Raw genomic sequence first — 72,089 nt, 5'->3', positions numbered from 1 at the left:
GCACCAATACTGTGATTAGTTACAGTTATTACAGTATAGATTAGACCTGTGTACGCACCAATACTCTGATTAGTTACAGTTATTACAGTATAGATTAGACCTGTGTACGCACCAATACTCTGATTAGTTACATTTATTACAGTATATATTAGACCTGTGTATGCACCAATACTCTGATGGGCTACAGTTATTACAGTATAGATTAGACCTGTGTATGCACCAATACTGTGATTAGTTACAGTTATTACAGTATAGATTAGACCTGCGTATGCACCAATACTCTGATTAGTTACAGTTATTACAGAATAGATTAGACCTGTGTATGCACCAATACTGTGATTAGTTACAGTTATTACAGTATAGATTAGACCTGTGTACGCACCAATACTCTGATTAGTTACAGTTATTACAGTATAGATTAGACCTGTGTACGCACCAATCCTCTGATTAGTTACAGTTATTACAGTATAGATTAGCCCTGTGTATGCACCAATACTGTGATTAGTTACAGTTATTACAGTATAGATTAGACCTGTGTACACACCAATACTCTGATTAGTTACAGTTATTACAGTATAGATTAGACCTGTGTACGCACCAATACTCTGATTAGTTACAGTTATTACAGTATAGATTAGACCTGTGTACGCACCAATCCTCTGATTAGTTACAGTTATTACAGTATAGATTAGCCCTGTGTATGCACCAATACTGTGATTAGTTACAGTTATTACAGTATAGATTAGACCTGTGTATGCACCAATACTCTGATTAGTTACAGTTATTACAGTATAGATTAGACCTGTGTACGCACCAATACTCTGATTAGTTACATTAATTACAGTATATATTAGACCTGTGTATGCACCAATACTGTGATTAGTTACAGTTATTACAGTATAGATTAGACCTGTGTACGCACCAATACTCTGATTAGTTACAGTTATTACAGTATAGATTAGACCTGTGTATGCACCAATACTCTGATGGGCTACAGTTATTACAGTATAGATTAGACCTGTGTATGCACCAATACTGTGATTAGTTACAGTTATTACAGTATAGATTAGACCTGTGTATGCACCAATACTGTGATTAGTTACAGTTATTACAGTATAGATTAGACCTGTGTACGCACCAATACTCTGATGAGTTACATTTATTACAGTATATATTAGACCTGTGTATGCACCAATACTCTGATGGGCTACAGTTATTACAGTATAGATTAGACCTGTGTATGCACCAATACTGTGATTAGTTACAGTTATTACAGTATAGATTAGACCTGTGTACGCACCAATACTCTGATTAGTTACAGTTATTACAGTATAGATTAGACCTGTGTACGCACCAATACTGTGATTAGTTACAGTTATTACAGTAAAGATTAGACCTGTGTACACACCAATACTGTGATTAGTTACAGTTATTACAGTATAGATTAGACCTGTGTATGCACCAATACTCTGATTAGTTACAGTTATTACAGTATAGATTAGACCTGTGTACGCACCAATACTCTGATTAGTTACAGTTATTACAGTATAGATTAGACCTGTGTACGCACCAATACTGTGATTAGTTACAGTTATTACAGTATAGATTAGACCTGTGTACGCACCAATACTCTGATTAGTTACAGTTATTACAGTATAGATTAGACCTGTGTATGCACCAATACTCTGATTAGTTACAGTTATTACAGTATAGATTAGACCTGTGTGCGCACCAATACTGTGATTAGTTACAGTTATTACAGCATAGATTTGACCTGTGTACGCACCAATACTCTGATTAGTTACAGTTATTACAGCATAGATTAGACCTGTGTACGCACCAATACTCTGATTAGTTACAGTTATTACAGTATAGATTAGACCTGTGTACGCACCAATACTCTGATTAGTTACAGTTATTACAGTATAGATTAGACCTGTGTACGCACCAATCGTCTGATTAGTTACAGTTATTACAGTATAGATTAGCCCTGTGTATGCACCAATACTGTGATTAGTTACAGTTATTACAGTATAGATTAGACCTGTGTACGCACCAATACTCTGATTAGTTACAGTTATTACAGTATAGATTAGACCTGTGTACGCACCAATCCTCTGATTAGTTACAGTTATTACAGAATAGATTAGCCCTGTATATGCACCAATACTGTGATTAGTTACAGTTATTACAGTATAGATTAGACCTGTGTACGCACCAATACTCTGATTAGTTACAGTTATTACAGTATAGATTAGACCTGTGTACGCACCAATACTCTGATTAGTTACATTTATTACAGTATATATTAGACCTGTGTATGCACCAATACTCTGATGGGCTACAGTTATTACAGTATAGATTAGACCTGTGTATGCACCAATACTGTGATTAGTTACAGTTATTACAGTATAGATTAGACCTGCGTATGCACCAATACTCTGATTAGTTACAGTTATTACAGAATAGATTAGACCTGTGTATGCACCAATACTGTGATTAGTTACAGTTATTACAGTATAGATTAGACCTGTGTACGCACCAATACTCTGATTAGTTACAGTTATTACAGTATAGATTAGACCTGTGTACGCACCAATCCTCTGATTAGTTACAGTTATTACAGTATAGATTAGCCCTGTGTATGCACCAATACTGTGATTAGTTACAGTTATTACAGTATAGATTAGACCTGTGTACACACCAATACTCTGATTAGTTACAGTTATTACAGTATAGATTAGACCTGTGTACGCACCAATACTCTGATTAGTTACAGTTATTACAGTATAGATTAGACCTGTGTACGCACCAATCCTCTGATTAGTTACAGTTATTACAGTATAGATTAGCCCTGTGTATGCACCAATACTGTGATTAGTTACAGTTATTACAGTATAGATTAGACCTGTGTATGCACCAATACTCTGATTAGTTACAGTTATTACAGTATAGATTAGACCTGTGTACGCACCAATACTCTGATTAGTTACATTAATTACAGTATATATTAGACCTGTGTATGCACCAATACTGTGATTAGTTACAGTTATTACAGTATAGATTAGACCTGTGTACGCACCAATACTCTGATTAGTTACAGTTATTACAGTATAGATTAGACCTGTGTATGCACCAATACTCTGATGGGCTACAGTTATTACAGTATAGATTAGACCTGTGTATGCACCAATACTGTGATTAGTTACAGTTATTACAGTATAGATTAGACCTGTGTATGCACCAATACTGTGATTAGTTACAGTTATTACAGTATAGATTAGACCTGTGTACGCACCAATACTCTGATGAGTTACATTTATTACAGTATATATTAGACCTGTGTATGCACCAATACTCTGATGGGCTACAGTTATTACAGTATAGATTAGACCTGTGTATGCACCAATACTGTGATTAGTTACAGTTATTACAGTATAGATTAGACCTGTGTACGCACCAATACTCTGATTAGTTACATTTATTACAGTATATATTAGACCTGTGTATGCACCAATACTCTGATGGGCTACAGTTATTACAGTATAGATTAGACCTGTGTACGCACCAATACTCTGATTAGTTACAGTTATTACAGTATAGATTAGAATTGTGTATGCACCAATACTGTGATTAGTTACAGTTATTACAGTATAGATTAGACCTGTATATGCACCAATACTGTGATTAGTTACAGTTATTACAGTATAGATTAGACCTGTGTATGCACCAATACTGTGATTAGTTACAGTTATTACAGAATAGATTAGACCTGTGTATGCACCAATACTCTGATTAGTTACAGTTATTACAGTATAGATTAGACCTGTGTACGCACCAATACTCTGATTAGTTACAGTTATTACAGTATAGATTAGACCTGTGTATGCACCAATACTCTGATTAGTTACAGTTATTACAGAATAGATTAGACCTGTGTATGCACCAATACTGTGATTAGTTACAGTTATTACAGTATAGATTAGACCTGTGTATGCACCAATACTGTGATTAGTTACAGTTATTACAGTATAGATTAGACCTGTGTACGCACCAATCCTCTGATTTGTTACAGTTATTACAATATAGATTAGACCTGTGTATGCATCAATACTCTGATTAGTTACAGTTATTACAGTAAAGATTAGACCTGTGTACACACCAATACTGTGATTAGTTACAGTTATTACAGTATAGATTAGACCTGTGTATGCACCAATACTCTGATTAGTTACAGTTATTACAGTATAGATTAGACCTGTGTACGCACCAATACTCTGATTAGTTACAGTTATTACAGTATAGATTAGACCTGTGTACGCACCAATACTGTGATTAGTTACAGTTATTACAGTATAGATTAGACCTGTGTACGCACCAATACTCTGATTAGTTACAGTTATTACAGTATAGATTAGACCTGTGTATGCACCAATACTCTGATTAGTTACAGTTATTACAGTATAGATTAGACCTGTGTGCGCACCAATACTGTGATTAGTTACAGTTATTACAGCATAGATTTGACCTGTGTACGCACCAATACTCTGATTAGTTACAGTTATTACAGCATAGATTAGACCTGTGTATGCACCAATACTCTGATTAGTTACAGTTATTACAGTATAGATTAGACCTGTGTACGCACCAATACTCTGATTAGTTACAGTTATTACAGTATAGATTAGACCTGTGTACGCACCAATCGTCTGATTAGTTACAGTTATTACAGTATAGATTAGCCCTGTGTATGCACCAATACTGTGATTAGTTACAGTTATTACAGTATAGATTAGACCTGTGTACGCACCAATACTCTGATTAGTTACAGTTATTACAGTATAGATTAGACCTGTGTACGCACCAATCCTCTGATTAGTTACAGTTATTACAGAATAGATTAGCCCTGTATATGCACCAATACTGTGATTAGTTACAGTTATTACAGTATAGATTAGACCTGTGTACGCACCAATACTCTGATTAGTTACAGTTATTACAGTATAGATTAGACCTGTGTACGCACCAATACTCTGATTAGTTACATTTATTACAGTATATATTAGACCTGTGTATGCACCAATACTCTGATGGGCTACAGTTATTACAGTATAGATTAGACCTGTGTATGCACCAATACTGTGATTAGTTACAGTTATTACAGTATAGATTAGACCTGTGTATGCACCAATACTCTGATTAGTTACAGTTATTACAGAATAGATTAGACCTGTGTATGCACCAATACTGTGATTAGTTACAGTTATTACAGTATAGATTAGACCTGTGTACGCACCAATACTCTGATTAGTTACAGTTATTACAGTATAGATTAGACCTGTGTACGCACCAATCCTCTGATTAGTTACAGTTATTACAGTATAGATTAGCCCTGTGTATGCACCAATACTGTGATTAGTTACAGTTATTACAGTATAGATTAGACCTGTGTACACACCAATACTCTGATTAGTTACAGTTATTACAGTATAGATTAGACCTGTGTACGCACCAATACTCTGATTAGTTACAGTTATTACAGTATAGATTAGACCTGTGTACGCACCAATCCTCTGATTAGTTACAGTTATTACAGTATAGATTAGCCCTGTGTATGCACCAATACTGTGATTAGTTACAGTTATTACAGTATAGATTAGACCTGTGTATGCACCAATACTCTGATTAGTTACAGTTATTACAGTATAGATTAGACCTGTGTACGCACCAATACTCTGATTAGTTACATTAATTACAGTATATATTAGACCTGTGTATGCACCAATACTGTGATTAGTTACAGTTATTACAGTATAGATTAGACCTGTGTACGCACCAATACTCTGATTAGTTACAGTTATTACAGTATAGATTAGACCTGTGTATGCACCAATACTCTGATGGGCTACAGTTATTACAGTATAGATTAGACCTGTGTATGCACCAATACTGTGATTAGTTACAGTTATTACAGTATAGATTAGACCTGTGTATGCACCAATACTGTGATTAGTTACAGTTATTACAGTATAGATTAGACCTGTGTACGCACCAATACTCTGATGAGTTACATTTATTACAGTATATATTAGACCTGTGTATGCACCAATACTCTGATGGGCTACAGTTATTACAGTATAGATTAGACCTGTGTATGCACCAATACTGTGATTAGTTACAGTTATTACAGTATAGATTAGACCTGTGTACGCACCAATACTCTGATTAGTTACATTTATTACAGTATATATTAGACCTGTGTATGCACCAATACTCTGATGGGCTACAGTTATTACAGTATAGATTAGACCTGTGTACGCACCAATACTCTGATTAGTTACAGTTATTACAGTATAGATTAGAATTGTGTATGCACCAATACTGTGATTAGTTACAGTTATTACAGTATAGATTAGACCTGTATATGCACCAATACTGTGATTAGTTACAGTTATTACAGTATAGATTAGACCTGTGTATGCACCAATACTGTGATTAGTTACAGTTATTACAGAATAGATTAGACCTGTGTATGCACCAATACTCTGATTAGTTACAGTTATTACAGTATAGATTAGACCTGTGTACGCACCAATACTCTGATTAGTTACAGTTATTACAGTATAGATTAGACCTGTGTATGCACCAATACTCTGATTAGTTACAGTTATTACAGAATAGATTAGACCTGTGTATGCACCAATACTGTGATTAGTTACAGTTATTACAGTATAGATTAGACCTGTGTATGCACCAATACTGTGATTAGTTACAGTTATTACAGTATAGATTCGACCTGTGTACGCACCAATCCTCTGATTTGTTACAGTTATTACAATATAGATTAGACCTGTGTATGCATCAATACTCTGATTAGTTACAGTTATTACAGTATAGATTAGACCTGTGTACGCACCAATACTCTGATTAGTTACAGTTATTACAGTATAGATTCGACCTGTGTATGCTCCAATACTGGGATTAGTTACAGTTATTACAGTATAGATTAGCCCTGTGTACACACCAATACTCTGATTTGTTACAGTTATTACAATATAGATTAGACCTGTGTATGCACCAATACTCTGATTAGTTACAGTTATTACAGTATAGATTAGACCTGTGTACGCACCAATCCTCTGATTTGTTACAGTTATTACAATATAGATTAGACCTGTGTATGCACCAATACTCTGATTAGTTACAGTTATTACAGTATAGATTAGACCTGTGTATGCACCAATACTGTGATTAGTTACAGTTATTACAGTATAGATTAGACCTGTGTACGCACCAATACTCTGATTAGTTACAGTTATTACAGTATAGATTAGACCTGTGTACGCACCAATACTGTGATTAGTTACAGTTATAACAGTATAGATTAGACCTGTGTATGCACCAATACTCTGATTAGTTACATTTATTACAGTATAGATTAGACCTGTGTATGCACCAATATTCTGATTAGTTACAGTTATTACAGTATAGATTAGACCTGTGTATGCACCAATACTGTGATTAGTTACAGTTATTACAGTATAGATTAGCCCTGTGTACGCACCAATACTCTGATTAGTTACAGTTATTACAGTATAGATTAGACCTGTGTATGCACCAATACTCTGATTAGTTACAGTTATTACAGTATAGATTAGACCTGTGTATGCACCAATACTCTGATTAGTTACAGTGATTACAGTATAGATTAGACCTGTGTACACACCAATACTCTGATTAGTTACAGTTATTACAGTATAGATTAGACCTGTGTATGCACCAATACTCTGATTAGTTACAGTTATTACAGTATAGATTAGACCTGTGTACGCACCAATACTCTGATTAGTTACAGTTATTACAGTATAGATTAGACCTGTGTATGCACCAATACTCTGATTAGTTACAGTTATTACAGTATAGATTAGACATGTGTACACACCAATACTGTGATTAGTTACATTTATTACAGTATAGATTAGACCTGTGTATGCACCAATACTGTGATTAGTTACAGTTATTACAGTATAGATTAGACCTGTGTATGCACCAATACTCTGATTAGTTACAGTTATTACAGTATAGATTAGACCTGTGTATGCACCAATACTCTGATTAGTTACAGTTATTACAGTATAGATTAGACCTGTGTACGCACCAATACTGTGATTAGTTACAGTTATTACAGTATAGATTAGACCTGTGTATGCACCAATACTCTGATTAGTTACAGTTATTACAGTATAGATTAGACCTGTGTATGCACCAATACTCTGATTAGTTACAGTTATTACAGTATAGATTAGACCTGTGTATGCACCAATACTCTGATTAGTTACAGTTATTACAGTATAGATTAGACCTGTGTACACACCAATACTCTGATTAGTTACAGTTATTACAGCATAGATTAGACCTGTGTATGCACCAATACTCTGATTAGTTACAGTTATTACAGTATAGATTAGACCTGTGTATGCACCAATACTCTGATTAGTTACAGTTATTACAGTATAGATTAGACCTGTGTACACACCAATACTCTGATTAGTTACAGTTATTACAGCATAGATTAGACCTGTGTATGCACCAATACTGTGATTAGTTACAGTTATTACAGTATAGATTAGACCTGTGTACGCACCAATACTCTGATTAGTTACAGTTATTACAGTATAGATTAGACCTGTGTATGCACCAATACTCTGATTAGTTACAGTTATTACAGTATAGATTAGACCTGTGTACGCACCAATACTCTGATTAGTTACATTTATTACAGTATAGATTAGACCTGTGTACGCACCAATACTGTGATTAGTTACAGTTATTACAGTATAGATTAGCCCTGTGTATGCACCAATACTGTGATTAGTTACAGTTATTACAGTATAGATTAGACCTGTGTACGCACCAATACTGTGATTAGTTACAGTTATTACAGTATAGATTAGCCCTGTGTATGCACCAATACTCTGATTAGTTACAGTTATTACAGTATAGATTAGACCTGTGTACGCACCAATACTCTGATTAGTTACAGTTATTACAGTATAGATTAGTCCTGTGTACGCACCAATACTGTGATTAGTTACAGTTATTACAGTATAGATTAGACCTGTGTATGCACCAATACTCTGATTAGTTACAGTTATTACAGTATAGATTAGACCTGTGTATGCACCAATACTCTGATTAGTTACAGTTATTACAGTATAGATTAGACCTGTGTATGCACCAATACTCTGATTAGTTACAGTTATTACAGTATAGATTAGACATGTGTATGCACCAATACTCTGATTAGTTACAGTTATTACAGTATAGATTAGCCCTGTGTATGCACCAATACTGTGATTAGTTACAGTTATTACAGTATAGATTAGCCCTGTGTACGCACCAATACTCTGATTAGTTACAGTTATTACAGTATAGATTAGACCTGTGTATGCACCAATACTCTGATTAGTTACAGTTATTACAGTATAGATTAGACCTGTGTACGCACCAATACTGTGATTAGTTACAGTTATTACAGTATAGATTAGACCTGTGTATGCACCAATACTGTGATTAGTTACAGTTATTACAGTATAGATTAGACCTGTGTATGCACCAATACTCGGATTAGTTACATTTATTACAGTATAGATTAGACCTGTGTATGCACCAATACTCGGATTAGTTACAGTTATTACAGTATAGATTAGACCTTTGTACGCACCAATACTCTGATTAGTTACAGTTATTACAGTATAGATTAGACCTGTGTACGCACCAATACTGTGATTAGTTACAGTTATTACAGTATAGATTAGACCTGTGTACGCACCAATACTCTGATTAGTTACAGTTATTACAGTGTAGATTAGACCTGTGTACGCACCAATACTCTGATTAGTTACATATATTACAGTATAGATTAGCCCTGTGTATGCACCAATACTGTGATTAGTTACAGTTATTACAGTATAGATTAGACCTGTATATGCACCAATACTGTGATTAGTTACAGTTATTACAGTATAGATTAGACCTGTGTATGCACCAATACTCTGATTAGTTACAGTTATTACAGTATAGATTAGACCTGTGTACGCACCAATACTCTGATAAGTTACAGTTATTACAGTATAGATTAGACCTGTGTACGCACCAATACTGTGATTAGTTACAGTTATTACAGTATAGATTAGACCTGTGTATGCACCAACACTCTGATTAGTTACATTTATTACAGTATAGATTAGACCTGTGTATGCACCAATACTCTGATTAGTTACAGTTATTACAGTATAGATTAGACCTGTGTACGCACCAATACTCTGATTAGTTACAGTTATTACAGTATAGATTAGACCTGTGTACACACCAATACTCTGATTAGTTACAGTTATTACAGTGTAGATTAGACCTGTGTACGCACCAATACTCTGATTAGTTACATATATTACAGTATAGATTAGACCTGTGTACACACCAATACTGTGATTAGTTACAGTTATTACAGTATAGATTAGACCTGTGTACGCACCAATACTCTGATTAGTTACAGTTATTACAGTATAGATTAGACCTGTGTATGCACCAATACTCTGATTAGTTACAGTTATTACAGTATAGTTTAGACCTGTGTACGCACCAATACTCTGATTAGTTACAGTTATTACAGTATAGATTAGACCTGTGTATGCACCAATACTGTGATTAGTTACAGTTATTACAGTATAGATTAGTCCTGTGTACGCACCAATACTCTGATTAGTTACAGTTATTACAGTATAGATTAGACCTGTGTACGCACCAATACTCTGATTAGTTACAGTTATTACAGTATAGATTAGACCTGTGTACGGACCAATACTCTGATTAGTTACAGTTATTACAGTATAGATTAGACCTGTGTACGCACCAATACTGTGATTAGTTACAGTTATTACAGTATAGATTAGACCTGTGTACGCACCAATACTCTGATTAGTTACAGTTATTACAGTATAGATTAGACCTGTGTATGCACCAATACTCTGATTAGTTACAGTTATTACAGCATAGATTAGACCTGTGTACGCACCAATACTCTGATTAGTTACATATATTACAGTATAGATTAGACCTGTGTACGCACCAATACTGTGATTAGTTACAGTTATTACAGTATAGATTAGACCTGTGTACGCACCAATACTCTGATTAGTTACAGTTATTACAGTATAGATTAGACCTGTGTACGCACCAATACTCTGATTAGTTACAGTTATTACAGTATAGATTAGACCTGTGTACGCACCAATACTCTGATTAGTTACAGTTATTACAGTATAGATTAGACCTGTGTATGCACCAATACTCTGATTAGTTACAGTTATTACAGTATAGATTAGCCCTGTGTACGCACCAATACTCTGATAAGTTACAGTTATTACAGTATAGATTAGACCTGTGTATGCACCAACACTCTGATTAGTTACAGTTATTACAGTATAGATTAGACCTGTGTATGCACCAACACTCTGATTAGTTACATTTATTACAGTATAAATTAGACCTGTGTACGCACCAATACTCTGATTAGTTACAGTTATTACAGTATAGATTAGACCTGTGTACACACCAATACTCTGATTAGTTACAGTTATTACAGTGTAGATTAGACCTGTGTACGCACCAATACTCTGATTAGTTACATATATTACAGTATAGATTAGACCTGTGTACACACCAATACTGTGATTAGTTACAGTTATTACAGTAAAGATTAGACCTGTGTACGCACCAATACTCTGATTAGTTACAGTTATTACAGTATAGATTAGACCTGTGTATGCACCAATACTCTGATTAGTTACAGTTATTACAGTATAGATTAGACCTGTGTACGCACCAATACTCTGATTAGTTACAGTTATTACAGTATAGATTAGACCTGTGTATGCACCAATACTGTGATTAGTTACAGTTATTACAGTATAGATTAGACCTGTGTATGCACCAATACTGTGATTAGTTACAGTTATTACAGTATAGATTAGACCTGTGTACGCACCAATACTCTGATTAGTTATAGTTATTACAGTATAGATTAGACCTGTGTACGCACCAATACTCTGATTAGTTACAGTTATTACAGTATAGATTAGACCTGTGTACGCACCAATACTCTGATTAGTTACAGTTATTACAGTATAGATTAGACCTGTGTACGCACCAATACTCTGATTAGTTACAGTTATTACAGTATAGATTAGACCTGTGTATGCACCAATACTCTGATTAGTTACAGTTATTACAGTATAGATTAGCCCTGTGTACGCACCAATACTCTGATAAGTTACAGTTATTACAGTATAGATTAGACCTGTGTACGCACCAATACTGTGATTAGTTACAGTTATTACAGTATAGATTAGACCTGTGTATGCACCAACACTCTGATTAGTTACATTTATTACAGTATAGATTAGACCTGTGTATGCACCAATACTCTGATTAGTTACAGTTATTACAGTATAGATTAGACCTGTGTACGCACCAATACTCTGATTAGTTACAGTTATTACAGTATAGATTAGACCTGTGTACACACCAATACTCTGATTAGTTACAGTTATTACAGTGTAGATTAGACCTGTGTACGCACCAATTCTCTGATTAGTTACATATATTACAGTATAGATTAGACCTGTGTACACACCAATAGTGTGATTAGTTACAGTTATTACAGTATAGATTAGACCTGTGTATGCACCAATACTCTGATTAGTTACAGTTATTACAGTATAGATTAGACCTGTGTATGCACCAATACTCTGATTAGTTACAGTTATTACAGTATAGATTAGACCTGTGTACGCACCAATACTCTGATTAGTTACAGTTATTACAGTATAGATTAGACCTGTGTATGCACCAATACTGTGATTAGTTACAGTTATTACAGTATAGATTAGACCTGTGTACGCACCAATACTCTGATTAGTTACAGTTATTACAGTATAGATTAGACCTGTGTACGCACCAATACTCTGATTAGTTACAGTTATTACAGTATAGATTAGACCTGTGTACGCACCAATACTCTGATTAGTTACAGTTATTACAGTATAGATTAGACCTGTGTACGCACCAATACTGTGATTAGTTACAGTTATTACAGTATAGATTAGACCTGTGTACGCACCAATACTCTGATTAGTTACAGTTATTACAGTATAGATTAGACCTGTGTATGCACCAATACTCTGATTAGTTACAGTTATTACAGCATAGATTAGACCTGTGTACGCACCAATACTCTGATTAGTTACATATATTACAGTATAGATTAGACCTGTGTACGCACCAATACTGTGATTAGTTACAGTTATTACAGTATAGATTAGACCTGTGTACGCACCAATACTCTGATTAGTTACAGTTATTACAGTATAGATTAGACCTGTGTATGCACCAATACTCTGATTAGTTACAGTTATTACAGTATAGATTAGACCTGTGTACGCACCAATACTCTGATTAGTTACAGTTATTACAGTATAGATTAGACCTGTGTATGCACCAATACTGTGATTAGTTACAGTTATTACAGTATAGATTAGACCTGTGTACGCACCAATACTCTGATTAGTTACAGTTATTACAGTATAGATTAGACCTGTGTATGCACCAATACTCTGATTAGTTACAGTTATTACAGTATAGATTAGACCTGTGTACACACCAATATTCTGATTAGTTACAGTTATTACAGTATAGATTAGACCTGTGTATGCACCAATACTGTGATTAGTTACAGTTATTACAGTATAGATTAGACCTGTGTATGCACCAATACTCTGATTAGTTACAGTTATTACAGTATAGATTAGACCTGTGTATGCACCAATACTCTGATTAGTTACAGTTATTACAGTATAGATTAGACCTGTGTACACACCAATACTCTGATTAGTTACAGTTATTACAGTATAGATTAGACCTGTGTATGCACCAATACTGTGATTAGTTACAGTTATTACAGTATAGATTAGACCTGTGTACGCACCAATACTGTGATTAGTTACAGTTATTACAGTATAGATTAGACCTGTGTACGCACCAATACTGTGATTAGTTACAGTTATTACAGTATAGATTAGACCTGTGTACACACCAATACTGTGATTAGTTACAGTTATTACAGTATAGATTAGACCTGTGTATGCACCAATACTCTGATTAGTTACAGTTATTACAGTATAGATTAGACCTGTGTACGCACCAATACTCTGATTAGTTACAGTTATTACAGTATAGATTAGACCTGTGTACGCACCAATACTGTGATTAGTTACAGTTATTACAGTATAGATTAGACCTGTGTACACACCAATACTCTGATTAGTTACAGTTATTACAGAATAGATTAGACCTGTGTACGCACCAATGCTCTGATTAGTTACAGTTATTACAGTATAGATTAGACCTGTGTACGCACCAATACTGTGATTAGTTACAGTTATTACAGTATAGATTAGACCTGTGTACACACCAATACTGTGATTAGTTACAGTTATTACAGTATAGATTAGACCTGTGTACGCACCAATACTCTGATTAGTTACAGTTATTACAGTATAGATTAGACCTGTGTACGCACCAATACTGTGATTAGTTACAGTTATTACAGCATAGATTTGACCTGTGTACGCACCAATACTCTGATTAGTTACAGTTATTACAGCATAGATTAGACCTGTGTACGCACCAATACTCTGATTAGTTACAGTTATTACAGTATAGATTAGACCTGTGTACGCACCAATACTCTGATTAGTTACAGTTATTACAGTATAGATTAGACCTGTGTACGCACCAATCCTCTGATTAGTTACAGTTATTACAGTATAGATTAGCCCTGTGTATGCACCAATACTGTGATTAGATACAGTTATTACAGTATAGATTAGACCTGTGTACGCACCAATACTCTGATTAGTTACATTTATTACAGTATATATTAGACCTGTGTATGCACCAATACTCTGATGGGCTACAGTTATTACAGTATAGATTAGACCTGTGTATGCACCAATACTGTGATTAGTTACAGTTATTACAGTATAGATTAGACCTGTGTATGCACCAATACTCTGATTAGTTACAGTTATTACAGTATAGATTAGACCTGTGTACGCACCAATACTCTGATTAGTTACAGTTATTACAGTATAGATTAGACCTGTGTACGCACCAATACTGTGATTAGTTACAGTTATTACAGTATAGATTAGACCTGTGTACACACCAATACTCTGATTAGTTACAGTTATTACAGAATAGATTAGACCTGTGTACGCACCAATACTCTGATTAGTTACAGTTATTACAGTATAGATTAGACCTGTGTACGCACCAATACTGTGATTAGTTACAGTTATTACAGTATAGATTAGACCTGTGTACACACCAATACTGTGATTAGTTACAGTTATTACAGTATAGATTAGACCTGTGTATGCACCAATACTCTGATTAGTTACAGTTATTACAGTATAGATTAGACCTGTGTACGCACCAATACTCTGATTAGTTACAGTTATTACAGTATAGATTAGACCTGTGTACGCACCAATACTGTGATTAGTTACAGTTATTACAGTATAGATTAGACCTGTGTACGCACCAATACTCTGATTAGTTACAGTTATTACAGTATAGATTAGACCTGTGTATGCACCAATACTCTGATTAGTTACAGTTATTACAGTATAGATTAGACCTGTGTGCGCACCAATACTGTGATTAGTTACAGTTATTACAGCATAGATTTGACCTGTGTACGCACCAATACTCTGATTAGTTACAGTTATTACAGCATAGATTAGACCTGTGTACGCACCAATACTCTGATTAGTTACAGTTATTACAGTATAGATTAGACCTGTGTACGCACCAATACTCTGATTAGTTACAGTTATTACAGTATAGATTAGACCTGTGTACGCACCAATCGTCTGATTAGTTACAGTTATTACAGTATAGATTAGCCCTGTGTATGCACCAATACTGTGATTAGTTACAGTTATTACAGTATAGATTAGACCTGTGTACGCACCAATACTCTGATTAGTTACAGTTATTACAGTATAGATTAGACCTGTGTACGCACCAATCCTCTGATTAGTTACAGTTATTACAGTATAGATTAGCCCTGTATATGCACCAATACTGTGATTAGTTACAGTTATTACAGTATAGATTAGACCTGTGTATGCACCAATACTCTGATTAGTTACAGTTATTACAGTATAGATTAGACCTGTGTACGCACCAATACTCTGATTAGTAACATTTATTACAGTATATATTAGACCTGTGTATGCACCAATACTCTGATGGGCTACAGTTATTACAGTATAGATTAGACCTGTGTATGCACCAATACTGTGATTAGTTACAGTTATTACAGTATAGATTAGACCTGTGTATGCACCAATACTCTGATTAGTTACAGTTATTACAGAATAGATTAGACCTGTGTATGCACCAATACTGTGATTAGTTACAGTTATTACAGTATAGATTAGCCCTGTGTATGCACCAATACTGTGATTAGTTACAGTTATTACAGTATAGATTAGACCTGTGTACACACCAATACTCTGATTAGTTACAGTTATTACAGTATAGATTAGACCTGTGTACGCACCAATACTCTGATTAGTTACAGTTATTACAGTATAGATTAGACCTGTGTACGCACCAATCCTCTGATTAGTTACAGTTATTACAGTATAGATTAGCCCTGTGTATGCACCAATACTGTGATTAGTTACAGTTATTACAGTATAGATTAGACCTGTGTATGCACCAATACTCTGATTAGTTACAGTTATTACAGTATAGATTAGACCTGTGTACGCACCAATACTCTGATTAGTTACATTTATTACAGTATATATTAGACCTGTGTATGCACCAATACTGTGATTAGTTACAGTTATTACAGTATAGATTAGACCTGTGTACGCACCAATACTCTGATTAGTTACAGTTATTACAGTATAGATTAGACCTGTGTATGCACCAATACTCTGATGGGCTACAGTTATTACAGTATAGATTAGACCTGTGTATGCACCAATACTGTGATTAGTTACAGTTATCACAGTATAGATTAGACCTGTGTATGCACCAATACTCTGATTAGTTACAGTTATTACAGTATAGATTAGCCCTGTGTACGCACCAATACTCTGATAAGTTACAGTTATTACAGTATAGATTAGACCTGTGTACGCACCAATACTGTGATTAGTTACAGTTATTACAGTATAGATTAGACCTGTGTATGCACCAACACTCTGATTAGTTACATTTATTACAGTATAGATTAGACCTGTGTATGCACCAATACTCTGATTAGTTACAGTTATTACAGTATAGATTAGACCTGTGTACGCACCAATACTCTGATTAGTTACAGTTATTACAGTATAGATTAGACCTGTGTACACACCAATACTCTGATTAGTTACAGTTATTACAGTGTAGATTAGACCTGTGTACGCACCAATACTCTGATTAGTTACATATATTACAGTATAGATTAGACCTGTGTACACACCAATACTGTGATTAGTTACAGTTATTACAGTATAGATTAGACCTGTGTATGCACCAATACTCTGATTAGTTACAGTTATTACAGTATAGATTAGACCTGTGTATGCACCAATACTCTGATTAGTTACAGTTATTACAGTATAGATTAGACCTGTGTACGCACCAATACTCTGATTAGTTACAGTTATTACAGTATAGATTAGACCTGTGTATGCACCAATACTGTGATTAGTTACAGTTATTACAGTATAGATTAGACCTGTGTACGCACCAATACTCTGATTAGTTACAGTTATTACAGTATAGATTAGACCTGTGTACGCACCAATACTCTGATTAGTTACAGTTATTACAGTATAGATTAGACCTGTGTACGCACCAATACTCTGATTAGTTACAGTTATTACAGTATAGATTAGACCTGTGTACGCACCAATACTGTGATTAGTTACAGTTATTACAGTATAGATTAGACCTGTGTACGCACCAATACTCTGATTAGTTACAGTTATTACAGTATAGATTAGACCTGTGTATGCACCAATACTCTGATTAGTTACAGTTATTACAGCATAGATTAGACCTGTGTACGCACCAATACTCTGATTAGTTACATATATTACAGTATAGATTAGACCTGTGTACGCACCAATACTGTGATTAGTTACAGTTATTACAGTATAGATTAGACCTGTGTACGCACCAATACTCTGATTAGTTACAGTTATTACAGTATAGATTAGACCTGTGTACGCACCAATACTCTGATTAGTTACAGTTATTACAGTATAGATTAGACCTGTGTACGCACCAATACTCTGATTAGTTACAGTTATTACAGTATAGATTAGACCTGTGTATGCACCAATACTGTGATTAGTTACAGTTATTACAGTATAGATTAGACCTGTGTACGCACCAATACTCTGATTAGTTACAGTTATTACAGTATAGATTAGACCTGTGTATGCACCAATACTCTGATTAGTTACAGTTATTACAGTATAGATTAGACCTGTGTACACACCAATACTCTGATTAGTTACAGTTATTACAGTATAGATTAGACCTGTGTATGCACCAATACTGTGATTAGTTACAGTTATTACAGTATAGATTAGACCTGTGTATGCACCAATACTCTGATTAGTTACAGTTATTACAGTATAGATTAGACCTGTGTATGCACCAATACTCTGATTAGTTACAGTTATTACAGTATAGATTAGACCTGTGTACACACCAATACTCTGATTAGTTACAGTTATTACAGTATAGATTAGACCTGTGTATGCACCAATACTGTGATTAGTTACAGTTATTACAGTATAGATTAGACCTGTGTACGCACCAATACTGTGATTAGTTACAGTTATTACAGTATAGATTAGACCTGTGTACGCACCAATACTGTGATTAGTTACAGTTATTACAGTATAGATTAGACCTGTGTACACACCAATACTGTGATTAGTTACAGTTATTACAGTATAGATTAGACCTGTGTATGCACCAATACTCTGATTAGTTACAGTTATTACAGTATAGATTAGACCTGTGTACGCACCAATACTCTGATTAGTTACAGTTATTACAGTATAGATTAGACCTGTGTATGCACCAATACTGTGATTAGTTACAGTTATTACAGTATAGATTAGACCTGTGTACACACCAATACTCTGATTAGTTACAGTTATTACAGAATAGATTAGACCTGTGTACGCACCAATACTCTGATTAGTTACAGTTATTACAGTATAGATTAGACCTGTGTACGCACCAATACTGTGATTAGTTACAGTTATTACAGTATAGATTAGACCTGTGTACACACCAATACTGTGATTAGTTACAGTTATTACAGTATAGATTAGACCTGTGTACGCACCAATACTCTGATTAGTTACAGTTATTACAGTATAGATTAGACCTGTGTACGCACCAATACTGTGATTAGTTACAGTTATTACAGCATAGATTTGACCTGTGTACGCACCAAAACTCTGATTAGTTACAGTTATTACAGCATAGATTAGACCTGTGTACGCACCAATACTCTGATTAGTTACAGTTATTACAGTATAGATTAGACCTGTGTACGCACCAATACTCTGATTAGTTACAGTTATTACAGTATAGATTAGACCTGTGTACGCACCAATCCTCTGATTAGTTACAGTTATTACAGTATAGATTAGCCCTGTGTATGCACCAATACTGTGATTAGATACAGTTATTACAGTATAGATTAGACCTGTGTACGCACCAATACTCTGATTAGTTACATTTATTACAGTATATATTAGACCTGTGTATGCACCAATACTCTGATGGGCTACAGTTATTACAGTATAGATTAGACCTGTGTATGCACCAATACTGTGATTAGTTACATTTATTACAGTATAGATTAGACCTGTGTATGCACCAATACTCTGATTAGTTACAGTTATTACAGTATAGATTAGACCTGTGTACGCACCAATACTCTGATTAGTTACAGTTATTACAGTATAGATTAGACCTGTGTACGCACCAATACTGTGATTAGTTACAGTTATTACAGTATAGATTAGACCTGTGTACACACCAATACTCTGATTAGTTACAGTTATTACAGAATAGATTAGACCTGTGTACGCACCAATACTCTGATTAGTTACAGTTATTACAGTATAGATTAGACCTGTGTACGCACCAATACTGTGATTAGTTACAGTTATTACAGTATAGATTAGACCTGTGTACACACCAATACTGTGATTAGTTACAGTTATTACAGTATAGATTAGACCTGTGTATGCACCAATACTCTGATTAGTTACAGTTATTACAGTATAGATTAGACCTGTGTACGCACCAATACTCTGATTAGTTACAGTTATTACAGTATAGATTAGACCTGTGTACGCACCAATACTGTGATTAGTTACAGTTATTACAGTATAGATTAGACCTGTGTACGCACCAATACTCTGATTAGTTACAGTTATTACAGTATAGATTAGACCTGTGTATGCACCAATACTCTGATTAGTTACAGTTATTACAGTATAGATTAGACCTGTGTGCGCACCAATACTGTGATTAGTTACAGTTATTACAGCATAGATTTGACCTGTGTACGCACCAATACTCTGATTAGTTACAGTTATTACAGCATAGATTAGACCTGTGTACGCACCAATACTCTGATTAGTTACAGTTATTACAGTATAGATTAGACCTGTGTACGCACCAATACTCTGATTAGTTACAGTTATTACAGTATAGATTAGACCTGTGTACGCACCAATCGTCTGATTAGTTACAGTTATTACAGTATAGATTAGCCCTGTGTATGCACCAATACTGTGATTAGTTACAGTTATTACAGTATAGATTAGACCTGTGTACGCACCAATACTCTGATTAGTTACAGTTATTACAGTATAGATTAGACCTGTGTACGCACCAATCCTCTGATTAATTACAGTTATTACAGTATAGATTAGCCCTGTATATGCACCAATACTGTGATTAGTTACAGTTATTACAGTATAGATTAGACCTGTGTACGCACCAATACTCTGATTAGTTACAGTTATTACAGTATAGATTAGACCTGTGTACGCACCAATACTCTGATTAGTAACATTTATTACAGTATATATTAGGACTGTGTATGCACCAATACTCTGATGGGCTACAGTTATTACAGTATAGATTAGACCTGTGTATGCACCAATACTGTGATTAGTTACAGTTATTACAGTATAGATTAGACCTGTGTATGCACCAATACTCTGATTAGTTACAGTTATTACAGAATAGATTAGACCTGTGTATGCACCAATACTGTGATTAGTTACAGTTATTACAGTATAGATTAGACCTGTGTACGCACCAATACTCTGATTAGTTACAGTTATTACAGTATAGATTAGACCTGTGTACGCACCAATCCTCTGATTAGTTACAGTTATTACAGTATAGATTAGCCCTGTGTATGCACCAATACTGTGATTAGTTACAGTTATTACAGTATAGATTAGACCTGTGTACACACCAATACTCTGATTAGTTACAGTTATTACAGTATAGATTAGACCTGTGTACGCACCAATCCTCTGATTAGTTACAGTTATTACAGTATAGATTAGCCCTGTGTATGCACCAATACTGTGATTAGTTACAGTTATTACAGTATAGATTAGACCTGTGTATGCACCAATACTCTGATTAGTTACAGTTATTACAGTATAGATTAGACCTGTGTACGCACCAATACTCTGATTAGTTACATTTATTACAGTATATATTAGACCTGTGTATGCACCAATACTGTGATTAGTTACAGTTATTACAGTATAGATTAGACCTGTGTACGCACCAATACTCTGATTAGTTACAGTTATTACAGTATAGATTAGACCTGTGTACGCACCAATACTCTGATGAGTTACATTTATTACAGTATATATTAGACCTGTGTATGCACCAATACTCTGATGGGCTACAGTTATTACAGTATAGATTAGACCTGTGTATGCACCAATACTGTGATTAGTTACAGTTATTACAGTATAGATTAGACCTGTGTACGCACCAATACTCTGATTAGTTACATTTATTACAGTATATATTAGACCTGTGTATGCACCAATACTCTGATGGGCTACTGTTATTACAGTATAGATTAGACCTGTGTACGCACCAATACTCTGATTAGTTACAGTTATTACAGTATAGATTAGAATTGTGTATGCACCAATACTGTGATTAGTTACAGTTATTACAGTATAGATTAGACCTGTGTATGCACCAATACTGTGATTAGTTACATTTATTACAGTATAGATTAGACCTGTGTACGCACCAATACTCTGATTAGTTACAGTTATTACAGTATAGATTAGACCTGTGTACGCACCAATACTCTGATGAGTTACATTTATTACAGTATATATTAGACCTGTGTATGCACCAATACTCTGATGGGCTACAGTTATTACAGTATAGATTAGACCTGTGTATGCACCAATACTGTGATTAGTTACAGTTATTACAGTATAGATTAGACCTGTGTACGCACCAATACTCTGATTAGTTACATTTATTACAGTATATATTAGACCTGTGTATGCACCAATACTCTGATGGGCTACAGTTATTACAGTATAGATTAGACCTGTGTACGCACCAATACTCTGATTAGTTACAGTTATTACAGTATAGATTAGAATTGTGTATGCACCAATACTGTGATTAGTTACAGTTATTACAGTATAGATTAGACCTGTGTATGCACCAATACTGTGATTAGTTACAGTTATTACAGTATAGATTAGACCTGTGTATGCACCAATACTCTGATTAGTTACAGTTATTACAGTATAGATTAGACCTGTGTACGCACCAATACTCTGATTAGTTACAGTTATTACAGTATAGATTAGACCTGTGTATGCACCAATACTCTGATTAGTTACAGTTATTACAGAATAGATTAGACCTGTGTATGCACCAATACTGTGATTAGTTACAGTTATTACAGTATAGATTAGACCTGTGTATGCACCAATACTGTGATTAGTTACAGTTATTACAGTATAGATTAGACCTGTGTATGCACCAATCCTCTGATTTGTTACAGTTATTACAATATAGATTAGACCTGTGTATGCACCAATACTCTGATTAGTTACAGTTATTACAGTATAGATTAGACCTGTGTACGCACCAATACTCTGATTAGTTACAGTTATTACAGTATAGATTAGACCTGTGTATGCACCAATACTGGGATTAGTTACAGTTATTACAGTATAGATTAGACCTGTGTATGCACCAATACTCTGATTAGTTACAGTTATTACAGTATAGATTAGACCTGTGTACGCACCAATACTCTGATTAGTTACAGTTATTACAGTATAGATTAGACCTGTGTATGCTCCAATACTCTGATTAGTTACAGTTATTACAGAATAGATTAGACCTGTGTATGCACCAATACTGTGATTAGTTACAGTTATTACAGTATAGATTAGACCTGTGTATGCACCAATACTGTGATTAGTTACAGTTATTACAGTATAGATTAGACCTGTGTACGCACCAATCCTCTGATTTGTTACAGTTATTACAATATAGATTAGACCTGTGTATGCACCAATACTCTGATTAGTTACAGTTATTACAGTATAGATTAGACCTGTGTACGCACCAATACTCTGATTAGTTACAGTTATTACAGTATAGATTAGACCTGTGTATGCACCAATACTGGGATTAGTTACAGTTACTACAGTATAGATTAGCCCTGTGTACACACCAATACTCTGATTAGTTACAGTTATTACAGTATAGATTAGACCTGTGTACGCACCAATACTCTGATTAGTTACAGTTATTACAGTATAGATTAGACCTGTGTATGCACCAATACTGTGATTAGTTACAGTTATTACAGTATAGATTAGACCTGTGTATGCACCAATACTCTGATTAGTTACATTTATTACAGTATAGATTAGACCTGTGTATGCACCAATATTCTGATTAGTTACAGTTATTACAGTATAGATTAGACCTGTGTATGCACCAATACTGTGATTAGTTACAGTTATTACAGTATAGATTAGCCCTGGGTACGCACCAATACTCTGATTAGTTACAGTTATTACAGTATAGATTAGACCTGTGTATGCACCAATACTCTGATTAGTTACAGTTATTACAGTATAGATTAGACCTGTGTATGCACCAATACTCTGATTAGTTACAGTTATTACAGTATAGATTAGACCTGTGTACACACCAATACTCTGATTAGTTACAGTTATTACAGTATAGATTAGACCTGTGTATGCACCAATACTCTGATTAGTTACAGTTATTACAGTATAGATTAGACCTGTGTACGCACCAATACTCTGATTAGTTACAGTTATTACAGTATAGATTAGACCTGTGTACGCACCAATACTCTGATTAGTTACAGTTATTACAGTATAGATTAGACATGTGTACACACCAATACTGTGATTAGTTACATTTATTACAGTATAGATTAGACCTGTGTATGCACCAATACTGTGATTAGTTACAGTTATTACAGTATAGATTAGACCTGTGTATGCACCAATACTCTGATTAGTTACAGTTATTACAGTATAGATTAGACCTGTGTATGCACCAATACTCTGATTAGTTACAGTTATTACAGTATAGATTAGACCTGTGTACGCACCAATACTGTGATTAGTTACAGTTATTACAGTATAGATTAGACCTGTGTATGCACCAATACTCTGATTAGTTACAGTTATTACAGTATAGATTAGACCTGTGTATGCACCAATACTCTGATTAGTTACAGTTATTACAGTATAGATTAGACCTGTGTATGCACCAATACTCTGATTAGTTACAGTTATTACAGTATAGATTAGACCTGTGTACACACCAATACTCTGATTAGTTACAGTTATTACAGCATAGATTAGACCTGTGTATGCACCAATACTCTGATTAGTTACAGTTATTACAGTATAGATTAGACCTGTGTATGCACCAATACTCTGATTAGTTACAGTTATTACAGTATAGATTAGACCTGTGTACACACCAATACTCTGATTAGTTACAGTTATTACAGCATAGATTAGACCTGTGTATGCACCAATACTGTGATTAGTTACAGTTATTACAGTATAGATTAGACCTGTGTACGCACCAATACTCTGATTAGTTACAGTTATTACAGTATAGATTAGACCTGTGTACGCACCAATACTCTGATTACTTACAGTTATTACAGTATAGATTAGCCCTGTGTATGCACCAATACTCTGATTAGTTACAGTTATTACAGTATAGATTAGACCTGTGTACGCACCAATACTCTGATTAGTTACATTTATTACAGTATAGATTAGACCTGTGTACGCACCAATACTGTGATTAGTTACAGTTATTACAGTATAGATTAGCCCTGTGTATGCACCAATACTGTGATTAGTTACAGTTATTACAGTATAGATTAGACCTGTGTACGCACCAATACTGTGATTAGTTACAGTTATTACAGTATAGATTAGCCCTGTGTATGCACCAATACTCTGATTAGTTACAGTTATTACAGTATAGATTAGACCTGTGTACGCACCAATACTCTGATTAGTTACAGTTATTACAGTATAGATTAGTCCTGTGTACGCACCAATACTGTGATTAGTTACAGTTATTACAGTATAGATTAGACCTGTGTATGCACCAATACTCTGATTAGTTACAGTTATTACAGTATAGATTAGACCTGTGTATGCACCAATACTCTGATTAGTTACAGTTATTACAGTATAGATTAGACCTGTGTATGCACCAATACTCTGATTAGTTACAGTTATTACAGTATAGATTAGACCTGTGTATGCACCAATACTCTGATTAGTTACAGTTATTACAGTATAGATTAGCCCTGTGTATGCACCAATACTGTGATTAGTTACAGTTATTACAGTATAGATTAGCCCTGTGTACGCACCAATACTCTGATTAGTTACAGTTATTACAGTATAGATTAGACCTGTGTATGCACCAATACTCTGATTAGTTACAGTTATTACAGTATAGATTAGACCTGTGTACGCACCAATACTGTGATTAGTTACAGTTATTACAGTATAGATTAGACCTGTGTATGCACCAATACTGTGATTAGTTACAGTTATTACAGTATAGATTAGACCTGTGTATGCACCAATACTCTGATTAGTTACATTTATTACAGTATAGATTAGACCTGTGTATGCACCAATACTCGGATTAGTTACAGTTATTACAGTATAGATTAGACCTGTGTACGCACCAATACTCTGATTAGTTACAGTTATTACAGTATAGATTAGACCTGTGTACGCACCAATACTGTGATTAGTTACAGTTATTACAGTATAGATTAGACCTGTGTACGCACCAATACTCTGATTAGTTACAGTTATTACAGTGTAGATTAGACCTGTGTACGCACCAATACTCTGATTAGTTACATATATTACAGTATAGATTAGCCCTGTGTATGCACCAATACTGTGATTAGTTACAGTTATTACAGTATAGATTAGACCTGTATATGCACCAATTCTGTGATTAGTTACAGTTATTACAGTATAGATTAGACCTGTGTATGCACCAATACTCTGATTAGTTACAGTTATTACAGTATAGATTAGCCCTGTGTACGCACCAATACTCTGATAAGTTACAGTTATTACAGTATAGATTAGACCTGTGTACGCACCAATTCTGTGATTAGTTACAGTTATTACAGTATAGATTAGACCTGTGTATGCACCAACACTCTGATTAGTTACATTTATTACAGTATAGATTAGACCTGTGTATGCACCAATACTCTGATTAGTTACAGTTATTACAGTATAGATTAGACCTGTGTACGCACCAATACTCTGATTAGTTACAGTTATTACAGTATAGATTAGACCTGTGTACACACCAATACTCTGATTAGTTACAGTTATTACAGTGTAGATTAGACCTGTGTACGCACCAATACTCTGATTAGTTACATATATTACAGTATAGATTAGACCTGTGTACACACCAATACTGTGATTAGTTACAGTTATTACAGTATAGATTAGACCTGTGTACGCACCAATACTCTGATTAGTTACAGTTATTACAGTATAGATTAGACCTGTGTATGCACCAATACTCTGATTAGTTACAGTTATTACAGTATAGATTAGACCTGTGTACGCACCAATATTCTGATTAGTTACAGTTATTACAGTATAGATTAGACCTGTGTATGCACCAATACTGTGATTAGTTACAGTTATTACAGTATAGATTAGTCCTGTGTACGCACCAATACTCTGATTAGTTACAGTTATTACAGTATAGATTAGACCTGTGTACGCACCAATACTCTGATTAGTTACAGTTATTACAGTATAGATTAGACCTGTGTACGCACCAATACTCTGATTAGTTACAGTTATTACAGTATAGATTAGACCTGTGTATGCACCAATACTCTGATTAGTTACAGTTATTACAGTATAGATTAGACCTGTGTACGCACCAATACTGTGATTAGTTACAGTTATTACAGTATAGATTAGACCTGTGTACGCACCAATACTCTGATTAGTTACAGTTATTACAGTATAGATTAGACCTGTGTATGCACCAATACTCTGATTAGTTACAGTTATTACAGTATAGATTAGACCTGTGTACGCACCAATACTCTGATTAGTTACAGTTATTACAGTATAGATTAGACCTGTGTATGCACCAATACTCTGATTAGTTACAGTTATTACAGTATAGATTAGCCCTGTGTACGCACCAATACTCTGATAAGTTACAGTTATTACAGTATAGATTAGACCTGTGTAAGCACCAATACTGTGATTAGTTACAGTTATTACAGTATAGATTAGACCTGTGTATGCACCAACACTCTGATTAGTTACATTTATTACAGTATAGATTAGACCTGTGTATGCACCAATACTCTGATTAGTTACAGTTATTACAGTATAGATTCGACCTGTGTACGCACCAATACTCTGATTAGTTACAGTTATTAGAGTATAGATTAGACCTGTGTACACACCAATACTCTGATTAGTTACAGTTATTACAGTGTAGATTAGACCTGTGTACGCACCAATACTCTGATTAGTTACATATATTACAGTATAGATTAGACCTGTGTACACACCAATACTGTGATTAGTTACAGTTATTACAGTATAGATTAGACCTGTGTACGCACCAATACTCTGATTAGTTACAGTTATTACAGTTTAGATTAGACCTGTGTATGCACCAATACTCTGATTAGTTACAGTTATTACAGTATAGATTAGACCTGTGTACGCACCAATACTCTGATTGGTTACAGTTATTACAGTATAGATTAGACCTGTGTATGCACCAATACTCTGATTAGTTACAGTTATTACAGTATAGATTAGCCCTGTGTACGCACCAATACTCTGATAAGTTACAGTTATTACAGTATAGATTAGACCTGTGTACGCACCAATACTCTGATTAGTTACAGTTATTACAGTATAGATTAGACCTGTGTACGCACCAATACTCTGATTGGTTACAGTTATTACAGTATAGATTAGACCTGTGTATGCACCAATACTCTGATTAGTTACAGTTATTACAGTATAGATTAGCCCTGTGTACGCACCAATACTCTGATAAGTTACAGTTATTACAGTATAGATTAGACCTGTGTACGCACCAATACTGTGATTAGTTACAGTTATTACAGTATAGATTAGACCTGTGTATTCACCAACACTCTGATTAGTTACATTTATTACAGTATAGATTAGACCTGTGTATGCACCAATACTCTGATTAGTTACAGTTATTACAGTATAGATTAGACCTGTGTACGCACCAATACTATGATTAGTTACAGTTATTACAGTATAGATTAGACCTGTGTACACACCAATACTCTGATTATTTACAGTTATTACAGTGTAGATTAGACCTGTGTACGCACCAATACTCTGATTAGTTACATATATTACAGTATAGATTAGACCTGTGTACACACCAATACTGTGATTAGTTACAGTTATTACAGTATAGATTAGACCTGTGTACGCACCAATACTCTGATTAGTTACAGTTATTACAGTATAGATTAGACCTGTGTATGCACCAATACTCTGATTAGTTACAGTTATTACAGTATAGATTAGACCTGTGTACGCACCAATACTCTGATTAGTTACAGTTATTACAGTATAGATTAGACCTGTGTACGCACCAATACTCTGATTACTTACAGTTATTACAGTATAGATTAGCCCTGTGTATGCACCAATACTCTGATTAGTTACAGTTATTACAGTATAGATTAGACCTGTGTACGCACCAATACTCTGATTAGTTACATTTATTACAGTATAGATTAGACCTGTGTACGCACCAATACTGTGATTAGTTACAGTTATTACAGTATAGATTAGCCCTGTGTATGCACCAATACTGTGATTAGTTACAGTTATTACAGTATAGATTAGACCTGTGTACGCACCAATACTGTGATTAGTTACAGTTATTACAGTATAGATTAGCCCTGTGTATGCACCAATACTCTGATTAGTTACAGTTATTACAGTATAGATTAGACCTGTGTACGCACCAATACTCTGATTAGTTACAGTTATTACAGTATAGATTAGTCCTGTGTACGCACCAATACTGTGATTAGTTACAGTTATTACAGTATAGATTAGACCTGTGTATGCACCAATACTCTGATTAGTTACAGTTATTACAGTATAGATTAGACCTGTGTATGCACCAATACTCTGATTAGTTACAGTTATTACAGTATAGATTAGACCTGTGTATGCACCAATACTCTGATTAGTTACAGTTATTACAGTATAGATTAGACCTGTGTATGCACCAATACTCTGATTAGTTACAGTTATTACAGTATAGATTAGCCCTGTGTATGCACCAATACTGTGATTAGTTACAGTTATTACAGTATAGATTAGCCCTGTGTACGCACCAATACTCTGATTAGTTACAGTTATTACAGTATAGATTAGACCTGTGTATGCACCAATACTCTGATTAGTTACAGTTATTACAGTATAGATTAGACCTGTGTACGCACCAATACTGTGATTAGTTACAGTTATTACAGTATAGATTAGACCTGTGTATGCACCAATACTGTGATTAGTTACAGTTATTACAGTATAGATTAGACCTGTGTATGCACCAATACTCTGATTAGTTACATTTATTACAGTATAGATTAGACCTGTGTATGCACCAATACTCGGATTAGTTACAGTTATTACAGTATAGATTAGACCTGTGTACGCACCAATACTCTGATTAGTTACAGTTATTACAGTATAGATTAGACCTGTGTACGCACCAATACTGTGATTAGTTACAGTTATTACAGTATAGATTAGACCTGTGTACGCACCAATACTCTGATTAGTTACAGTTATTACAGTGTAGATTAGACCTGTGTACGCACCAATACTCTGATTAGTTACATATATTACAGTATAGATTAGCCCTGTGTATGCACCAATACTGTGATTAGTTACAGTTATTACAGTATAGATTAGACCTGTATATGCACCAATTCTGTGATTAGTTACAGTTATTACAGTATAGATTAGACCTGTGTATGCACCAATACTCTGATTAGTTACAGTTATTACAGTATAGATTAGCCCTGTGTACGCACCAATACTCTGATAAGTTACAGTTATTACAGTATAGATTAGACCTGTGTACGCACCAATTCTGTGATTAGTTACAGTTATTACAGTATAGATTAGACCTGTGTATGCACCAACACTCTGATTAGTTACATTTATTACAGTATAGATTAGACCTGTGTATGCACCAATACTCTGATTAGTTACAGTTATTACAGTATAGATTAGACCTGTGTACGCACCAATACTCTGATTAGTTACAGTTATTACAGTATAGATTAGACCTGTGTACACACCAATACTCTGATTAGTTACAGTTATTACAGTGTAGATTAGACCTGTGTACGCACCAATACTCTGATTAGTTACATATATTACAGTATAGATTAGACCTGTGTACACACCAATACTGTGATTAGTTACAGTTATTACAGTATAGATTAGACCTGTGTACGCACCAATACTCTGATTAGTTACAGTTATTACAGTATAGATTAGACCTGTGTATGCACCAATACTCTGATTAGTTACAGTTATTACAGTATAGATTAGACCTGTGTACGCACCAATATTCTGATTAGTTACAGTTATTACAGTATAGATTAGACCTGTGTATGCACCAATACTGTGATTAGTTACAGTTATTACAGTATAGATTAGTCCTGTGTACGCACCAATACTCTGATTAGTTACAGTTATTACAGTATAGATTAGACCTGTGTACGCACCAATACTCTGATTAGTTACAGTTATTACAGTATAGATTAGACCTGTGTACGCACCAATACTCTGATTAGTTACAGTTATTACAGTATAGATTAGACCTGTGTATGCACCAATACTCTGATTAGTTACAGTTATTACAGTATAGATTAGACCTGTGTACGCACCAATACTGTGATTAGTTACAGTTATTACAGTATAGATTAGACCTGTGTACGCACCAATACTCTGATTAGTTACAGTTATTACAGTATAGATTAGACCTGTGTATGCACCAATACTCTGATTAGTTACAGTTATTACAGTATAGATTAGACCTGTGTACGCACCAATACTCTGATTAGTTACAGTTATTACAGTATAGATTAGACCTGTGTATGCACCAATACTCTGATTAGTTACAGTTATTACAGTATAGATTAGCCCTGTGTACGCACCAATACTCTGATAAGTTACAGTTATTACAGTATAGATTAGACCTGTGTAAGCACCAATACTGTGATTAGTTACAGTTATTACAGTATAGATTCGACCTGTGTACGCACCAATACTCTGATTAGTTACAGTTATTACAGTATAGATTAGACCTGTGTACACACCAATACTCTGATTAGTTACAGTTATTACAGTGTAGATTAGACCTGTGTACGCACCAATACTCTGATTAGTTACATATATTACAGTATAGATTAGACCTGTGTACACACCAATACTGTGATTAGTTACAGTTATTACAGTATAGATTAGACCTGTGTACGCACCAATACTCTGATTAGTTACAGTTATTACAGTTTAGATTAGACCTGTGTATGCACCAATACTCTGATTAGTTACAGTTATTACAGTATAGATTAGACCTGTGTACGCACCAATACTCTGATTGGTTACAGTTATTACAGTATAGATTAGACCTGTGTATGCACCAATACTCTGATTAGTTACAGTTATTACAGTATAGATTAGCCCTGTGTACGCACCAATACTCTGATAAGTTACAGTTATTACAGTATAGATTAGACCTGTGTACGCACCAATACTCTGATTAGTTACAGTTATTACAGTATAGATTAGACCTGTGTACGCACCAATACTCTGATTGGTTACAGTTATTACAGTATAGATTAGACCTGTGTATGCACCAATACTCTGATTAGTTACAGTTATTACAGTATAGATTAGCCCTGTGTACGCACCAATACTCTGATAAGTTACAGTTATTACAGTATAGATTAGACCTGTGTACGCACCAATACTGTGATTAGTTACAGTTATTACAGTATAGATTAGACCTGTGTATTCACCAACACTCTGATTAGTTACATTTATTACAGTATAGATTAGACCTGTGTATGCACCAATACTCTGATTAGTTACAGTTATTACAGTATAGATTAGACCTGTGTACGCACCAATACTATGATTAGTTACAGTTATTACAGTATAGATTAGACCTGTGTACACACCAATACTCTGATTATTTACAGTTATTACAGTGTAGATTAGACCTGTGTACGCACCAATACTCTGATTAGTTACATATATTACAGTATAGATTAGACCTGTGTACACACCAATACTGTGATTAGTTACAGTTATTACAGTATAGATTAGACCTGTGTACGCACCAATACTCTGATTAGTTACAGTTATTACAGTATAGATTAGACCTGTGTATGCACCAATACTCTGATTAGTTACAGTTATTACAGTATAGATTAGACCTGTGTACGCACCAATACTCTGATTAGTTACAGTTATTACAGTATAGATTAGACCTGTGTATGCACCAATACTCTGATTAGTTACAGTTATTACAGTATAGATTAGACCTGTGTACGCACCAATACTCTGATTAGTTACAGTTATTACAGTATAGATTAGACCTGTGTACGCACCAATACTCTGATTAGTTACAGTTATTACAGTATAGATTAGACCTGTGTACGCACCAATACTCTGATTAGTTACAGTTATTACAGTATAGATTAGACCTGTGTACGCACCAATACTGTGATTAGTTACAGTTATTACAGTATAGATTAGACCTGTGTACGCACCAATACTCTGATTAGTTACAGTTATTACAGTATAGATTAGACCTGTGTACGCACCAATACTCTGATTAGTTACAGTTATTACAGCATAGATTAGACCTGTGTACGCACCAATACTCTGATTAGTTACATATATTACAGTATAGATTAGACCTGTGTACGCACCAATACTCTGATTAGTTACAGTTATTACAGTATAGATTAGACCTGTGTATGCACCAATACTGTGATTAGTTACAGTTATTACAGTATAGATTAGACCTGTGTACGCACCAATACTCTGATTAGTTACAGTTATTACAGTATAGATTAGACCTGTGTATGCACCAATACTCTGATTAGTTACAGTTATTACAGTATAGATTAGACCTGTGTACGCACCAATACTCTGATTAGTTACAGTTATTACAGTATAGATTAGACCTGTGTACGCACCAATACTGTGATTAGTTACAGTTATTACAGTATAGATTAGACCTGTGTACGCACCAATACTCTGATTAGTTACAGGTATTACAGTATAGATTAGACCTGTGTACGCACCAATACTCTGATTAATTACAGTTATTACAGTATAGATTAGACCTGTGTACGCACCAATACTCTGATTAGTTACAGTTATTACAGTATAGATTAGACCTGTGTACGCACCAATACTCTGATTAGTTACATTTATTACAGTATAGATTAGCCCTGTGTACGCACCAATACTCTGATTAGTTACAGTTATTACAGTATAGATTAGACCTGTGTACACACCAATACTCTGATTAGTTACAGTTATTACAGTATAGATTAGACCTGTGTACACACCAATACTGTGATTAGTTACAGTTATTACAGTATAGATTAGCCCTGTGTACGCACCAATACTCTGATTAGTTACAGTTATTACAGTATAGATTAGACCTGTGTACGCACCAATACTGTGATTAGTTACAGTTATTACAGTATAGATTAGACCTGTGTACGCACCAATACTGTGATTAGTTACAGTTATTACAGTATAGATTAGCCCTGTGTATGCACCAATACTCTGATTAGTTACAGTTATTACAGTATAGATTAGACCTGTGTACGCACCAATACTGTGATTAGTTACAGTTATTACAGTATAGATTAGCCCTGTGTACGCACCAATACTCTGATTAGTTACAGTTATTACAGTATAGATTAGCCCTGTGTACGCACCAATACTCTGATTAGTTACAGTTATTACAGTATAGATTAGACCTGTGTATGCACCAATACTCTGATTAGTTACAGTTATTACAGTATAGATTAGACCTGTGTACGCACCAATACTCTGATTAGTTACAGTTATTACAGTATAGATTAGACCTGTTTATGCACCTATACTCTGATTAGTTACATTTATTACAGTATAGATTAGCCCTGTGTACGCACCAATACTCTGATTAGTTACAGTTATTACAGTATAGATTAGACCTGTGTACGCACCAATACTCTGATTAGTTACAGTTCTTACAGTATAGATTAGACCTGTGTACGCACCTATACTCTGATTAGTTACAGTTATTACAGTATAGATTAGACCTGTGTACGCACCAATACTCTGATTAGTTACAGTTATTACAGTATAGATTAGACCTGTGTACGCACCAATACTCTTATTGGCTACAGATTATCTGGCTCTGTGACTGTTCCAATCCTCTGATTAGTTACGTTTATTACAATTTGGATTAGACCTGTGCATGCTCTAATACTCTGATTGTCTACAGGTTAATGCTCCAAATAGATGTATTGTACTTTGCTGTAGACCTGCACATATTATAATGATCTGCCTGAAGGCCTGTCTCCTCTGTGAGCGATCTAACGCTGTGATACATCACAGGTTGGTTTTATCCTTGCAATGTTCTTGTTGTAAGCGGCTCTATTTCTGCACACGCTGAAGTCATTTATACATGGACGTGACAAGAGGAAAGGGACATGAAAACAATGGGCAGTAATTCCACATTCACAGCTACATAAAAATGAAGTTGCTGCCACCCACATAACCGCTGCACCTTGCTCCCATCAGTCACCGCTCGCCTTGTTACCAGGAAGTGTGACGGTCTCTTGGGGAAAAGAACTTAATCACCTGTTCTCTGATTTGCTTAGTTCTTATCCCATAAACCAGACGGTTTAGCATTGGGGGCATGAGGAGGTAGAAGTCCGCCAGCAGAATGTGCGTATGGTGAGGGACATTTGTTCCAAATCTATGAACCAAGGACGAGCAAAGGATTGGGGTGTAAAAACACAGGATAGCACAGATGTGAGATACACACGTTCCAAAGGACTTCATACGAGCCTTCGCGGTCAGTCTTAGAAGAGCCCGAAGGATCATCACATAGGAAAAGGTAATAAACATTGTGTCCATAACCAGCACAAGGAACCCAACGGCCATGCCAACGTGATCATTGAAGGAGACATCGGCACAGGCAAGCCTGACCACTGCCATGTGCTCACAGTATGAAAGGACAATGACATTGCTGCTGTATTGATGGAACCTGTTCACCAAGAGTGGCAGAGGAAGGATGTAAGTCACCCCCCTCAGCACTGACAATACCCCACTTTTAATAATAAAACTTGAGGTCACTGTGGCTGAATACCTGAGAGGGCTGCAGATGGCGGCGTAACGATCAAAGGCCATAGCTAGGAAGATTCCAGACTCAATGGTTGAGAACGCATGGACGAAGAACATCTGAACAAGGCAGGCGTAGAAGTCAATCACATTTTGCTGGAACCAGAAGATGCCAAGGAGCTTGGGCATAGTGGAGTGAGCTAAGATGAGGTCTACGAAACCAAGCACAATGAAGTAGACATACATGGGCTGGTGAAGTCTCACATCCATGACAATGATAAGGGCAACGGTACAATTGCCAATGACAGCTATGAGGAACACGGAGCAGAAAGGAATGGAGATCCAGACATGCAAGTGTTCCAGGCCAGGGATCCCCAACAGCATGAAGGAAGATGGATGGAAGCATGTATCATTGGGAGATACCATTGTGAGACTCAAGGGTCCTTTACCGGAAGAGGAGATATTCTAGACAAAGAATATAATTGATAATATAGGGCCATGGGTATTATGCCACATTTTGATGCACCTATAACCTACATTTGAACTTGAAAACATGCAGAAACAAATAGTACACATGACAGAACATCTCAGTCTCCGGGAAACATCTCAATCTCCGGGAAACATTTCAATCTCCGGGAAACTCCTCAATCTCCGGGAAACTCCTCAATCTCCGGGAAACTTCTCAGGCTCCAGGAAACTCCTCAATCTCCGGGAAGCTTCTCAATCTCCGGGAAAGCATCAGTCACTGAACTTTTCTTACTGATATGAATGAAAAGTTCTCAAAAGCCTAAAGTCTCTCAGGTCAGAATGATTATTCGCAGCATCATAGGTAACAACTCTCCTGCACAGATATGTAGATTCAGATAGGAGCGCATGAGATCTGAAAATAGACACAATAAACCATAGCTCTGTAATATTCCACCCGCAATTGTATGGTGTAAGCTGCCGCTGTTTGTAGTTTTCATAAGAAAAGAAAAACAAAATAACTATAATAGGATAAAGTCAAAATAAATTCAGTTAGGATCAGTACACTTATCTCAACAACATTCTAGTCACACGAATTCATTTATGCTTTGCACTTAGAAGGTCGGCAGGGAAGCGGCCAAGGCGCACACAACGCGCCATTTTCAGAGGGATATTTATTATAACCATTCGATAAGTAAAACTATCCACTACTGCTTATCACAGTGATGCAAAATATCCAACCACTGCTATTCATCATGCTGGGGGTGCTTGGTAAGTGACAACACCGTCTACATATAAAATATCATAGACGGGCACATACCAAGGGCACCGCAAATGGTAGAGTGTCGTGGATTAGGCCTGTCATTTATTTTAATGTTGTGTTCACACTTGGTAGGGCACCTGCTTTTCAATGTAAGACAAACTTTGTCAGTCTATCCCCAGGTGCTTATTAACTGATATCGCTGGTTGTGGTCCTGTCTCTTTAGACCAGGACCCATATTCATGTTTAACATGTATGCAAGCTTGCGCCAAATGTGGCAGAGCAAAGATCATTTATCTGAGAGTCAGTGTAGGGACTGGCCAGATGGGAATGACCATGGTAGTTGGTCAGTTTAACAAATTATTACAATATTTTGAAAATAACACTCCCTGTATTCAAAGGAATTACAGTTAGAAAGTAAGTGAGTGCCGGGATTGTATATTTTTTACATATACTGTATATGTACAGTACATATATATATATATATATATATATAGACATAAACACTGTGTGTGTGTATATCTATATATATATATATATATATATATATATATATAAATACATATATACATAGACATACTGTGTATGTATATATATATATATATATATATATATATATATATACTGTATATATGTGTACAGTACAACACCCATAGGATTCAGTACAACACACAAAGCATTCATAAGGCATACACACACAGCATACATACACATTCAACATAATAGTCCATCTGCATGGGTGTATTATATGCTATGACTCCAGGTTATGCAGCATAATAGTCCATCTGCACGGATGTATTATATGCTATGACTCCGGATGATCAGCATAATAGTCCATCTGCATGGGTGTATTATATGCTATGACTCCGGATGATTCAGCATAATAGTCCATTTGCATGGGTGTATTATATGCTATGACTCCAGGTTATGCAGCATAATAGTCCATCTGCATGGGTGTATTATATGCTATGACTCCGGATGATTCAGCATAATAGTCCATTTGCATGGGTGTATTATATGCTATGACTCCAGGTTATGCAGCATAATAGTCCATCTGCACGGATGTATTATATGCTATGACTCCAGGTTATGCAGCATAATAGTCCATCTGCATGGATGTATTATATGCTATGACTCCAGGTTATGCAGCATAATAGTCCATCTGCATGGATGTATTATATGCTATGACTCCGGATGATTCAGCATAATAGTCCATCTGCATGGGTGTATTATATGCTATGACTCGAGGTTATGCAGCATAATAGTCCATCTGCTTGGGTGTATTATATGCTATGACTCCGGATGATTCAGCATAATAGTCCATTTGCATGGGTGTATTATATGCTATGACTCCGGATGATTCAGCATAATAGTCCATCTGCACAGATGTATTATATGCTGTGACTCCGGATGATTCAGCATAATAGTCCATCTGCACGGATGTATTATATGCTATGACTCGAGGTTATGCAGCCTAATAGTCCATTTGCATGGGTGTATTATATGCTATGACTCCGGATGATTCAGCATAATAGTCCATCTGCACAGATGTATTATATGCTGTGACTCCGGATGATTCAGCATAATAGTCCATCTGCACGGATATATTATATGCTGTGACTCCGGATGATTCAGCATAATAGTCCATCTGCATGGGTGTATTATATGCTATGACTCGAGGTTATGCAGCATAATAGTCAATCTGCATGGGTGTATTATATGCTATGACTCCGGATGATTCAGCATAATAGTCCATTTGCATGGGTGTATTATATGCTATGACTCCGGATGATTCAGCAAAATAGTCCATTTGCATGGGTGTATTATATGCTATGACACCGGATGATTCAGCATAATAGTCCATCTGCACAGATGTATTATATGCTGTGACTCCGGATGATTCAGCATAATAGTCCATCTGCACGGATATATTATATGCTGTGACTCCGGATGATTCAGCATAATAGTCCATCTGCATGGGTGTATTATATGCTATGACTCGAGGTTATGCAGCATAATAGTCCATCTGCATGGGTGTATTATATGCTATGACTCCGGATGATTCAGCATAATAGTCCATTTGCATGGGTGTATTATATGCTATGACTCCGGAAGATTCAGCATAATAGTCCATTTGCATGGGTGTATTATATGCTATGACTCCGGATGATTCAGCATAATAGTCCATCTGCACAGATGTATTATATGCTGTGACTCCGGATGATTCAGCATAATAGTCGATCTGCACGGATGTATTATATGCTATGACTCGAGGTTATGCAGCATAATAGTCCATTTGCATGGGTGTATTATATGCTATGACTCCGGATGATTCCTCATAAGACAAACAGAGTGATTGAATAAGATCATCGTGGGTTAAACTTCGAGTCTGGGGGCTGGCCTGGGTAACACCATGTGACTTAGTTGGCCTATAGGATAGGTATGTGTGTTTTAACTAGGTGTGTGGGCTGAGACTTAAGCTGGCCACACATGTAAAGATTATATGTCCAACCAGCCAACTAGTTGATTGGTTGGAATGAAAATCTGGTAAGGAATACAATCAGCAATTTGCTCCCAAACGCTGGAAAATGGACCAAAACTGTTGTTTGAACAAATTCTTTAGATTAAACATTAAACAAACTTGTCTGACGCCATTTTCATCTGTTTTCTGGCATTTAGGAGCAAATTGCTGATCATCAGTTACTCCCATACGTTACCAGATTTTCATTCCAACCAATCAACAAGTTGGCTGGTTGGATGTAAGTTGGTCTAGTGTGTGGCCAGATTAAGCCTCTTTTGTTCCTGTCTTCAGAAGAGATAAGTGCTGTATAGGATCTCGGTCTTATTAAGTGCTGTTAATATTTGTATTGTATTTGATTATTTCATTCTTCCTCTTTTAGCTCTTTTATTCTATTTTCTCCCTCTTTTTTCTTTCTTTCCAGTTTTCTTTCCTTTCCCTCTCTTGTGCCTGTATCCTCCGTACCCTGTGCCCTCCTTGCCCTTGTGAACTCCCTGCCCTGTGTCCTCTTTGTGCCAGCAGCTTTATAGCCCTGCAGCTAGCTTTTAACTACCCCCCCAGCCATGTCTCGCCCGCGCCGGTCTCAAAACCCCCCCCGGCGTTACCTTGATGGAGCCGGGTCCCCTGCATTGGCGGGCGTGGTAGAGTGCCGTGGTGCACGGGCGCATGTGCCCGCCACGCGGCTGTCATGGTGGCTGATGCTGGAGAGTCCACAGGGGCTTCTCCTCTGGGGGCTGCGGCTGCTTGCTCTCGTCGGCGGGGAGGTCAGCGCAATACTACTGTGCCTGCCCGCCCGCATGTCCCGGCTCATGGTAGTGCTGCGAGTCGTGGACACGCGCGGTCACGTGTCCCGGATGGGACATGTGCAAATAGGGTGGAGGTGGCCGCGGGTTCGAGACAAGCCCGGTCTCGGGCCCGGCTCGTGCCTCCAGGGCCTCTAGGGCCCACATAAGGCGCAGAGGCGCTGGGACCGGATTTCAACATGGTGGCTCTGCTCAGCTCCCTGAGCCTGCTTGGGGGGCGGAGCTTGGCAGCCATTTTGATCATCAAAATCAGAATTTGCTGCAGGTGGGCTCTGCCAGCAGCTCTATAGTCATGAATAATGCGGCTCCAGGGGTTTCCCTGAGTGCAGGGCCACAGTCACAGGGGGCAGATGTCAGTGTGGGGCTTCCCAGCTTACCAGCAGTTGCTATGCCCACAGGTTTAGGAGATGCTGCCGGTGTTATAAATATCATGACTTCTATGGCCACGTTGTTTGCCCCTTTTATAGCGGCTTTTTCACAATTAATTGGGCCCGGGTCTTCAGCTGGTGCACCCCCCGCATTCTCTAACCACGCAGTTGCCAGCGACCATGCCCGAACAAATGTTGTCAACGGTGCACGCATTTGGGTCCTTAGTAGAGCAAGGTACCTCAGGAGCGGTCCCTTCCCTGGTTTCAGCCAATTCAGCCGTTGCTTCTTTTGCACCTTTGTCTGCATCGGGGGTTGCGGCGCCAGATGCTGTGTTACCCTCTTTTTCAGATGGCGATGCCAGCGACGGTCCCGAGGATGCAGCTGTGGATGAGGAGGTGGCTTCGGCTGATTCTTTGGGTGACGAACAGCCGAGTACATCATCCTTATGATGAGAACGATGACAGTAGCAGCTGTTGTTCCTCTTCATCGCTAGTGTCTGATGCCAGCAGGTCTGCTAGGGCCGCTAAATATGCTAAATGAGAGGCCGACCGGAGAGATAAGTCATCTAAGCGCCGTCATTCCCATCCACGCGCCGTTTCCCGTTAACATTCTAAACGGTCACTGGGGGTTCGCTGTGCTAATGCAGCAGTTTTGCGCAGCTTGCGCCCAAGCGTAAGATTATGAAGGGAATATACGTGGACTGTTTTGTGCTCACTGACAAAGCAAAAAAGGATTTTAAGGTGGCCAAGACTAAGGGAGGAGTTGGCCTGGATGCATTCAAGTCCTTTAGTAATTGGATAGCGGGTTTCTGCATGTTTGCATCATGCTATTTAATAACTCGTCCTGAGGAGCACTTAAATATTATTAGGTATCTGCACCTGATTAATAGCATGTAGCGCGGTTCCCGAGGGTTTGCCTGGCGAGCTTATGACGAAAAGTTTAAGCGGAAGCAGGATGGCAGGCCTGTCATTGAGTTTGGTGGTAAAGACGTGGAGGTGTGACTGGAAGTCACTCAGCCACCGCGTCTTCCAGTCGAAACTCCCCCTATTCGGCGTCCACCAGGACCGGGTCATTTTTCCGTTCAGACTCAGAATAAAGGCAAATGTTTTGCTTTTAAGAATGCCACCTGTACTCAGGGGCAGCGGTGTCGTTTTCATTACCTCTGTTTGCGTTACGGCGGAGCCAACCCCGTGTCCAATTATTCCAGAGCAGCTGGACAGTAGTCTTCCAAGCCACCCGGGAATGCCGGGCCTAAGTAAGGCATCATCCCCAGTGCGTTTTGATGCTATTGCCAGATGGTTGGGTTGGTACCCAAACCTTGAGGTCGCGCATTTTTTGTATTCTGGTTTCACTTTTGGTTTTAAGTTACCAATTAGGGGTGAGATTAGGTAAGCGCATGCATTACCTGAAGTACTAAAGGCAAAAATTCAGAAGGAGGTGAGCCTAGGGCAAATGGCAGGCCCATTTGAACAACCTCCGCTGGAGGATTTGATTCTTTCTCCAGTGGGATTTGTCCCCACAAAGTCTCCTGGTAAATTTAGGCTCATTCAGCATCTGTCATAACCATCAGGGTCATCGGTGAATTATTCTATACCTCCGGAATTCTGTTCGGTGGGGTATCAGTCATTTGACGAGGCCTAGGTCGGTTGGCACCACAGAATTTCTTTACGGCAAGCCCAATCGATCTTAGGTCTGTTGAATTTTGCCTGTAGGGTTATCCCGATGGGTAGAATTTTCTGTTGAAAGCTGGAGCGGTCCACGGCTGGGGCATCCAGGCCGCAACATGTGATTCGCCTGTCCTCTGAAATCAAGAGGGATCTGTCCGTTTGGGCATCTTTTCTTTGTAAATTTAATGGTGTGGTGATTTGGATGTCTCCAGCTGTCGACAGCTTTCAGCTGCAGCTTTTCACAGACGCAGCGGGTTCAGCTGGTTTTGGTTGCTACCTTGCCGGGTCCTGGTATTCGGCTCCTTGGCCTGAGGAATGGGTACGTTTGGGTCTCACATGGGACCTGTTGCTCCTCGAACTCTTTCCAATCATGGTTGCATTGGAGGTGTGGGGTGAGCGTTTGCATGATCGCAGCATAGTTCTCAGGTGTGATAACCTTGGTGTTGTGCATGCGATTAATCAGCAGTGTGCTAAATCATTGCTAGTGTTATGAGTTTTGGCGCAATTAGTCTCAACTTGCTTGAGCTGCAATATTTCATTTAGGGCGCGGCATATTCCTGGGGCAGAGAATGAAATTGCGGACGCATTATCTCGGTTTCAGTGGTCTAGGTTTTGATCTTTGGCCCCTGGGGCTGATGCTACTGGTGTGCTTTGCCCCTCTTATGTTTGGCAGGTCATCAAGCCGGCATGGAGGGCTTAGCGCGCCAGTCCCTCGCTCCGGGTACCCTGAGAGTTTACCGCCAGGCTTAGAAAGAGTGGGAAGAGTATTCCCGTCGCCACAGATATGGAGGTAGGAGCAGGCATGAGTTGATGCTTTCTTTTATTTGGCATGTCTATGTCTCTGGTAGATCCAGAGCTGTGGTTTCGCGTTATTTGGCCGGTATTTAATTTTTCTTTAAGTTAAAAAGCCTTCCAGACCTGACAAAGAGCTTTCTGATTCAGAGGGCCTTGAAAGGTTGGGCTCGTTTGGTTCCAGTTGCGCCCGACAAGAGACGTCCCGTTGATATTTCCCTCCTCCCATTACTCCTCGCGGTCATAGCGGACGTGGCCGATTCAGTTCTTGAAGTTGATTTGTTCAAACTAGCTTTTTCTATGGTCTTTCATGGGGCTTTCCAGATTTCGGAGTTGGTGGCTGCCTCCAAGCGTACCGATTCTGCGCTCCTTCGGGCGGACGTTCTGGTAGGGGAGAGGTCGTTGCTTGTAGGATTAGGCGCTCAAAGACTGATCAGCTGGGTAGGGGACGTTGGATTTCGCTTGTCCCTTCTGAGGACTTGCGCATTTGCCCCATTGCCCTGGCCAAGCGTTATCTAATTACCAGTTTGGTTGGGTTTTGAAGCGCTGTGTCTCTCGTGTCGGCCTCCCCCCCAAGGATTTCGGTACGCACTCGTTTCGTATCGGGGCAGCAACTTCCGCTGCTTTAGTGGGATTTTCTGTATCCGAGATTAAGGCTTTAGGTCATTGGAAATCCTCCTGTTATAAGCGTTACATTCGGCCCCTGCATTAATTGCATTGCGCATTCAATAATATTATGTTTATTCGTTTGTCTTGTTATTTGTTTGTTTACCTTCAACGTATGGTCTTGTTTGTCCTGTCTACCCGACTCGGGGATTAGCTACTTACCGCTGTGGCACCGGAAGTCTGGAGGCATTTGACCATTTCTTTTTGCCTGAACTGACGGAACTAATTCGGCTTATTGGCATCACTAATTACAATTAGTATGTCCCTCAGCAGGTTTTTCGTTTTTTCCTCCAGCCGAGTTATCCATGTTTCCCTGCTTTACCCCTCCTCCCCCTCCCCTCCCCCCCCCCCCCACCCCACTTCTACCCTCATGTGTCTTTACGTTTGCTTTGAATTGGCACTGAAGCTTGTCTAAATTTCAGCCTGGCAGCTGGTCACACAAATTTTTTCTTTTTGGCAGATCCTCCGCTACTTAATTATAATTGCAAATTAATTTAATTTTGCATTCTTTTTCTCCCCCTTCAGGTGTTAAAATTGACTCTCTCAAAATATGGATTGTTGGCCACTCCTATGTTTTCTGGGCTGCTAAGTACATGAAGGCTTGTGGTGCTCCTTCCTACCCTTGCTCTGATTGTGTGTGGTGGATTGGTGTGAGAGGAATGGTGTGTCAGGCCTTGTGTCCTAAACTTTTAGAATCTGCAAAGCGTTTTGGGACTCCAGAGATTTTACTGATTCACAGGTGGAAATGATCTTGGTAAGACGACTGGGTTGGAATTGAGGAGATTCATGGCTGTCGATGTTGCTAGGATTGCGTCAGCATGGCCTTCTTGCAAGATAGTATGGTCGTGTATTGTGCCTCGGTTGGTCTGGCGTGGTGTACAGAATGGTAGGGCGATTGATGCAGCCAGAAAGAAGGTGAATGCGGAAGTAGCAAAGTAGGTGTTGGCCTCTGGTGGTGATCTTGTTGTGCATGACAGGATACGTTTCCGGCATGCATATCTGTATAGAAGAGACGGCGTTCATTCGACTGAGGAGGGGGTTTCGATTTTTGTTGAGGATCTGTTCCAGGTTATTTCTTCAGTGTTTTAGTTAAGGTATGGTGGCGGTGCATTGGTTCTGTAACCAGACCTGCGCATTGGCGGGAAAGAACGACAGGTCATCGCTTAGGGTGCAAATAGCTTTCAGTTTGTAGTTTTATAGTATTTGGGTGCGCTCACCCTCTTTGACTCGTTTAGTTTGCTGAATCACCCTGCCGGGGATAGCGTCATCACCCTTCCGGGTGGGTAGTCATGTTAGAGGGTTGAGTGGATACCTTTTGTTGACAGTTGTTTTAAGGTACCTGTAGCTCTGCACCTTAGGCGGTGTCTGCTTGGTATGCATGTCTGTGTGCTGCGTGTCTGTGTGCTGCGTGTCTGTGTGCTGCATGTCTGTGTACTGCATGTTGGTGTGATGTGTGTCTGTGCGCTGCGTGTCTGTGTGCTGCGTGTCTGTGTGCTGCATGTCGGTGTGCTGCATGTCGGTGTGCTGCGTGTCGGTGTGCTGCATGTCTGTGTGCTGCATGTCTTTGTGCTGCATGTCTGGTGTGTGCTGCATGTCTGTGTGCTGCATGTCTGGTGTGTGCTGCATCTCTGGTGTGTGCTGCATGTCTGTGTGCTGCATGTCTGGTGTGTGCTGCATGTCTGTGTGCTGCATGACTGGGTGCTGCATGTCTGGGTGCTGCATGTCTGGGTGCTGCATGTCTGGGTGCTGCATGATTGGGTGCTGCATGTCTGTGTGCTGCATGACTGAGTGCTGCATGTCTAGTGTGTGCTGCATGTCTGGTGTGTGCTGCATGTCTGTGTGCTGCATGTCTGGTGTGTGCTGCATGTCTGTGCGCTGCATGGCTGGAGTTAGCTGTATGCTGCCGTCCTTTCTTTGCCACCATATCTCCAATCAGTTTAGATTAATTTAATACTCATTAGATAATTTTAATAAATTACGAACTAATTATTCTGCCAAATCTCATGTGTCCGAGTCTTTATTTCATATCATTTATTAAGAAGGTGTTTTATCGCATGGTGTATACACAGCGCACCCTTCTGATGATTGAAAGTTTATAGCCCATCTGCATGGATGTATTATATGCTATGACTCTGGATTATTCAGCATAATTGCCCATCTGCACGGATGTATTATATGCTATGACTCTGGATTATTCAGCATAATTGCCCATCTGCACGGATGTATTATATGCTACGACTCTGGATTATTCAGCATAATAGTCCATCTGCATGTATGTATTATATGCTATGACTCTGGATTATTCAGCATAATTGCCATCTGCATGTATGTATTATATGCTATGACTCTGGATTATTCAGCATAATTGCCCATCTGCACGGATGTATTATATGCTATGACTTCGGATTATTCAGCATAATTGCCCATCTGCACGGATGTATTATATGCTATGACTTCGGATTATTCAGCATAATTGCCCATCTGCACGGATGTATTATATGCTATGACTCTGGATTATTCAGCATAATTGCCCATCTGCACGGATGTATTATATGCTATGACTCTGGATTATGCAGCATAATTGCCCATCTGCATGGATGTATTATATGCTACGACTCTGGATTATTCAGCATAAAATACACCCAATCGGTTTGGCTACATTTAGCAGGGAAGATCAGCCTGGATCGTAGTGGTGAGAGCTTGTTTGGGGGAAGATCATTAAAGAGATTATTGCAATAATCAATACGGGAGGTAATGAGTGCATGAGATTTTGCAGTGTCCTGTGTAAGTTATGGGCGTATTCTGGATATGTTTTTTAGCTCTATATAAAGTGATTTGAAAACAGATTGACTATGGGGAACAAATGATGACAGGTCAGAGACAAGGATGACACCCAGGCTGCGAGCTTGTGGGGTGGGGGTAATTGTCGAGTTATCAACAGTAAAAGAGATATCACTATTGACCGGTAGAAATATTACTAACTATGGGGGTCATTCAGACCCACTCGCGAGCGGCATGTGAACGCCTACCGTCTGAAGCTGGCCCCACTGACATCACTAGTGATGTCAGTGGGAGTGATTTTGGCTCTGATAGAGCCAAAATCACTCCAGGGCTTGTGGCTGGGAAACCCGACCGCACGGTTTCCCTCGCAAGTCCGATGGTCGCGATGGTCAAGACCATCGCGACCATCTTTTTGCACGCTCGTATATGCTGTGGGTGGTGACCCACAGCTATACGAGCATCCTGGAGGACGCTCCATTTTAATGGAGGAGGGCCCTGATTCAGAGCGAGCGCTCTGGTCAGAGCATCCGGCTTTGAATCAGGGCCAATGATCCTAAAATATTAAGTTTGAGGTTTGTGAAATTAACTAAGACCTGTATTCAATTAGCGGGGAAAAGTCAGAATCCGCGAAAAAGTATCACGGATGATGTCATTTCGCCAGGCGGAAACTTTCCTCCATATTCAATTCCAAAGACTTTTCTCAGTCCAGTACTCCCCTCTGCTTGTACCGCCTTATGGAATAACACCCAATCACAGTGTGTTTTGAAGCTCCATAGAAGACATTCAAGTTTCAATTCTCCTCCCCTACTACAAAGGAATTGGAATTAATAGACATTGATCACGTTTATATTGTGTTGGACATTATATGGGTCAGAATTTTTTGTTTCCCACTATTGATTCTTATTTATCATTATTTATTTTGCGCTTTGGTGTCATTCTAGTTGATTGTTGAGGTTATCTAATAGGTTCTGAGTTTAATAATAATAATAATAATAATAATAATAATAATAATAATAATCTGTTACATTACGGTTAATTTACAACAGTCCAAACCTGTACCCACATCTCTCCTAGTGACAGCAGCCCCTAATTTTGCACCCGCTTATCAGTGATGGATTTGTACCATTTGAAGGGTGCACTTGGGCGGATGTAGAATGCGCCCTGCGGGCAAAGCACATGACCATGACCCTTATGCGTCTACATGTAAGTGTGTTTTATGGTATAAGATTATTTAATGGAGATAAAGTCATCTAGAGGTTTTACTGCCTGATTATTACGGCTCCTCTGATTGGGTCTCATGTGATTCTCTTACTGGGACGTATTTGACACGTTTGTGAATATTGCTCTCGTTATCGGTAGGGGTGAGCGGGTTCGGATTTCTGAAATCCGAACCCCCCCGAGCCCCCCCGATCCGAGTCCGATCCGAGTCAGGCTCGACTTTTCCCGCCTGACTCGGATTCTGAAATCGAGGCAAAATGTCATCTTCCCGCCTTCCGAGTCTCGCGGGTTTTGGATCCTATATAAGGTACCCACGTCGGCGCCATTTTTTCACTCGGCTGTGGACAGTGAAGAGGGAGGGTGGGAGTTAGGGCTGTGTTGTGTAGTGTAGTGTAGTGCTGCTGTTGTCCACTACTTCAAAGTCCATAGGGGCTGGCTGTGTTGTGCTGTGCTGCTGTTGTTAATAGGGGCTGTGTCCACTACTTCAAAGTCCATAGGGGCTGGCTGGACTGTGTTGTGCAGTCAGTTCTCCATAGGGGCTGTGTCCACTCCAAAGTCCTGTGCAGTGTCCCAGTCCTAAAGAGGTGCTGTAGTGTTGTCCAGGGGGTGCTCTGTCCATCAGGGGTGCTCCCCCCAAGTGCTAAAAATATAATATATTTTCTGTGTTTGTGAATTGTGTGCGCAGTAGCCGCACGTGCATCAACAAAGTAGTGCCAAGCGTGCGCCTGTGTCATAAGTAAAGGGCCGGCTGGCTTCACCGTTAAAGGGTGCTTTAACCCCCGAAAGTACACTCCAGTCCAAACCAAAAAAAAATTATTTTCTGTGTTTGTGAATTGTGTGCGCAGTAGCCGCACGTGCATCAACAAAGTAGTGCCAAGCGTGCGCCTGTGTCATAAGTAAAGGGCCGGCTGGCTTGACCGTTAAGGGTGCTGTAACCCCCGAAAGTACACTCCAGTCCAAACCAAAAAAAAAATTATTTTCTGTGTTTGTGAATTGTGTGCGCAGTAGCCGCACGTGCATCAACAAAGTAGTGCCAAGCGTGCGCCTGTGTCATAAGTAAAGGGCCGGCTGGCTTGACCGTTAAGGGTGCTGTAACCCCCAAAGTACACTCCAGTCCAAACCAAAAAAAAAATTATTTTCTGTGTTTGTGAATTGTGTGCGCAGTAGCCGCATGTGCATCAACAAAGTAGTGCCAAGCGTGCGCCTGTGTCATAAGTAAAGGGCCAGCTGGCTTGACCGTTAAAGGGTGCTGTAACCCCCAAAGTACACTCCAGTCCAAACCAAAAAAAAAATTATTTTCTGTGTTTGTGAATTGTGTGCGCAGTAGCCGCACGTGCATCAACAAAGTAGTGCCAAGTGTGCGCCTGTGTCATAAGTATAGGGCCGGCTGGCTTGACCGTTAAAGGGTGCTGTAACCCCCGAAAGTACACTCCAGTCCAAACCAAAAAAAAAATTATTTTCTGTGTTTGTGAATTGTGTGCGCAGTAGCCGCACGTGCATCAACAAAGTAGTGCCAAGCGTGCGCCTGTGTCATAAGTAAAGGGCCGGCTGGCTTGACTGTTAAAGGGTTCTGTAACCCCCAAAGTACACTCCAAACCAAAAAAATATATATTTTCTGTGTTTGTGACTTGTGTGCACTGTGGCTGCACGTGCATCAACAAAGGAGCAGCGCCAAGCGTGCGCCTGTGTCCCATAAGTAAAGAGCCGGCTGGCTCATTTCTTAAAGGGTGGTGTAACCCACAAAGTGTACTACTCTCCAGCAAAAATAAAAAAATATTTTCTGTGTTTGTGTGCGCTTTAGCCGCACGTATATATATCAATATAACATAAATGGAGGACCAAACTTTCTCTGATAAAAATAAAATAGGGAAAGATCAAGAACCACTTCCTACTAGTGCTGTTGCTGCTGCTGGGAGTTGTTCATCATCCCAGAGAGGAAGTAGGAACATCACTACTTTTACTAAACAATTGACCCTCCAACAGTCCCTAGCGATGAGGATGAAGTACGACAGCAGTCATCCTGAAGCAAAACGTATAACTGAGGCCTTGACTGCTATGTTGGTGTTAGACGTGCGTCCGGTATCCGACATTAGTGCAGTGGGATTTAGACAATTGATGGAGGTAGTGTGTCCTCGGTTCCAAATCCCGTCTAGATTCCACCTGCATCCTCAAAGCAGCAGCGACAAGCGTGCGTCTGTCTGTTAAAGGGTGGTGACACCCTCAAAGTGTGCTACACAAACAATTAAAATATTGTTCTTTTTTTTTCTGTCTTTGTGAAATGTGTGGGCTGTAGCCGCACCTGCATCCTTAAAGCAGCAGCGACAAGCGTGCGTCTGTCTGTTAAAGGGTGGTGACACCCTCAAAGTGTGCTACACAAACAATTAAAATATTGTTCTTTTTTTTTCTGTCTTTGTGAATTGTGTGGGCTGTAGCCGCACTTGCATCCTCAAAGTAGCTGCGACAAGCGTGCGTCTGTCTGTTAAAGGGTGTTGTAACTCTCAAAGTGCTCCAAAAAAATCAAAAATTTTTTTTTAATGTGTTTGTGACTTGTGTGCGATGTAGCCACACTTGCATCCTCAAAGCAGCAGCGACAAGCGTGCGTCTGTCTGTTAAAGGGTGGTGACACCCTCAAAGTGTGCTCCACAAACAATAAAAATATTCTTCTTCTTTTTTCTGTCTTTGTGAATTGTGTGGGCTGTAGCCGCACCTGCATCCTTAAAGCAGCAGCGACAAGCGTGCGTCTGTCTGTTAAAGGGTGGTGTAACTCACGAAGTGCTCCAAAAAATAAAAAACTTTTTTTTTAATGTGTTTGTGACTTGTGTGCGATGTAGCCGCACTTGCATCCTCAAAGCAGCAGCGACAAGCGTGCGTCTGTCTGTTAAAGGGTGGTGACACCCTCAAAGTGTGCTACACAAACAATAAAAATATTCTTCTTTTTTCTGTCTTTGTGAATTGTGTGGGCTGTAGCCGCACCTGCATCCTTAAAGCAGCAGCGACAAGCGTGCGTCTGTCTGTTAGAGGGTGGTGTAACCCTCAAAGTGTGCTCCACAAACAATAAAAATATTCTTTTTTTTTTTCTGTCTTTGTGAATTGTGTGGGCTGTAGCCGCACTTGAATCCTCAAAGCAGCAGCGACAAGCGTGCGTCTGTCTGTTAAAGGATTACATCGGTGACAGCATCCAAGTAGGCATGTCAGACAGTCCGTACCTGTACTGGCAGGAAAAAGAAGCAATTTGGAGGTCCCTGTACAAACTGGCTCTATTTTACCTGAGTTGCCCCCCCTCCAGTGTGTACTCCGAAAGAGTGTTTAGTGCAGCCGGGAACCTTGTTAGCGAAAGGCGTAGGAGGTTGCTTCCACAAAATGTGGAGAAGATGATGTTCATAAAATGAATGATCAACTCTTCCAGGGAGACCAGCCTCCAGAACGTACAGAGGGACCTGTGGTTCCAGCAGGGACGAATTAATACTCTGTGAGGATGAGGATGTACATAACACTGAAGAGGGTGAGGAATCTGTGGATGAGGAGGATGAGGACGACTTCTTGCCTCCGTAGAGCCAGTTTGTGCAGGGACAGATTAATTGCCAGCTTGTTTTGTGGGGGCCCAAACGAACCAATCATTTCAGCCACAGTTGTGTGGCAGACCCTGGCGCTGAAATGATTGGTTTGTTAAAGTGTGCATGTCCTGTTTATACAACATAAGGGTGGGTGGGAGGGCCCAAGGACAATTCCATCTTGCACCTCTTTTTTTTCTTTGCATTATGTACAGTTTGGGGCCTAGTTTTTCAATGCCATCCTGTCTGCCACTGCAGTTTCACGCCTAGATGGGTCACGTGTTTGTGCCGCCCACTCGTGTCGCTTAGCATAGTCATCCAGCTACCTCGGTGCAACCTTTTGGACATAAAAACACTATTGTGAGGTGTGAGGTATTCAGAATAGACTGGAAATGAGTGGAAATTAAGGTTATTGAGGTTAATAATAGCATAGGAGCAGAAAAACCTACAAATTCTGTGATTTTAGCTGTTTTTATGCTTTTTTTCAAAAAAATACAGATCCAAAACACAAAACCCAGAACCCAAAACACGGAAGGGTGGTTTTGGCAAAACCAATCCAGATCCAAAACACGAAGAAAGATCCAGATCCAAAACCAAAACACAAAACACGAAAAGTGGCCGGTGCACACCCCTAGTTATCGGTGGATATAATAAGCCTGATTCAGAGACGCATGTCTTTGGCCAAATCCTTCTGCTAGTGACGTGGCCGATTTTCTTAATACTGAGACAACTACTTGCAGTGGTGCAAATCCATCGATGTACCATTGGACGCACCCTCGAAACTTGCACAAGCCCTATAGAAAGCTCAGTCTCTCCATCTGAACATCCTGTGTAAACGGTTCTGCATCTTAGATGCAGCCGCTGTCAGAACCACACCCCAATATGCCTGCATCTGCCTAGCCACCCCCTGTTACCTCTCAAAATTGGACATTAAAATCCACCCTCCCTACGTACAAATTTGCTCTGTGGTAGCCATCGAATGTGACTCAAACACATATATAGACATACAACATCAGCCGACTGTGTGCTGCATCGATGCTGCGTCTACCTCCTAATCAGGCCCGATGTGTAGCCTTTGATGCTTTGGAGAGACCCAGGATGATCCTGTAATCTGTACAGAATTCTATTTCTCACCTGTCTGCCATGTCCCCCCATCCTCCAGTTCTTGTGAGCAGGGATGGCTGACATTCACCATGTTCCTCCCAGCAACAGTGTTAGTCAGCAATGGGAGATATATATGAGATCTGCAGGTTCACCACTGGGACCAGACCGTGCCCTGTTCCAGAACCACCAGAGAACATTCTCCAACTGCTATTAATTACCTCATACATCTTACCAGCTCCAAGGTCTTCATTAAGGAAATGTTTTTTGGTACATACAGTAATGGTCAATCACGGATCACTTTGGTGTTATACAGATTTCACAGGCTAGTTATTGATGGCACCCAACACCTTAATGACCAGATTAATTATATTAATATTATTATCTTTTACATGGGAAGTGCTGACAATTTACATATCTGTGCACTGAGGGATTATGATACCAACAAGTGACACACAATGAGATGAAACAGAAAGTAAAGATGGCTCTGCCACATGAGCTTACAATCTAAGAGGCAAAGGAAACTCATGATACAGAAGGTAGTAGAATAACAATTGGTAGAGAAAGGATTTGTGACTCCATAATTGAAATTATCCTCCCAGAATCCTTCTAATGCTCCTCCCTCACCCATTAATTCTGGCAAACCTGCCCTTTCTTCCTTCTCTTCCATAAACTGGAGATGAAGTTTGTTCTACCTCTCTTCCTTCTTCTCTTTCATCTGCCCATTGACCCAATTCCCTCCCAACACCTCCACTTTCTTTCTCTTAATGCTTGCTACAACTGTGCTCACCTCCTTACCGTTCTCACCTTCTTACCTATCTCCACTGGCATCATCCCTTCCACCTTCAAAATCACCATCGTCTCTCCAATTTTTTAAATTCTCACTCTATCTCACTAATTACCACCCCATCTTTCTTCTTGTCTTTGCCTCTTAACTCGTGGACTGAATTATCTTCTAATACATGTCCACCTTATACTCCTTCTACTTGCTCCTAGACCCACTTAAATCTGACTTTCGTTATCTTCACTCTATGGAAACCAGTGTTACCAAGGTGACCAATGACCATCTCACCACTAAATCTAAAAGTCAGTTTTCCATTCTTGACCTGTCAGGTCCCAAAACATATGCTCATATCCTCCCCTAACATTACAGAGTGATAAAACATATGCTCATATCCCACCTAACATTACAGAGTGATAAAACATATGCTCATATCCCCCCCCCCTAACATTACAGAGTGATAATCAGGGGCAGAACTATGGGAGACAATGGAGGCACCTGCCGTCGGGTGCCAGCACTGAAGGGGCACCTCCTCCTTTGCCCACAATATATTCACCCCACTTAAGGCTATTTTATATGAGTGTTTTTGTGTATATACAGTCAGGTGCATAAATATTGGGACATTGACAGAATTTTCATATTTTGGCCTCTATTCACCACCACAATGGCTTTGAAATGAAACAAACAAGATGTGCTTTAACTGCACTTTCAGATTTAATTTGAGGGTAATTACATCCAAATCAAGTGAACGGTGTAGGAATTACAACGGTTTCTATATGTGCCTCCCACATTTTAAGGGGCCAAAAGTAATGGGACAAACTAAACAATCCTAAATCAAACTTTCACTTTTTAATACTTTGTTTCAAATCCTTTGCAGGCAATTACAGCCTGAAGTCTGGAATGCATAGACATCACCAGACACTGGGTTTCATCCCTGGTGATGCTCTGCCAGGCCTCTACTGCAAATGTCTTCAGTTCCTGCTTGTTCTTGGGGCATTTTCCCTTCAGTTTTGTCTTCATCAAGTGAAATGCATGCTCATTCAGATTCAGGTCAGGGGATTGACTTGGCCATTGCATAACATTCCACGTTTTAGCCTTAAAAAACTCTTTGGTTGCTTTTGCAGCATGCTTCGGGTCATTGTCCATCTGCACTGTGAAGCGCCGTCCAATGAATTCTGAAGCATTTGACTGAATATGAGCATATAATATTACACGAAACATTTCAGAATTCATTTTGCTGCTTTTGTCAGCAGTCACATCATCAATAAATACAAGGGAACCAGTTCCATTGGCAGCCATACATGCCCACACCATGACACTACCACCACCATGCTTCACTGATGAGGTGGTATGTTTTGGATCATGAGCAGTTCCTTTCCTTCTCCATACTCTTCTCTTCCCATCACTCTGGTACAAGTTGATCTTTGTCTCATCTGTCCATAGGATGTTGTTCCAGAACTGTAATGGCTTTTTAAGATGTTGTTTGGCAAACTGTAATCTGGTCTTCCTGTTTTTGTGGCTCACCAATGGTTTACATCTTGTGGTGAACCCTCTATATTCACTCTTGTGAAGTCTTCTCTTGATTGTTGACTTTGACACATATACACCTACCTCCTGGAGAGTGTTCTTGATTTGGCCAACTGTTGTGAAGGGGTTTTTCTTCACCTGGGAAATAATTCTTCTGTCATCCACCACAGTTGTTTTCCGTGGACTTCATGTCACGACCAGGGTCTCTCTACATGGTAGTCGATGGGTAATACCTGTGAGGACGCTATGGCGAGGGGCGTGGTGCCTGGCGAAGAGCATTGGCTGTGCACGGTTCTGTGGGGGCATACTGTCACTCTGGTCTGGTTAGGCCTTGGGGTGCTTCCATTCCGTTCTGGCATGGGCGCCGCCATCTTGTCTCCGGTCAGGTGACCTAGTTGCCCTATCCTGTTGTGTCACATGCTCCTCTCTGACCATTCACGGCTGAGCACTGGGGATTTAAGGGAGTTCAGAGCTCCCTTGCATGGCCAGTGCAATGTGTATCTCAGCCTAGCTGAGAGGGAGTTCTCTGTGCTTATCCTGTTCCTGTGAATTCGCTGTCTGCCAGTCTGCCTGTCAGCTCCTAGCTTCCGCTGGACTACCCCACTTCCTCCATCACCCTTGCCCATACCTGAGTGCCTGAGCCTGCTGACATCCTGCTCATTTGCCTTAGTTCACTACCTGCATATCTGGCTTTCTATTTCCTGCATCACTACCTGCATACCTGCTTGATCATTTTCAGTCTCACTACCTGCACACCTGGACAGCTCTAATTGTTTCTGCCTGGACATTAACCCATTGCTCCCACCACAGAACTTTTGTACACATTTATATATTCCTGGACTTTTATTTACTGCCATAGTTTATGTCTACTCAAGCACATATTAAAAAACCTAGTTTTTTATTCAAACCCGCTTCTGTGATTGCTCCTGCTACCACCCCGGGTCCACAAACAACCCAGAACATCACACTTCTGGGTCTTTTGGTGTTGCTGAGCTCTCCAGTGTGTTCTTTCTTTTTAAAAATGTTCCAAGCAGTTGATTTGGCCACACCTAATGTTTTTGCTATCTCTCTGATGGGTTTGTTATGATTTTTCAGCCTAATAATGGCTTGCTCCACTGATAGTGACAGCTCTTTGGATCTCATATTGAGAGTCGACAGCAACTGATTCCAAATGCAAATGTCACACCTAGAATCAACCTTTTACCTGCTTAATTGATAATGAAATAACGAGGGAATAGCCCACACCTGTCCATGAAATAGCTTTTGAGTTAATAGTCCCATTACTTTGGGCCCCTTAAAAAGTGGGAGGCACATATAGAAACCGTTGTAATTCCTACACCGTTCACCTGATTTGGATGTAATTACCCTCAAATTAAATCTGAAAGTCTGCAGTTAAAGCACATCTTGTTTGTTTCATTTCAAAGCCATTGTGGTGGTGAATAGAGGCCAAAATATGAAAATTCTGTCAATGTCCCAATATTTATGCACCTGACTGTATAATAGATTAGATAGATAGATATGCACAATATTTATTTTCCCTATTTTTATGGTGGGGCACAATATTATAACTTGCCTTCGGGCGTCTGGGATGAAAGTACGTCACTACTTACATGAGAATATTGTATGCAAGAAAAAAAGAGTTCTCAAATCTAAACAAATACAGTCATATACAATGATACATTCCTGATGGAAGAGTCCAGTGAATAAGCCCCTCTGCTTCCTATAAAGTCCCACTGCACTTATTCTCGTTGATATGTGGAAACAATAAAAACAAACAGAAACTCCAATGTGTAGTATACAGTGCTACAACCTCCATAGAACAAATGTAACCATACAAGTGTGAACACAGGACCCCACTCACACTGAGCAGTGACGACTACAATATACAAAATTCATAAAAACCTCATCAGAAATGTGAAATCTCCAACAGATGTAGAAAAAGGACGTACTGTACATACCCCACTATGCATATAAAGGTTCCTATAATGTGGCATGTACCATAGGAAGATAAGCATACCCCAACTCACAATAATGTAGTCTGTAGGACTCCCATAGAGTTATCTTTAGTGTCCACACATTTATTGGGTCACATTTGTCCTATTGTCCCCATAATTACAAATAAGGGAGGCCGATAGTAAAATCCAGAAAATGGAATAAAAGGAACACTCCCCACAGAAGTAGTTAAAATAATGTATCATAAATGAAAACAGCAAATGGCAATTCAATACCAGGAGGTAAAACACGTGTAGAAACCAATAAACATAGAGCATACAGCAAAAAAAGGGTGTGAACACCCACTGCCTCCAGGTAATAACATAATGGAAAACCACTCGCACTTCTCAGGTCAACGCGTTTCAGTCATTCAGACCTTTGTCAGACATGCAGGCAGTTTGGGAGGCTTGTAGTAATACCAGGCAATTACAAATGAAGATCTTACAATAACACATAATTCTATCATATGTTGGTGTCATAGAAAGTGTCCATGTTCCATACAGGTACAGTACTGCACAATACTATATAGTAACTCATGGCTTTAGCATTTCATCCAGTTCTTTTTGATCTTGCTGATCACTTTGGGACCCACCCTGTATGAGGGACGGGCTGGCCTTCTCTGGTGTTCACATGTTAAGTTTCCACATGGATGTGCCCTGGTTTCCTGGTGAAGTAGGCACTCTGTACCCCCAGTATACTCTTACCTGTTGCCTCTGTCTGTCTCTTAGCTGTGTGCCAATAGGCACTGCTTCTACTCCTAAATCCTTTTTGGTTACTGCCATGTCCAGTTGGTCATCTCTGTACAGAGGCCCTGATTCAGAGCCGGACGCTCTGACAGAGCGGTCGCTCTGAATCAGGGCTGCCCTTCTTGTTTTTTAGAGCGGCCTCCTGGCCGCTCGCATAGCTGTGGGTGACCTATCACAGCTATAGCGAGAGGCCAGGAAGATGGTCGCAATGGTCAAGACCATCGCGACCATCAGGCTTGCGACGAGTCCCTTGTGGTAGGGTCTCATTGCCACAAGCCCAAGAGAGATTTTGACTCAATCAGAGCCGAAATCGCTCCAACTGACATCACTCGTGATGTCAGTGGGGCCGCCCCCAAACGGAGGCGTTCACATGGGAATGCCTCCGTTTGGGCAGCCACTCCCCCAGCCTGCCCACCAAAGGGGGTGTGCTGTCACTCAACATCGACAACATGCCCCCTTTGGTACGAAACCCGGAGCGACGGTTTGCCTGTCGCTAACCGGGTCTTGCGCATGCTCACGACGGAGCCGGCTCCGTCGTGCTCATTCGCACTGGGCCACCATCGACTGAATCAGGCCCAGAAAGCGACGGGAGGCACAGGGGAAGGGATTCAGGTAAGTATTTTTAATTTTTTTAACGTGTGTGTCTTTGGCACTGTTGTGGGGGGACTTCTACTGGGGGCACTGCTGGGGGGGACTACTCCTGTGGGACTGCATCAGGGGGACCACTACTATGGGCACTGCATAGGGGGACTACTACTGGGTGCACTATATAGGGGCACTGCATAGGGGGAACCACTACTGGGGGCACTGCATGGGGGGATTACTACTGGGGCACTATATAAGGGGCACTGCATAGGGCTCCTTATATATAGTGCCCTTACTACTAAGGGCACTATATAATAGTCACTATGAAGGGGCTTACTACTGGGGGCACTGCATAGGGGGGAAACACTACTTGGGGCATAGCATAGGGAGAACTGGGGGCACTGCATAAGGGGGGCTACTACTTGGGGCATTATATAAGGGGCACTGCATAGGGAGGACCACTACTGGGGGCACTGTGTAAGGGGCACTGCATAAGGGGGACTACTATTGGGGGCACTGCATAGGGGGGATTACTAATGGAGGCACTGTATAAGGGGAACTACTGGGGGCACTGCATAGGGAGGACTACTACTGGGGGCATTATATAAGGAGCACTACTGGGGCACTGTATAAGGGGCACTACATAGGGTGGACCACTACTGGGGGCACTATATAAGGGTCATTGCCATCAATGAGAGTAGTCTGCACTACATAGTAACAAACACATCACTGGGCATGGGAACTAGCACAGCATGGTGGATGCTACTGGTGGCACTGTATAGAGGGGTGCCCACTAATATGGGCACTGTATAGGGGGAGCCGCTACTGGGAGCACTGTATGGGGGGTGGCCGCTACTGGAGGCAATGTATAGGGGGTACTACTACTACTGGGGCCACTGCATAGGGGGGATTACTACTGGGGGAAATGTATATGGGGGATTACTAGTGGGGGCAATGCATAGGGGGACTACTACTTGGGGCAAGGCATAGGGGGGACTACTACTGGTGGCAATGCATAGGGGGGATTACTACTGGGGGCAATGCATAGGGGGGACTACTACTTGGGTAAATGCATAGGGGGTACTACTACTTGGGTCAATGCATAGGGGGTACTACTACTGGGGGCAATGCATAGGGGACAACTACTTGGGGAAATTCATAGGGGGGACTACTACTGGGGGCAATGCATTGGGGGGACTACTACTGGGGCAATGCATAGGGGACAACTACTTGGGGAAATTCATAGGGGGGACTACTACTGGGGGCAATGCATTGGGGGGACTACTACTGGGGGCAATGCATAGGGGGGACTACTACTGGGGGCAATTCATAGGGTGGATTACTACTGAGGGCAATGCATAGGGGGGACTACTACTGAGGGCAATGCATAGGGGGGACTACTACTGGGGCAATGCATAGGGAGGACCACTACTGGGGGAACTGTGTAAGGGGCACTGCATAAGGGGGACTACTATTGGGGGCACTGCATAGGGGGGATTACTAATGGAGGCACTGTATAAGGGGAACTACTGGGGGCACTGCATAGGGAGGACTACTACTGGGGGCATTATATAAGGAGCACTACTGGGGCACTGTATAAAGGGCACTACATAGGGTGGACCACTACTGGGGGCACTATATAAGGGTCATTGCCATCAATGAGAGTAGTCTGCACTACATAGTAACAAACACATCACTGGGCATGGGAACTAGCACAGCATGGTGGATGCTACTGGTGGCACTGTATAGAGGGGTGCCCACTAATATGGGCACTGTATAGGGGGAGCCGCTACTGGGAGCACTGTATGGGGGGTGGCCGCTACTGGAGGCAATGTATAGGGGGTACTACTACTACTGGGGCCACTGCATAGGGGGGATTACTACTGGGGGAAATGTATATGGGGGATTACTAGTGGGGGCAATGCATAGGGGGACTACTACTTGGGGCAATGCATAGGGGGGACTACTACTGGTGGCAATGCATAGGGGGGATTACTACTGGGGGCAATGCATAGGGGGGACTACTACTTGGGTAAATGCATAGGGGGTACTACTACTTGGGTCAATGCATAGGGGGTACTACTACTGGGGGCAATGCATAGGGGACAACTACTTGGGGAAATTCATAGGGGGGACTACTACTGGGGGCAATGCATTGGGGGGACTACTACTGGGGCAATGCATAGGGGACAACTACTTGGGGAAATTCATAGGGGGGACTACTACTGGGGGCAATGCATTGGGGGGACTACTACTGGGGGCAATGCATAGGGGGGACTACTACTGGGGGCAATTCATAGGGTGGATTACTACTGAGGGCAATGCATAGGGGGGACTACTACTGAGGGCAATGCATAGGGGGGACTACTACTGGGGCAATGCATAGGGGACTACTACTGGGGGCACTGCATAGGGGGATTACTACTGGGGGCAAAGCATAGGGGGGATTACTACTGGGGCACTACATAGGGGGGACTACTACTGGGGGCACTGCATAGGGGGAACTACTACTGGGGGCAATGCATAGGGGACTACTACTGGGGGCACTGCATAGGGGAACTACTACTGGGGCAATGCATAGGGGGGACTACTACTGGGGCAATGCATAGGGGGGCTACTACTGGGGGCAATGCATAGGGGAGATTACTACTGGGGCCACTGCAAAGGGGGGACTGCTACTGGTGGCACTGCATAAGGGGGATTACTACTGGGGCAATGCATAGGGGGGACTGCTACTGGGGGCACTACATTGGTGAAGACCACACTGGGGACACTGTATAAGGGGCTCTACTGGGGGCACTGCATAGGGGGACCCAAAGCATATTCTTGCACCTGGGCCCACCACTCTCTAGTTCAGCCACTGGGACCAAGACTTGCTGATTACATCAGAGAAAAGCAGCCTGTAGTTCTCTGGCTGAACTAGAACTACCAGCATCTGTGATGTTTGCTGGGCCTACTGGAAGTTATTTGTCAACAGGTGGCATATTCAGGTTACCTCAGCCTGCCTCACGCACTGTATGTACCATGTAAATATATTTGTATGTGACCAATATACATAGCTAAGTTTGTATTAAACATATTAGCACTTTATTGCTCAAATCCTGGCAGGAAGATGCTCTGTGCTGCTGCTGCTCATATTTGCCCACCCCATCAACATGTGGTTCAGAAATGTCTTTAAAAATGTAATGGGCATGCAGGAGATGCTGTCTGTGGCCATTACAATTCCTGGACATTCATAAACCATAAAATTAAAAATGTCAGACAGCAATGCCCCAACCAGCACATAATGCAAAGAAGAGAGGTGCAAGATAGAATTGTCCTTGGGCCCTCCCACCCACCCTTATGTTGTATATATGAAACAGGACATTCATAGTTTACCAAACCAATCACTTCAGCGACAGGGACAGACACTTGTGGCTGAAATGATTGGTTTGTTTGGACCCCCACAAAACAAGCTGCCAATGCGTAGTGGACGTTGGTGGCAATGATCCCATATACAAACTGGCTTTACATTTACAGCATAGGCTAGATCAGATGTCATCATCATCCCCATCAGTGAGTACATCTTCTTCTTCACACAATATTAATTCATCCCCGGAGGAATCCACCATTACAAACGCCTCTGTATTTTTTTTTTACTTAATATCTGGTAAAGGTCAGTTTTCTCACACTGGGGAAGAGCACCCCTGTATGAGGCATCAGCCCCGTGATGAACAACACAGACAGCACCTCTTTTTTATGGACAACAACGCACCCCTGCCAAGTGCGGACAGACCACCTGCAGAGTCACAAATACATGGACGATAATCTGCGGTCTGTCCGGCAGTGTCACCAAACAATAATAGCGCAGCTAAGTTGCTAACGTACACACACAAAAATATCATTTTACGAGCTTCGTCCAAAGCCTTAGGAGAACGAGCACCACGCCACTGCTGGCTAGGGGTAATGCAGTATAACCATACAGAAAGGCCAAGCGCCCATAATGAGGAGGAGGTCTGACACAATGTTAAGCCGTAAATCAAGGGCTATCCTGGAACCAATATCGTTCCCACCCAGATGTATCACTAGCACTTTGGGTACACCAAATTGTCATACTGCGGCTATCAATTTGGGCTTGAGGAACTCCCAACGCAGACCCCTAAAACCTAGCCAGCGAATCCTCGCAGACACAGGCCATACCAGCTGGTCCTTGGCATAGGTGGACAGCTGCACAAAATACAAACGAGTGACCCACGATCCAGACATCCCTAACATCAGATGTCAAACCTATAACGGCCGGGAAAGGAATGTAAAAGAAAATTCGTAATTTAAGATAGAATAATTAACAGAAAAGTAACAAACAGGAGCGTAACATAAAAATGTTTTAGCAGCCATGGGAAACTGATTAGAACTAAATTCTAAACTAAGCAGTAATTAATGTTTACTTTGAATAGACTTAGTCAAAACAACAAACTTTAAACTATAAAATTAAAGTTAATTAAGATATATTGTATATCCAGTTTAATTTTAGCTGCCTAAAGAAACATTGAACAAATGCACTTTAATTTTAAGTTTTCAATCTAGATTAGCTTGGACAACAGTAGAGAATGATAAGGAAAAACCAGGGAGGGTAGGGGGGAGAGGTAGGGGGGGAGGGTAGGGGGAGAGGTAGGGGGGGAGGGTAGGGAGGAGAGGTAGGGGGGGAGAGGTGGGGGGAGAGGTAGGGGGGAGAGGTGGGGGGAGAGGTAGGGGGGGAGGGTAGGGAGGAGAGGTAGGGGGGGAGAGGTGGGGGGAGAGGTAGGGGGGGAGAGGAGGGGGGAGAGGTAGGGGGGGTGGATGGAGAGAGGAAAAAACAAAAACAACTCGGCGAGAGTTAAACCAAAAACCTGCTAAGGGACTGTGACCCTGATTCAGAGCTGGACGCTCTGACAGTGCCCTCGCTCTGAATCAGGGCCATCCCTCCTTCATTTTTATAGCGGCCTCCTGGCCGCTCACATAGCTGTGGGTGACCACCCACAGCTATAGCGAGCAGCCAAAATGGAGGTCGCAATGGTCAAGACCATCGCGACCATCGGGCTTGCGACGAGACCCTGCGGTAGGGTCTCGCTGCCGCAAGCCTTGGAGTGCTTTTGGCTCTATCAGAGCCGAGAGCACTCCCACTGACATCACTATGGGAACACCTCCATCTGGGCAGCCATGCTTGGCCATCGTTATTCGGGTCTCGCGCATGGGCATGACGAAGGCGCACTTGGGCAACATCGACCCGCTTGCGAGCACTCAGCACTCACGAGCGGGTTTGAATCAGGCCCTGTATGTTTGGCCGAATTAGTCCATCGAGTCAGGTAAAATAAAATCCCTCAAGACCCCCACTTGTTACAAGCGACAAGTGGCAAGTATTACCCAAGTAGGATGGACAGGGGACACATAACAAGACAAACTACACACAGATAGAACAAAGAGAAACAAATGAACAAACACATGACACATAGACAGACAGAACATTAGGAAAAAGGAACAGTAGTTTTAGCCAGGGCCACCGGCCTAACATAACGCTTATAGCAAGACGATTTCCAATGGCCCAGAGCCATAATCTGCGGAAACGACAAGCCAGCCACGGCGGCAGACGTAGCAGCTCCAATTCTAAAAGAATGGGTACCGAAATCCCCAGGGGAGAGGCCAATGTGGAGCAAACAGCATCTAAAAATTAATTGGAACTGATACTTGGTAAGATGCGAACCGTCAGCATGAAACAACCATTTGCTGCCAACTACAGGCCGCAATGCCATGTAAAGTTTTGCCAGATGTACTGGGCAAATGTGGTCATCTTTGCAAGCCGCTAGGGAGACCCAATGGCCGCGACCCATTCGATCAGTTTTAGAACGCCGTATTTTGCACAACACAGCCCCCCCAGAATGCAGGTATGATGAACTGTAACTGAATGCAGGTATGATGAGCTGTAACTCAATGCAGGTTTGGTGAGCTGTAACTCAATGCAGGTTTGGTGAGCTGTAACTGAATGCAGGAATGATGAGCTGTGACTGATGCAGGCAGAGGTAGTGAAGTCCAGCTGGGAGTGAAATGAAGCAAGGTGCAGGGAAACAGCAGGTTCAGGTACTCAGGCAGTTAAGAAGGTATATGGAGGGTAGGTCCAGCAGGTTGGAGCAGGCAAGGTTCAGGCTAGAAGCGTATAACAAGCAGGCAGATAAGGCACAAGTACTCTCTCTCATCATAGCTGAGAAACACGTTGCACTGGCAAAGGAAGGAAGGCTCTGGACCTTCCTAAATACTCAGTGCCACGCTGTGACTGGCTGGAATGAGCACATGACCTAGCAGGATTGGACAGCTGGAATCACATGGCCACAGGCAAGATGGCAGCGCCCATGCCAATGGAACAGAACACCGCCAGACCTCACCAGGCCTAGTGACAATGTGCCCGCACAGAACCACGTGCAGCCAATGCCCCTCGCCAAACACCAGCACCGCTGCCAGAGACCCCCTGCCATAATGACCTCACAGGTAATACCCGGTGACTACCATGCCGAGAAAAACCCTGGCTGTGACAGGACGTAGACGAAACCACTTATTTAGAAGGGGCAACTAGTTCCAAAATTCGGAAGGCGCCATGAAACGTCATTGAAATGCTAAACATAAAAGATTAGCCTCAAAATGAGATACCACAACCTCAGGCACCGCAGCTAGAAGCTTAAGCAATAGGGGAATATCGATCGCCCTTCTCTTATCAACTGGCCGGGGTGAGGCGCGAGCCCATCCCTTAAGGGCCTAAATAACTGCAAAGCTCTTTGTAAGGTCTGGACACCCTTTCAGTCCCGAAAAGAAAGAAATGCCCGCCAGCATGCGCGAAGCTACCGCACAGGACCGACCATAGACATAAAGATTCCAAACAAAAGAAAGCATTGAGCAATGCGTGCTCTCACCTCTGAGATGTAAGGCCGGCAAGGAAGAGGTGCGCTGTCCATTAACAGCGTGCACAATGCCTAGGTTGTCGCTTCTAAAAACAATACTCCTATCGCGCAACTCAGGAGCCCACAGTTCCAGCGCCACCATAATGGGAAACAATTTCAGGAGGAGCAGGCCTTTAGTTAAACCCCTGGAAAACAAGTCAGCCGGCCAGGGGGCAGCGCACAATGACCCTCGGAGGTAACACCCAAAGCCCGACGAGCTGGCCACATCAGCGAACAACTGTAACTGATAGCTGGGCTAAAAAAGAGAGCCAAATAGCTAGATCCCATTTTATTTCAGCAGAGCCAAATAAAATGGTGTGCCCTGTGAACCCCCGTGGTGGTTCGCTGCAGCTTCCTGGAAAATACCCTACCCATGGGGATCACCCGGCATGAGAAATTGGGCAAACCCAGGAGAGATTGCGCTTGCCACAGTGTCACCTTACCCGCAGCCAGACAATCCGGAATGGCATGTTTTCATTTGAGAATTTTCTCAGCTAGAAGTCTGCAGCAGCCATCAGAGGTATCGATACCCAAATAGGACAGCCGGGAAACGGGGCCCAAGGTTTTTTCACTGGCAATTGGAACTCCAAAAAAGCAAAGAGGGGGCCTGAATGGATTCTAACAAAACCCCGCAACATGGGGAATCAGCAGGGCTGACGCACAAAAAGTTGTCCAGGTAATGGGCTATGTCATGCCCCCCAATACCAGCCTCGATGCAGAAAGGTGCTGAACCTTCTGAAATAAGCACAGGACACAGAACACCCCATAGGCAAGCACTTTTCGATGTAGTATCCGTCGACCAAGCGAATACCCGTGTACCTGAAAGAGTCCGGGTGCAGGGGCAACAACCGAAAAACCGATTCAACATCCACCTTACCCCTCAATGCGCCGGGTCCATGAGCCCTGACTAGCTCCAGCACCTCATCAAAAGACTGATAAGACACCGAGCAAAGCTCCTGCGGAATGACATCATTAACTGAACGGCCAGATGGGCAAGACAGATGCTGAACGAGCCTAAAAGCACCCGACGTCTTCTTAGGGACCACGCCGACGGGGGACAACACCAAGCCCGCTATTGGCGGCTCGAGAAAAGGACCAATGATGCGACCGAGCCACACCTCCTTAAGGACTTTGGACCTCATTCAGAGTCGGTCGTAGCGGCTGCACGGTCGCACGCCACCGATGTTCGCTAAACTGCGCATGCGTAAAGTTCGCAATGAGCGTGCACAAACTAGCTGCTACGATCAGAAATTTCTCTCTCCTTGAACACAGCCAGGTCGGTAGTTTGAGTGACAGAATGAGGCGTTTGTGGGTGGTAACAGGGGAAGGTGCTTGAAAACGGGGGAGTGGAGATCCGAACGCAGGCGTGGCTAATTATGCTAACAGCATTTTATGGGAGTGCATACGGTTTATGGGAGTGCATAATTAACAAAGTAGTGTTATAGTACATGTAACATGGGAGGTTTGTTCACTGACCTGATCGTAGAGCTTAAGAGAGGGTATGGTCAACCTTAAGCTCTACGACCAGTTCCGATGGTTCCCGATGGTCTCGATTAATCCTTATATGCCCGGACATGACGTGTAAGGTGTACGAGAAGAGGGCATATTTTTTGTCTTACGGCTGCATCCTCCCCTTGGTCGGATAGCTAACGATCCGATCTTAAGGACTCAACTTGCGAGTGCATCATTTGCATATCCGGACCCTTTTCCCTTACGACCGTGCGGCCGCAACGAGCGACTCTGAATGAGGTCCTTTATCCCTGACGATATGCGGAAACTCTAATGCAGCTTGAAGGTTCCGTGGCGAACCCGCAGGCATGACTGAAGATATCGGCAAACGAAAACCAAACTTAAAACCATCACTCAAAAACTGCACCGCAACTGTGTCAGGGTACCATGTGAGTCTTTTGCCATGGCATCAAGGGTAACAGGGGAAAAGTTTTAACTAGCAGGCTCGGGGCCAGCGGGCTTTCTGGGAGCCAGGGAAGCAACAGGTTTCGAGCAGCCAGAAGCTGGGTGGGCGTCACCGCATTTGCTACAAAGGTGGCGAAAACAACACCGCTGACCAAACGAACACTGCGTTGAGTTAAATGCGAAGCTCTTACCCTTACTACTGTTGGACGGGCCCGGACGGTAAGGGACTAATTTTCTTCGCTGGCCAACCGCCGCCAGGGAAAATTTGGGTCCCTGAGTGACGTCGAGCCAAACCTCAACATCCTAGCACCCAAAATAAATAATGAGAAGCCTGTCCTGCTTACGATGAAATTCTTCAACACAATGATCACCACCCAGGCCAAAGCCCAGCCTCCTGGTTTAAGTCACTACTGGCTCATTCGAGCCCTCCATTATTCAACTACACCAAGAGCGTGTCTGCACTGTATACTGTCCCCAGCATGAATGAAAATGGCGCCGATCACCGAAACCTTTATAGAATCCAAAACCTGCGAGAATCCGACAGTGGGATGATGACGATTTGCCTCGTTTTGAGATCCGAGTCACATGGGAAAACTCTAGCCGGACTCGGATCTCACCTCGGAACGTGAAGTTCGGGTGTGTAAAGTTCTCGGAGAACCGGACCCGCTCATCTCTAATTTGTACTAGCATAATGTACTTGGGTGTTAGTTCTGCTCTATTACTGTACAATAAGCTGCTGCTATAGAAAAGCACATGTACAAGTATGCTGTGACATGGATTGCACAGAGTAAATTTGTTTCAATGTATGGGCATGCTGGGATGTGTTGTGCTACAGCACTTAGAGTCCGTATTAATAATATACACAATTTTTTTAGTATTTGTTTTTACTAAAATAATGTTAGCAAGTAAAAATAGAATCAAATACAGCAATAATGTTTGTGAGATAAGCTAGCACAGAAAGGCCCATTGCACTGTTATGTTAGAAACCACAGACAATATTTTTGTTTCAGTATGTACAGAAGTCTTTATATATGGTGTAGTCAGTAAAGTCTTTTTTTTTCTCAGCTCAAAATAGTTTTGCAACACATGTAATGGGGCAAATAATAATGTCTAGAATTGTTCCACAGCTGCTACAGGGAGGAGGAATTCAAAGGCAAAAAGGGCTCGTCCACGTGTGGCGAACATGCTGCAGGTATGCGCTAAAATAGAAATGTTAGAATCACAACAAACTAGTATGTACATAGCATTAAGTGACAAAATAGGCTAAAAGTAAACATGCTATAATGAGGACACTATCCTAAGATTTTAATCCACATAACCTTAGAAAAATCTCATGTGGACACAATCTGCAAACAATGCAGTAACAATAAAATAATAAAATAGGTGTATTTTGTGTGCTCTGCGACCCCGATGCGCGTCCACGCCGTCATCTAGTTGGATCACAGATCAGATGGTTTTCCAGAGAGACCTACGATCTTTTGAGTACAATCTGATTCACTTCCATGCATCTTATCCTATGATCGTAACAATCAATCGTACACCATTTCTCCACATCTTATCATATGATCGTAACGACCAATCGTACACCATTTCACCACATCTTATCCTATGATCGTAACGACCAATCGTACACCATTTCACCACATCTTATCCTATGATCGTAAGGACCAATCGTACACCATTTCACCACATCTTATCCTATGATCGTAACGACCAATCGTACTCCATTTCACCACATCTTATCCTATGATCGTAACGACCAATCGTACACCATTTCTCCACATCTTATCCTATGATGGTAACGACCAATCGTACACCATTTCTCCACATCTTATCCTATGATGGTAACGACCAATCATACACCATTTCACCACATCTTATCCTATGATCCTAATGACCAATCGTACACCATTTCACCACATCTTATCCTATGATCATAATGACCAATCGTACACCATTTCACCACATCTTATCCTATGATCATAATGACCAATCGTACACCATTTCACCACATCTTAATCTATGATAGTAATGATCAATCATACACGATTTCACCACAACTTATCCTATGATCGTAACGACCAATCGTACACCATTTCACCACATCTTATCCTATGATCGTAACGACCAATCGTACTCCATTTCACCACATCTTATCCTATGATCGTAACGACCAATCGTACACCATTTCACCACATCTTATCCTATGATCGTAACGACCAATCGTACACCATTTCACCACATCTTATCCTATGATCGTAACGACCAATCGTACACCATTTCACCACATCTTATCCTATGATCATAACGACCAATCGTACACCATTTCACCACATCTTATCCTATGATCATAATGATCAATCGTACACCATTTCACCACATCTTATCCTATGATCATAATGATCAATCGTACACCATTTCACCACATCTTATCCTATGATCGTAACCATCAATCGTACGCCATTTCCCCACATCTTATCCTATGATCGTAACGATCAATCGTACACCATTTCACCACATCTTATCCTATGATTGTAATGACCAATCGTACACCATTTCACCACATCTTATCCTATAATCGTAATGATGAGTCGTACACCATTTCACCACATCTTATCCTATGATCATAACGACCAATCGTACACCATTTCACCACATCTTATCCTATGATCATAACGATCAATCGTACACCATTTCAACGCATCTTATCCTATGATCATAATGACCAATCGTACACCACTTCACCGCATCTTATCCTATGATCGTAACGACCAATCGTACACCATTTCACCGCATCTTATCCTATGATCATAATGACCAATCGTACACCATTTCACCACATCTTATCCTATGATCATAACGATCAAACGTACACCATTTCACCACATCTTATCCTATGATCATAATGACCAATTGTTTACCATTTCACCACATCTTATCCTATGATCATAATGATCAATCGTACACCATTTCACCACATCTTATCCTATGATCGTAATGATCAATCGTACACCATATCAGCACATCTTATCCTATGATCGTAACGATCAATCGTACACCATATCACCACATCTTATCCTATGATGGTAACGATCATCGTACACCATTTCACCACATCTTATCCTATGATGGTAATTATCAATCATACACCATTTCACCACATTTTATCCTATGATCGTAACGATCAATCGTATACCATTTCACCACATCTTATCCTATGATCATAACGACCAATCGTACACCATTTCACCACATCTTATCCTATGATCATAACGATCAATCGTACACCATTTCAACGCATCTTATCCAATGATCATAATGACCAATCGTACACCATTTCACCGCATCTTATCCTATGATCGTAACGACCAATCGTACACCATTTCACCGCACCTTATCCTATGATCATAATGACCAATCGTACACCATTTCACCACATCTTATCCTATGATCATAACGATCAATCGTACACCATTTCACCACATCTTATCCTATGATCGGAATGACCAATTGTTTACCATTTCACCACATCTTATCCTATGATCATAATGATCAATCGTACACCATTTCACCACATCTTATCCTATGATCTGAATGATCAATCGTACACCATATCACCACATCTTATCCTATGATGGTAACGATCATCGTACACCATTTCACCACATCTTATCCTATGATGGTAATGATCAATCGTACGCCATTTCACCACATCTTATCCTATGATCGTAATGATCAATCGTACACCATTTCACCACATCTTATCCTATAATCGTAACGATCAATCGTACACCATTTCACCACATCTTATCCTATGATCGTAACGACCAATCGTACACCTTTTCACCACATCTTATCCTATGATCGTAACAACCAATCGTACACCATTTCACCACATCTGATCCTATGATCGTAACGACCAATCGTACACCATTTCACCGCATCTTATCCTATGATCATAACGACCAATCGTACACCATTTCACCACATCTTATCCTATGATCGTAATGATCAATCGTTCACCATTTCACCACATCTTATCCTATGATAGTAATGATCAATCGTACACCATTTCACCACGTCTTTTCCTATGATAGTAATGATCAATCGTACACCATTTCACCGCATCTTATCCTATGATCATAACGACCAATCGTACACCATTTCACCACATCTTATCCTATGATCATGATGATCAATCGTACACCATTTCACCACATCTTATCCTATGATTGTAACGATCAATCGTACACCATATCACCACATCTTATCCTATGATGGTAACGATCAGTTGTACAACATTTCACCACATCTTATCCTATGATCGTGATGATCAATCTTACACCATTTCACCACATCTTATCCTATGATGGTAACGATCAATCGTACACCATTTCACCACATCTTATCCTATGATGGTAACGATCAGTCGTACACCATTTCACCACATCTTATCCTATGATGGTAACGATCAGTCGTACACCATTTCACCACATCTTATCCTATGATCGTAACGATCAATTGTACACCATTTCACCACATCTTATCCTAAGATCGTAACGATCAATCGTACACCATTTCACCACATCTTATCCTATTTTCGTAATGATCAATCGTACACCATTTCACCACACCTTGTCCTATGATCATAACGACCAATCGTACACCATTTCACCCCATCTTAT

The 72,089-nt window shown here is 40.3% G+C and overlaps 1 protein-coding gene across 1 annotated transcript; it reads right to left on the bottom strand.

Annotated features, from left to right (window-relative positions):
* Positions 1–35,699: 35,699 nt before the first annotated feature.
* Positions 35,700–36,653, bottom strand: LOC148442365 (olfactory receptor 52K1-like). The gene has a single exon (XM_088464040.1). The coding sequence runs from the start codon at positions 36,651–36,653 to the stop codon at positions 35,700–35,702; it is 954 nt and encodes a 317-aa protein (XP_088320166.1).
* Positions 36,654–72,089: the final 35,436 nt, after the last annotated feature.

Source organism: Taudactylus pleione, unplaced genomic scaffold, assembly GCF_031769625.1.
Source record: "Taudactylus pleione unplaced genomic scaffold, aTauple2 ptg001565l, whole genome shotgun sequence".
In the NCBI taxonomy this organism is placed as follows: domain Eukaryota; kingdom Metazoa; phylum Chordata; class Amphibia; order Anura; family Myobatrachidae; genus Taudactylus; species Taudactylus pleione.
This window is presented reverse-complemented; position numbering and strand designations above follow the sequence as displayed.

Bases quoted from the DNA above. Each gene is read 5' to 3' on its own strand.
- LOC148442365 (XM_088464040.1), bottom strand. From the start codon at position 36,653: ATGGTATCTCCCAATGATACATGCTTCCATCCATCTTCCTTCATGCTG.